This window comes from Juglans regia, chromosome 16 (genome assembly GCF_001411555.2).
Source record: "Juglans regia cultivar Chandler chromosome 16, Walnut 2.0, whole genome shotgun sequence".
In the NCBI taxonomy this organism is placed as follows: domain Eukaryota; kingdom Viridiplantae; phylum Streptophyta; class Magnoliopsida; order Fagales; family Juglandaceae; genus Juglans; species Juglans regia.
Window position 1 is genome coordinate 16501251 of NC_049916.1, and position 72089 is coordinate 16573339.

At 36.2% G+C, this 72089-nt stretch overlaps 2 protein-coding genes across 4 annotated transcripts; one reads left to right on the forward strand and one right to left on the reverse strand.

Annotated features, from left to right (window-relative positions):
- Positions 1-12555: 12555 nt before the first annotated feature.
- Positions 12556-16379, forward strand: LOC108981536 (BTB/POZ domain-containing protein At1g67900-like). Of its 3 annotated transcripts, none has more exons than XM_018952750.2 (5): positions 12556-12614; positions 13218-13331; positions 13419-13488; positions 13628-14890; positions 15516-16379. In XM_018952750.2, exons 2-5 carry the CDS (start codon positions 13273-13275, stop codon positions 15990-15992), a joined length of 1869 nt encoding a protein of 622 aa, XP_018808295.1. In that variant the 5' UTR covers positions 12556-12614; positions 13218-13272; the 3' UTR covers positions 15993-16379. The 3 variants fall into 3 exon arrangements, with proteins under 3 accessions (XP_018808295.1, XP_018808294.1, XP_035542711.1); XM_018952749.2 differs by having other exon boundaries at positions 12594-12614; positions 13167-13331; positions 15516-16378; XM_035686818.1 differs by lacking the exon at positions 12556-12614 and adding an exon at positions 12691-12823.
- A 48288-nt stretch (positions 16380-64667) lies between these two features.
- Positions 64668-66107, reverse strand: LOC108981535 (ethylene-responsive transcription factor ESR2-like). Its single transcript, XM_018952747.2, has one exon. The coding sequence runs from the start codon at positions 66039-66041 to the stop codon at positions 64803-64805; it is 1239 nt and encodes a 412-aa protein (XP_018808292.1). The 5' UTR covers positions 66042-66107; the 3' UTR covers positions 64668-64802.
- Between the last annotated feature and the right edge of the window lie 5982 nt (positions 66108-72089).

A 72089-nucleotide genomic window follows, 5' to 3' on the forward strand; every position in this document is an offset into this window, starting at 1 on the left:
TTGGGTTATACTTACCTGCGGTACCATTTTGTGGTAACGCAGATTTTGATGTAGATGAAGATGAGGGTGAGCCTGAGGAGTCGGCTCCGCCCGATGAGTGATTTGAGATCACTCATTTGTATTTTGGGACATGTGTTAAATTTTATTTTGGGATGACTGTATAACTTTTTAAACCCTTTTACTGATGTTTACTTGTATTTAAATTCTGGTACTTAGTTGACTTATCCGCTGCGTTGTTTTTATTGTACACTGTCGCATGTACACACACTTGCCACTTTCATTGGGATGTGTGACCGTGTTGTCATCATCCTGGCGTCTCGATTCCTGTGCTTCCTTACATAGGGGTCGGGGGCGCCACAGAAGGTACATCTAAAGAGTAGAGAAGAGGAAAGGGTCAAATTTGAAGAAAAGAGCCTCAGTTAAGCAGAAATTGGAAACAAGATAAAAGTCATTCAGGGAACAAGAGGAGAACTTAAATAGGAGGAAGGCCACGGTTAAGAAGATTTAACTGGAAGTTGACAGGATGTGTAGACGTGACCGTTGGGCTCATTCCCAAGATGTGGGAATATGTAGCGACACATTGAATTTAAGGAAGGGAAGTTGAAACGTGTTGAGGGATAAAATTCCCGCGACACCCATATGGTAGAAATTTGCAGGATAATTGGAAGGGAGTTTTTGTAACTAGTTGAACCAGGCTCAGCCCACTTCGCCGAAATGTGAGGCCCGTGACTTGGAGGGTCAGGAAATGAAAGGGAGGCAACCCAAGTAGGCCTAAGAAGGGAGAAGCATGCAACATACTCTTAAACATGCCGCATTAATGAAAAAAAGGCCAGTTGGGATCCTATCCCTGACAAGATCAACTGCATTTAATGCGACACCGAGTGGCCAACACCAGAGGTTGAGTTTTTGTTGTTGACAGGAACGACCACATTAAATACAACACGATACTGTCCAAAATAGGAGGTAATCATTATAGTGACAGAGAAGCTAGAGATCTCTCAAGGGACGAGAGTACAAATAGAGAGCAAGCAAAGGAGACATTATAATCACTCTGAACAAATTCTTAGCTCTCTCTTTTTTCTTTGATGAAAATATATTTTGACTTTGGCATCAAATGAGACCCCATCCTTTTCTTTTACAGGCACCTCGATGCAGTTTGGAGCTAGTGGTTACAAAATACAGCTTGACAACATGGCTACTATTTGCCAAGAGAATTAGTCACTAGCCCCAAATAACTCGGTTACAATAGATCATCATATTTCTCTTAGCAAGAATAATGGAACTCATTTTCCAACGTGGGGTTTTCAACGTGCACACCGCAATAATCCTATTTCACAGGGCATGCATTGGGCAATTTCATTTTTTTTTTCTTATAAATGAATGGATTTAGTAGCAGGTTCATTTCATCTGCTACTCCTTTTGATGTCACATAATATTTTAAAGCTAGCAGTCCCCATCACGTTAAAAAAATGCTGCAAAATTAGAACTCCCAAGGACAAGCCCATAATTAATGATGATCAGTACCAGATTACTTACACAAAAAAGGCTAACCTTAAACCTAAGGGAAAGAAGTTAGAACGGTTGCAATTTTTTTTTTAAATAAAGTAAAGGGGAGTAAAGAGAACAAACCCTTCCACCAAAGGAAGAATTGAAGAGAGATACACTCACAATTACAGTCCCATCAGTTCTTTCTTTCCTCCCCCACTACGTTAAAATTGACCGACACTTAAAAGGGTCACTAACAGGGTTTGGAGGCCCAATGATTACTCCTTTTTTTTTTTTTTTCTTTTATTTACTTAGTTATTTATTTCTTTGCAATGTTGATATATGTTTGGGCCTGTTATGATAGCAATTCTAACCCGGTAATGCAGTTAGAACTTGAAATTTCCGTTTGTACGTTGTTGGGTAGAAAGCTGAAGAATTGGAACAAATCGGGTCAGGGCCAGCGAAATTTGGGTTTGATTGGAAAGTATTTTACGTAGAATAATCCTATATATAGTAATAGAATGCGTAAATTCCGGGTATGATCATATAACTACAAATATCATTTATGTTTTAGTATCCCTAATCCACTAAGTATTCAGACAGGATGTTCGTCTTTTGAAACACAAGAAGGGATTGGGACAGTGAAAGTAGTAGAGAGTAGGGTGAATTAGGGTTAGGTGGATTATTGATAAGTAGGGATTAGGTTCAAATTTCATGCTTCTAACTTTAGTTGATATAAAAGATGACCTCTTTATCGGGATTATGAACCATATTTGAATAAGAATCATGTAATGATGAAAACATGGAGTCAGAAAAGCTTAGGGGCCGGCAGCCGGGAGAGTTGAACGACACATATGCTTCATCTCATCATCATCGCCAAGTTCAAGTTTATCTAATTAATTAACCCACCACAGAATAGTGAAAAGAAATTGCTTTTTAGTACATATTATTATCATCTCTCCTGCCTTTAATAAAGCTAATATGACTTGAATCCGTGAATAAAAAGAATCATACATAGGTCAAGATCATCTTGGTACGTACCTGCAAGATGATCTTGACCTATATAGATAGATGATCTTGACCTATATATATATATATTTGCAAATATATATAGGTCAAGATGATCTATATGTATAGGGTTTGGAAACAGGGGTACTCATGTTCCCAAACCCTCTAAAATAAGAATAAATATATTTGCAAATCTTCCTATAATTGATACCCCTAATTATATATTGTTGATATGGAAATTTGCCACGTCAACTTGCATAGAAAATATTGATATTTTGTCGACTTCTAAACTTCTAAATAACATAATTGATAAACAAATACTATCATATATATATATATATATATATATATATATATATATATATATATATTTTCTTTCTAGTCATTATTCTCTCCACCGGTCAACCAATAAAAATGCCATTTTATTCTGTTGAAGTTGGGCCAAGAAATTTAAAATCATTCTTCGAGATGCATGTGCAATATATAATTGTTTGTACCAATATACATATAAATGGATTTGAATTATATTCTAAAATTTCTTTCGAACCATAAAGTTATGTGTAGAAAAATACACACATTAAGTGTGTATTGTCTACATGAACTTCTCGTACATATATATATATACATGTATATATACATATATATATATATACACACACACTACATATATGTTCAAGAGGTTGACTTTGGTCTGAGGAGAGTGGCAATTTTACCGCGTGAAATGGGAGAGAATCCTATTCCCACCAAGTTTTCATCCAAATGCATTCTCAGTTTTTACACCCCGTGTATATTTGGACCTTTTACGGCAACTTGTTTTTGTGGAAAAAAGACACTTATTACAATGAATTAGCGTGGGCCATAGTGATGTCGATGCAAAGAGCAGTTTAGCATGCCATGGATTGACCGTGTGTCATCAATCAAGTATTTCCCATGACCATGGTTAACCTTGGAAAAAAAAGTTAAGTGGAAAAATGCATATTATGTTGTAGTGACCGCTAGTATATAAAATGATGATATTTATAATTATAATGGTACGTACGTTGATATTTATTTAGGCATGCAATTACCATCGTTATGCTCTCTCATTTTCAATTGAAAGTGGAAGATGAAGGACAGTTAGTCAAAATGAAGAGATAGAAAGCTTGAAAATTACAGTAGTTTTTGTACGTTTAGCATGGGTAAATATTGATCATGAATTTAATCTTTGATAGATATCTATGACTTTTTCTATGTTGGTCAGACGAAACTCCCAAAATTACCCAACATTGTTACTTTTATTTTGTCAAAGATTCGCGTGCAATATTGCATGGATGGACACCATGAATGAATGTGACGCGACAAAATGGGAATTCAGCTTTAGCTTGTTATTGCCTGTGTGAAAAAAAAAAAAAAAAGGATGGGCACGATTGAGATATATATACTTATTTGAATGATTAATATTAATTCCAATCATAGTGTACCCCAATATCTTTTCGTAAGTGTTACTTACTTTCACATGAAAACTACACATCATGCATGCTTTTAATTTATTATTTGGCGGAGCGAAATTCATGTTTTTTCATTGCTACCATCCTAGCTCTCAGCATTCCATGATGTAGTATCAAATAACTGACCTACAAGTTAGATATAAAAAATAATCTTCAATCATTTAATACTACTTAATGACCAGATAGTGGAAGATGGTGATAAAAGGCCGATTGGTGGATATATAGCATTACTCTCTATAAATGCATCGATCTCAAAAATAAATTTACTATTAATGTAATTGGTTGTGATACATCAAAAGTAAAACTTATTTTCTTTTATATAAAATAAATTTGATACATCATATTTAACCACATTAATTTCTAAACTTTAGTTATCATTCATCTTATATTAAGAATGGCAATAATTTTGATACATAAGTGGAAGGTGGGGATGGTTTTATCTCCCTAGTTTATCTGTGTGTGTATGTATATATATATATATATATATATATATACATATGATGTTGGAAGCAAATATTTATGTGCACATGACGTCATTTCAAGATGTCTTAGGTAACTCTTAGGCTTTGTTTGGTTACACATATGAGATGAGATGAGAAATTTGTAAATAATAGTGAAATAATTTGTAAATAATTGTGAAATAGTTTGAGTTAAAGATTTTTATGTGATTTTAGAAAATGAGAGAGAAAAATTCAAATAAAAAATTATAAAATTAAAAGATGGTTAAAATATAATTTTTTAATATAATTTTTATTTTGAGATTTGAAAAAAGTTGAATTTTTTTTTTTTGCGTTTTGCTTAAAAATTTGAAAAATTTATAATGATTAGATGAAAAGATTGAAAATTTGAAAATTTAAAATTAAAAAATGTTTATATTTAAATAGTGTTTGAATGTTGAGATGAGATAAGATGAAATGAGATAGTTTCAAATGTTTGTGAAACCAAGTCAGGACATACGAGACGTCTTGATTCTGTCATGCTTTTAAGGGAAAGCCGTGGAGAACTTGAAAACCAGGAAGTAATTAATTAGCAACTTTTTTTTATAATGGGCGGCCAAAACCCATCAACCTGAAAGAGTTTAAAGAATGTGTTTTGGTCAAGTTACCAAAACAAATATATTTATTGTAAATATATATAAAGTTACAAGTAACAACCAACACGTAAGGTTGCTATAGATAAGTACAAACTTTAAATAATAAGAGATAAATACAAGTGATAACTAACTAGAGGGAAGGCTTATTAGATAGGATAAGTTTCAATAAATATTACTTTATTTGTGATCAAGTAGTTGCCTTGCTTTAGGAACATTAGATAACATATGTGTATCCAGTTGGTTATCTTTGATATTATCTCTAACAGCCCCTTGTAAGCTCATGGGGGAGGAACACACATGAAGCTTGGATTTCAAAATAGAGAATTAAGTGGAAGTCAATCCCTTGGTGAAGATGTCTGCTATTTGATCTTTAGTGGAAATGAATTTGAGATGTACATCACCATTTATTACTTTTTCCCGAATAAAGTGATAGTCTACTTCAATATGCTTTGTCCGAGCATGAAAGATAGGGTTAGAGGCCAATGCTAGAGCACTAACATTATTACACCATATTAAGGGTGCACGAGTAAGTGGAATACAGAGGTCTTGAAATAACATCCTTAGCTAATAAAGTTATGCAGTAGGAATTGCTAAAGATCTCTATTCAACCTCTGTACTTGATTTAGACACCACTGGTTGCTTCTTTGCACTCCATGATATAAGATAGTTCCCAAGAAATATGCCAAAACCAGAGGTAGATCTTCGATCATGTGGGTTGCCTACCCAATCTTAGTCACAATAGGCCGTAAGTTGCAGATTTCCCTTAGAATAGAATAGGCCATGATCAATGGTGTTTTTCAGATACCTTAGGAGTCTTTTTGCTGCAATCTAATGAGAAGAAGTTGGAGCATGCATATATTGACAAAGCTGGTTCACAGAGAAAGAGATATCTGGTATGGTTAATGTGCAGTACTGAAGAGCTCCAACAACATGGCGATATTCAGTAGGGTCAAGTAGTGATTCTCCCTCAAATTGTGACAATTTGCTACCAGAAGAAACTGGCGTTTTGGAGGGTTTAGCACCTAGCATGTGAGCTCGATCTAGCAGGTCATAAATGTATTTTGCTTGAGTAAGGTGTAGACCATTTGAGTTACGGGTAGCTTGAATTTCCAAGAAGAAACTCAAAGGTCCAAGATCCTTGAGTGGAAAGGTCTGCTATAGTTTAGTTATGACATTGAGCAAAGCTTGAGGATAGTACCTATGAGAATAATATCATCAATATAGAGCAGTAGAAATATATGTATATTGCCATGATGATATACAAAGAGGGAGCTGTCAGCTAGAGATGCTGTGAAGCCAATTTCAAGTAGGGTAGTAGACAGGCAAGTCAACCAGGCTCTTGGAGCTTGTTTAAGACTATAGATGGTCTTGTTTAATTTACAAACATAATCTGGATGCTCTTGACTTCGAAACCCTTGAGGTTGCTCCATATAAACATCCTCCAATAATGTTCCATGAAGGAAGGCATTGGAGACATCCAACTGCCTTATATCCCAATCAAATTGTACTGCTAAGGCCAATAGAATTCGAAGAGTTGGTGGTTTGATCACAGGATTGAAAGTTTCTGTGAAGTCAACCCCATATTGTTGCTCAAATCTCTTAGCAACTAGTTTAGCCTTAAAACTGTCAACACTACCATAAGATTTTTGTTTGATGCGATACACCCATTTGTTATGAATGACATTATGATGTTTGGGTCGAGGACACAGAGTCCAGGTTCCAGTGGTCATCAAAGCTTCAAATTCTTGTTCCATTGTAGCCTTCCATCGTAAATCAGTTGCCGCTTTGGTATAACAGGTGGGAGTAATCTCAGTAAGAGTGGTGTGAAAGGCTATAGGGTACTTGGTTGAATAATATAAATGGTAATCAGGGTAGTCTTTTGGTTTGAGGGAGTTGGTCTTGGCTCGGGTTATCATGGGATGAGTGGGGATTGTAGTGGTTGTTGGATCAGATTGTATGCTACCAAAATTGTCTGAATGGTTGGTACTAATTGGAACTAATTCTTGTAAAAAGTGATCAGAATGACAGGTTGAATGTTCAAGAGGTAAACTTGAGATGGGGATAGCTAATACCTGGGAGGATTCTTGAGATGTTGGAGTAGCAGGGTCTGATTGTTGTTGCTGTTGAGATGTTGAAGGTATAATCAAAGGAGAATTGGGGGTAGTATGTTCAAGAGGTAAACTTGAGATGGGGGTAGTCAATACCTGGGAGGATTCTTGAGATGTTGGAGTAGCAGGGTCTGAATGTTGTTGCTGTTGACATGTTGAAGGTATAATCAAAGGAGAATTAGCTGTTGCATTCAACCTGGAGGTATGATTAGAATGAGCCAAATCCAGTGCAGGAAATGAATTCTCATAAAAAACAACATGCCTAGAGAGATAGATCTTGTCAGTGACCAGATCAAAACACCTGTATCCAGCATGACTATAACCTAAGAAATGACAAGCCTTAGAGAGATACTGAAATTTGTGACTATTGAAGGGTCTCAACAATGGATAGCATCTACAACCAAAGGTGCGAAGTATAGTGTAATCAAGGAGTTTTTTTAAGGCTGTGTGAAGTGTGGGGATTGATATTTTAAGACTGGATTGGTCAAGTTACCAAAACAAGTATATTTACTGTAAATATATATAGAGTTACAAGTAATAGACAACACGTAAGGTTGCTGTAGATAAGTACAAACTTCAAATAATAAGAGATAAATACAAGTGATAACTAACTAGAGGAAAGGTTTATCAAATAGGATAAGTCTTAGTAAATATTACTTTATTTGTGATCAAGTAGTTGCCTTGCTTTAGGAACATTAGATAACAAATGTGTATCCAATTGGTTATCTTTGATATTATCTCTAACACAACCAATGAGTTGTTGAGTTCTAAAAGAAAGAGTTATCCTATTTTTAGTGTGTGAAAACATTAAATTATTGGGAAAATTATTAATAATTATAAAAAATAGTTAAAATAATAATATTTCTTTATAGTAATTAGTCTCACAAAACTCTAAACGTGGTCAACATGATGTATATATTCAGTGTGTCAATAAATAAACTTGTAAATATATATTTTTTAAATTAAAAAAAATAAAATAAAATGAAAAACCATATAACATATATATATTTATTAACGCATGCCTTTTGATTTTCTACTTAACTCGTATCTTTTTTATAGTTCTGTAGTGAATGCAGGATAATGGAAACGTTTATATATACGTATAATGAAAGGGACGTATAATTCATGCGATTCATCGACCGCCACAGCATTGTGGGAATTAATGTCAGTAGTACTGTAAATGTGAATGGCACAATTCAGGGATCTCGAACACTACAACAAGATACCCGGACAGCGATTACTCTCTCTCTCTCTCTCTCTCTCTCTCTCTCTCTCTCTCTCTCTCTCTCTATATATATATATATATATATGACATTTCATACCTCTTGCTCCACATACTAATTAAGACAGTACTACTACATGCAAATACAGTATCATGTATTTCTTGATCATGCAGAGATTTCATCAGACTTGTGTTGCAACTACTAGCTAGAATAGACATATTACTTAATTAATGAGACTTAGCTCACTGCTAATATACAAATAGATTACATAAAAGTAAACCTACAAACTAACGTGCTTTTACATAATCCGTTAAATAAAGCTACTTTACAATAAAAATAATTTTAAAATATGACGTATCACATCAAGTTACGTCAGTTTATTCATTTATTTTTGTGTAATCTGATCGTTGTGACTAAAGTATTTTTGAGAATATTATAGAGTCAATTTCGTGTGTCTATTTATTGATATCATATAATTTAATGCTATATAATAAACTGATCAGGCAAGAACTTGATGAGGGATCATTTTGCATTAATGTAACCATGCATGATTGGCCATTAATATAATTTTTAATATATATTAAAAATATATATAGAGCTAGCCTAGCTACCATTCAAATTAGTATTTTAATATTTTTTCCATGGGAGCTGTTTTCAACTTTTCACATGCAGGCCGGATATTTGATTAGCGCAATAATCGTAATTCTAAGAAATTGCGTGCTTCTTTTTATGTATGACTTTTACTTTTAAAGCTCTGGATATATATGCAGGTATAAATGATCAACAATGAACAGCCAAAGTAGATTACTGTATCATTCGGCCCGATCTATCTATCTTTATTGTTTTTATATGGTTGAAACCTTTATGAAAATCGGTCCCGGATTCGATCTCATCACTTTTTTTCTGCCCTATCTGATGATCAATTGTGGTCACCATATATGACCTAAAACCTTGCCATGCCAAAAGGAGTTACATTCCAAATTGAACAGTTAACGCCTTTGAAAGAGATATATCCCACAAGTTGCCATGCAGCTGGCTGCCATGCACCATGCACCAATCACCAATTATATAATTCTTATTAGATCCTTGAGATGTCTTTTTCAGACAAAATTTGGAAGAGATGAAGTACTTTCATAGACCAGTTTTACAGCTGGTGAGAGATCATCGAGAACCATGTTATATATATATATATATCATCACGTATAGTACTACTGTAACTTTATCTCATTTGATCAATTACAATTTTCTTATATTCTCGAAAGAGGTGAGCTAAATCCTTTTTAGACTTTGTGCGAGATTCCGCTACAATGTGCAAACTGTAAATTAAGGTACAAGTCTATATATATATATATATATATACAAGGAGGGACCCAACTCCCATGTTGTCGGTTGGCCACCCAGTTGGGTGGCACACAACATAACCATTATGGCAAATGTGTCTCACCCTTTCTCTTCCTTATTGTGGACATTGATGTACATGTCCTTAGGCTTCGAAACCTGTATCCAACACTATCCATTTTGCAGTTTACCCTGATATTTCTGGAAATATATGGATCAGAATTCCCAACTTCCTAGATTTGGGTTTAGAACTGGTCGAGCCAAGATAGGGTTAGGTCTTGGTATCTGGTGGACATTGGTCGAGCCAACACACAAGTAATTGGGTCTCACTCTCCCCAAGATTTTCCTTAATTTGGTGCAACATTATTTAGGTCAACAGCCCTTGGATAGAAGTAATTTGAGTTGTCACAGGTGCATGTTTACATGCCGTACTGGGGATTGCAATCAAATTCCCAAGAAAGCATGCAAATTAATTAATCCAAAAGGTTAAAATTTCTCCTTAATTTGAAAAATCATATCGAAAACAAACCCACAAGAGCAAACATTTTCTAATGCAATAGTACGGGAAACCCTAGAGCTTTTTTTTTTTTTTAGCAGCTCATCCACTCACATGATCATATCGCGAGAATGACCAGCTTGGACCAGCTTAGATATCTTCAAATTCTCGCAACTAAACATTGCATCGATTAAATATATCCATACAACCAAATTATAGTACTCACAGAAAGACTTCAAGATCCCAGCAGGTCAATCCATTGACTTAGTCATGTTGTTTGCTATATATCTTAATTAGCTCTAGATATAACCTTTCACAGGAACTATATATATTGCTAATTAAAACGAAGCCCTTGCCCTAATTAATTCTATTCAAACCGTCTCCCTTAAACGTCGAGACAGATTTGGAACAAATTAATATCAGAAAGCTGATCTCCGGCCACACACAGATCATTTCATGATCAATTATGATCGATGTGGGCATACAAAAGTAGTTGCGAATCAATATGTGGACCATCTGGACAGGCATTTTGCGAAGGGACGTAATAATTATAATTGCTATAAATTGACTAAAGATTTTGCTTCTAGTTCTTACAGCTTTTTTACTTATAATATACGTAAAATCAGTGAGTAAAAATGATTCTTTGAATATTTATAAGCTGGAATGCATAGAAACCTGGCCTCTCTGGCATGTTTCTTTCTTGATTAGCGTATCTCTTATCAAATCTTCATCTTATAATCCCTGCATTGTACGTAAGAACATAGAGAACCATTAAATTTCCTTTCACTGTTTACTTCCATGCTACAAAAGGCGTGTAAGCCTGCCATGCAACAGCCGCATGACAAAACCCTATGTAAAATCACTCCTTTTATGACTGTGTTTTTTTTATCAACCAGAAGTAGTACCACTTGAGCTGGACAATTTGATTTTTCTCTCAAATCAAGCAGAAGTTGAGCTGGAAATTTTGATTTTGCTCTCAAATCATGTAGGGTTACGTAGTACCATAGCTAGCTAGCCAGCTAGCTTGGTTAAGAACTAATCACATAATTAGAGTCTGCCCCCACTTTCAATGACATAAACTACATTATTTCTGATATTTATATAAACAACACCAAAACTATTAATTGATAATTGGTATGAATGCAATTCTCTTTCTGGGACCGATCGATTGATTATGTATATAAGCATCATAGGCTCATAACTTGAAAGTTTGTTTTTCCACCAACTGGGGCCCCTTTCCAGTCAATCTCATTTCGCATGTCTGTATTCATCAAAGTCTCTCTCAAAAGAAAAAAAAAAAAAAGCATTAATGAATTGGGAAAAAGAAAAACAAGAACAAAATAATATCACAACCTAGCTATATATATATATATATATATATATATATAAATCCGATGCAAACAAGTTGAACATCACGAGTACCCTTTCTAGCTCTGAGAAGTTGATCGAGGATGACCCTCAACTACTAGATTAATGAGACTTCAGGACCTCAAAAGATAGTAACACACTAACCGTTACCTCATCCAAACATCATGTTACATGCACCAGTAATATACAACGGTTTCATGGTCATGGACCATATGCCATAAATGCCAAAAACAGATAATTAGAAGATATTTTATTTCTATTAGTTTAGTCAAACACAAAGGTAATTAATGATCTTGGTAATTTCAATATATATGACGCCTATAAATATAAATATATTTCTAATATTTTTTATTATTCTGTGAATTAAGGCTGTAACTAGCGGCGTTGTTATAAATATAGCCTAAGGCTGTGACTTGGTTGACATAATTTTTAGTTTTTAAAATAAAGGTCTGGAGTTCGAAACCCTCCTAAAAAAAAAAAAAAACTAGCTTGACGTTGTTAAAAGTTATATATCCTATGGGCGCTCTGATCTTTTAGCATTGTTTTGCTTTTTTGTAATCTTTGTTTTTTTTTTTTCTTTTCTTTCATCTATAATGCGAATAAGATTTACGTTAAATTCTTTAACTACTTTTGTTCTAATTTTGAACTGATATTTATTCCGTTTTCGAAATTAATAACGAAATGGAGAGGTGTACGTACGATGTTGCGTATAAAATTGTGTATGACTAAAGTAATCCCAGGGATGTACAGTGAAAAAAAAAAGCTGTGGCAATGATGAGAGGGAGGGGCAAAGTGGGCGCAGGATAAGCATGTGGGCATTGCCTTTAGAATGCACGCTGGCTTGGCCATCCTAAAGTGCCTTAAACCATATTCTTCTTAAAGTTGCAAAAAATAAAAAATCTTACATATATGGTTAGTCACATTTTACAGATAGAATTTACAGTGAATGAATATCACTTTCTTTTTTCTTTTGTTGATCTGGAGAATATCAAAAGCCACAAACCTGAGGTTGTAGTTATGGTCATTCTTTTATATATTCACTCTTCCTAGTTTGACTGATGTTTGTGTCATATTATTTAAGATGTATATATATCGATCATGGAGCTACCTTTTTCGGAGCTTTTGTTTGGTTGACTCAGGGGAGTGTGCATGGTTTATGTGGATTTGATGGGATTACAGTGTCTTGATTTTTTGTTTGTATGTCCAAATCACATCGGGTATGAAATTTGACTGAAAGGCAGACTTTGAACGACTGTCGACCTTCTGAGTTTCTGTTACTTTAAGATTATATATGTAAAACTCGGGTAGCTTCCACCCACAGCAAAAGCTCTTGGTTTTCTTGCATTCTTGAATATCCTCTCCCCCATGTTAATTTTTTTTTTTTATCTGCTTTCTTCTTTACTTGTCTATGTATGTTTATGAGTTAGTTTGTGAGGTTGAGACTGGCTGGGTAGATGATCTATAGCTGGGGATACTAAGTTGGGAAAATTTAATATAGGAAATAGGTTGTCTTGATTGTGTTCTTGCCTGACAACTTTTGCCTGCTGTTGGATGAGGAAGGTCTTATAATCTAGGCGCACTCTCAAAGAATCTCTTTTTTCTTTCAAGAAGGTGTATGTTAAGGAGCATCTGATGAACACATAGAGCCAAATAAAAAGGATTAGTCATGAAGTTTATGAAACTCGGATCTCGGCCAGATACTTTCTATACTACTGAGGCTGTAAGGTAAGAGTACTCTTCTCCACTTGAACAAGTGGTTACATTTTAACTCAAGGAATAAACTATATATGAGTTTGTTTTTTCTTAATTCAGGTCAGTCAACTCTGAAGTCTCTAGTGATCTTATAATTCAGGTGAATGGAAGCAAATACTTGCTTCACAAGGTAAATTTAGAAACCTTTCATGAGAAGTTTTGATCTTTGTGTTTAGTTTAGGATAATTTAGTTTGATAAATGATGCTATTCGGTTAAAAAATGATCTCTGTGTTCTCTTAAAAGTGACTCATATGTGTTCATGGCACAGTTTCCTGTTTTGTCCAAGTGCTTGCGCCTGCAGAGGCTATGCTCTGAATCTCCTGAATCCTCACAAAATCAAATATTCCAACTTCCCGATTTCCCTGGTGGCATTGAAGCATTTGAACTATGTGCAAAGTTTTGCTATGGTATTACAATCACACTCAGTTCCTACAACATTGTATCTGCTCGGTGTGCTGCTGAGTATCTGCAGATGACAGAGGATGTTGAGAAGGGGAACCTAATATACAAGCTGGAAGTTTTCTTCAATTCCTGCATTCTTCACGGGTGGAAGGATTCCATTGTGACCTTACAAAGCGCCAAAGCCTTTTATTTGTGGTCAGAAGACCTTGCAATAACAAGCAGATGCATTGAAGCAATTGCTTCTAAAGTCTTAAGTCACCCCTCAAAGGTTAGTTTGTCGCATAGCTATTCCCGGCGGGGGAGGGACGATATATCATGCAACGGTGCAGAGAGTCAGAGATATAAACCAGAAACCATGGGTTGGTGGGCAGAAGATATAGCAGAATTGGGCATAGACCTTTATTGGAGAACCATGATAGCAATTAAATCTTGTGGAAAGGTACCGTCTAATCTTCTGGGAGATGCATTGAGAATCTATGCCTCCAAATGGCTGCCCAATATATCAAGGGATGGATTTGTGAATAAGGAAACAGCATCAGACTCTGATTCAGACTCAATTGTTGGGGTAACATCAAAGCATAAGCTGATCTTGGAATCAATAGTAAGCTTACTCCCAGCAGAAAAGGGTGCTGCTTCTTCTGGTTTTCTACTTAAACTCTTGAAGGCAGCCAACATCCTAAATGCTTCTTCTTCTTTAAAGATGGAATTGGCCAGAAGAGTGGGTCTTCAGTTAGATGAAGCAAGAGTCAGTGATCTGTTAATACCCTCTCTATCATATTCGAACGATACACTATATGATGTAGACATAGTCATGACCATATTGGAGCAGTTCAAGTTACAAGGACAGAGCCCCCCAACTAGTCCTCCAAGATCAAAGCTGAAAATTGAAAGGAGAAGGTCTCGGTCTGCAGAAAATATTGAATTTGAGTTCCAGGAGAGTAGGAGGTCCTCTTCAGCTTCTCATAGCTCAAAACTGAAGGTGGCAAAGCTGGTTGATGGGTATCTTCAAGAGATTGCTCGGGATGTGAGTTTGCCTTTGTCAAAGTTTATTGCAATATCTGAAGCCATTCCCCACTTTGCAAGGCTGGACCATGATGATCTCTACAGAGCAATTGACATTTATCTCAAGGTAAATTAACATGATGGCCATTTGATTTCTCATATTGTCCATAATTCACACTAATAGATCAAAATTTTTCAGGACACATATCACTGTCACATAGTGGAATGTGGATCACTATTTCCAGTAGATAACCAACTCTTGTGACCTTCAAGTCTTAGGCTGACCGAGCCATATTTTGGCATATGTGGAATTTTGTTTTGGATGGTAGTACCAGAATTTCTGTAACTAAGGGTCTGTGGTTGATGTGATTAAGATGTCATTTGCTGACCTATAGAGATTTACCAAAAACATGCCTAGATAATAAATAGGGTTTATAATTGCACATCTTCTACTATTTCCTAGGTAGGTGAAAAAGTTGAAAAATCGTGTCTGTAATCTTATTTGGCTTACTGTCAATTTTCTTCGATTTAGACTTCTACTTTGTAGGAACAATTTGTGCATAATATAATCTTACGTTTACATAGTTAACCTATGCAGAAAATCAGCAGGGTTTGACTGGTGTGTCTTCCTTATTTTTCTTTGAATTAAAGAAATGGAAAACAAATAAACTATATGTGTATATATATGTGTGTGTGTGTGTGTGTGTGTATGAATTTCAGATCACTGTTTTTCTTATCCCTGAAAAATCCAGGCTCATCCAGATCTCAACAAGTGCGACAGGAAGAGGTTGTGTCGAATCCTAGACTGCAAAAAGCTATCAATGGAGGCGTGCATCCACGCTGCACAAAATGAGCTACTCCCCTTGAGAGTGATAGTGCAAGTTCTTTTCTTTGAGCAAGCTCGGGCAGCCATGGCTGGTGGTAAAGTGACTGAGCTGCCTAGCAATATTAAGGCACTCTTGGCCACACAAGGAATTGATCCATCAAGGCCTCCAGCACCATTAAGTACCACTACTACCATCCCAGCTGAGGACCAGTGGAGCGTCTCTGGCCTTAAATCACCAAAGTCAAGCATGTCAACTTTAAGGATGAAGCTGGCCGAGGATGATGACTTGGATGAAATTAGCAGAAATGCTAGGCTTAAGACTCCCTCTGCTCTTCCTAACAGACCCAAAAGGATGTTGAGTAAGTTGTGGTCCATCAACAAAAGTGCCAGTGAAAAGAACTGAGTGATTTTTGTTTATTTTGCGCTTGGAGATGGTTAATTTAAGGAGGTAAAATATACTCTAGTTCTTCTTTTGTTCTGCACAATGCCTTGTAATTTTGAGGGAAAACCACTTGAGATTCTTAATGGGCATTGCAATCTATTGGAATAAGAAACAATATTATCAAGATGTGAGAGAGATCACTTGATGGCTGCAACTATTCTATGCTAGCACATTCCAAATTCACCAAACTCAATCAATGGGATGTGCCTAGAGCTTCTTAGTCAATAGAATATGATCTGGGTCTTCTTTTTATCCAACCACTCAATATGTTTGTTAGTGATATTTACTCAATATGTTTATTAGGACTTGGGAAGTACTCAAATCTACATATGCAATCCGCAGCCACATGCATATTCAATGTATTCAGTTTTCCCTAACCAAACTTACAGCTTGGACAATAAAGAATGAAGTACAAATATAAACATTAGGTACTAGATGGTTGTTGCCATATAATTTCCAGTCATATTATCTTTAAAGCATGTGCCCTTTCAATCAAAAAAATGGAACAAACAGTGTCCAAATACAGTATCCAATAAAGGGAAAAGTGCATGCGCCTTGAGGGATATGATGAGGTACCATATATTATGGTTTGACCTGGATGGTAGCTCAGATAGATATCTTCACGCTAAAGTTCGATGGTTACTAAAATTGTTGCAGATTAGGAATCAACCCTCCATTAGATACCACTAAATTCTAATCGATGGGAGGGGATTCAGAACTTTGCCCATCGGATCTTAATTCTCTGCATGCACCAAAGACTGCTCTACCAACGTTTCTTATTACATTCCAGACCAGAGAAGCAAAAACACTGCTTTTCAGACTAGAGAACACAGTACAGTACAGCCATGGCTGAGACATTCATTCAAAATTACTAGAGGCATAAAACAAGAAGATAATGGATAGCACAAAATGTACAAGCAATAATGAACTTAATTAGCTATGAGAATCACTAATTCTCTACTGTGTTCTCTTTGCTAGCAGCATCAGCAGTAGTGGTAGTACAAGCCTTGGAGGTTGAATCCCGAAGGGATGTAGAGTCCATGCTTCTGGTTCGCTGGAGGCTCGGAGAGCGGTGAAGCCTGCACCGGAAGGAACCCGCATGGGTGGTTGGAGAGCACAGACAATTGCTCTTGGTAGAACTTGGCTGTCTTGTAAGCCCAGTCAGGCCTGACATAAGTTCATGATTGTCTGATGGAATCTCTACCTTCATCTCCTTGTTGGCCATATTTTCACCCTCAATTGTGTTGGTTTCCTTATTTCTTCTGGATTTTCTCAATGCTTCACAAATACCAAATATGAGATGAACTTTTGGTAGTCATATAAAACTTCAGTGACAGAAAAACTGATTTACTAGTGAGAGGAAAATGGGAAAGGACTCATTTCTAGTAACTTTGGAAAGCTCTTGAATGGCCTGAATCTCACAAAGAACTTGCCTGCACATTATCTACATGGTTTTAAATTTGGATGAGACAAAGAAACAGATGGACTTGGCTATGGCTAAAGATAGAAACGTGACTGGCGTGAACTTTACTTAGCTCTGGAAGATGTAACTATCTTTATGTCCTCTTTTCACGGGTGTCATAATCGACTCCATTAAAATCCACCTACATTTGTCACTTTTGCTAATGCTTCAACCACTCATCCAAAAATCCACCATCGATGATACAACACCTTCCAGCCCCACCCAGAAAAAGAAAAGGCTTTCATAATATCAATCTCTCCTTTGTGCAATGTGTATTGAATTACCTAAAAATCTTTAGGAGGAGGTCCCACAATGGCAGACATTCTCATGCTTGCCAATTAGTACATAACATTACATGTGGGGTCACTTATATCCCTTAATCTTAAGATGTGATCCCCATTTGAATCTTATATTGATCAATTGCTATGATGCGGAAGATATCTCTTGTATACCTGGTTGGCTTTGCCTTTCGGGGATCTGTTTGGCTGCATTTTTGGCATAGGGAAGAAAGTGTTTGGTGTCTAGGATGTTAAGTTTACCATACAACGAACGCATCAGAAAATACAGGACACAAATCAAAGCTACTGCACACATCTTGGCAAGTAAGACAATCAGATCACTAGTTTCTGATATCAAGCAATTGCCCAGCTCACCTCAGCTTCATCCATAGGCAGATTATCTCAAAATCAAAAGATAAAAGTTGATGAAGCCCATATATAGAAGATACAATATAGTACCATAAATGCAATAGTACTCTGCTAGCTACTTCGGTATAGAGTACTTTCATTGTACATATGTTGGGCATATGACAATATTTTTCCACTGGAATTCTTAGTTCATTCATGTTACCAGAGCCTCGAGGTTCACATCTTATGAAACAATCCCAAATGGCTGAATCTTTCCTCCTTTGCAAACACTACCTGTAACGTCCCGATCCCGGAAGTTCGGAGAGTTAGCTTTTGTAACATAAATCCAACTTTTATAACATATTTAAATACTCCAATATTTCCAAAAAGTACAAATCCATTTATTCAAAATCCGAAAATCATAAACCTAGTAAAAAGACTCTCCAATAAACTTGTACCCTCGAAAATCATCGCACCTTGCTAAAACTTCCTACTCTTGTTCACCAGCTGAATCGTCAAAATTATCTTAAAAATATTTGGAAATAAAGGGTAAGTTATCAACAACTCAGTAAGCAGAGAATATATATTAGTATGTAAATATAAACATTTTCAAAATTCAGAATACAAAATACAAAACAAAATGTTTACATTCAGAATGCAGAAATAGAAACATTTACTTTCAGAATGCAAATATCAAAACATGTTACAAAAATGTCAGAGCGAAATTTTTAGAAAAACATTCTTATTCAAAAATCCTTTGGCATATCAAAATCTGAGACCTCATATTCATCAATCAGAGCATCACATCAGGACAGAGACCATGTTTAACCTCACTATTATAACCCGTGGAAGGGCCATATCCACTATTATAACTCGTGGTTGGGCCGTATACCATGTTTAACCCCCCGTGGTAGGGTTATAAACCACCATTATAACCATTGGAAGGGTCGTATCCACTATTATCACCCGTGGTTGGGCCTTATACCACTATTATTACCCGTGGCTGGGCCGTATCCACTATTATTACCCGTGGCTGGGCCGTATCCACTATTATCATCCATGGTTGCGCCTTATTAGAATATAATAGAACCATCAAAATCAGACTTTAATCAGAATACAAAATCAGAATCCCATGTCAAGGTTTTCAGATGCCACGTCATATCAAAAACCAAATACTGAACAGCTTCAGATAATTTCAAAGGTTCGAAATAAACAGAATCAAAACATCTTCATTTATTCATAACAAAAACTTTTAGATCTCAGGCATCAGAACATCTTTATTTCATCAAAACTTTCAGAAAAAAAAAAACTCATATTCGCTCTTTCTAAATCAGAAACAGAATGCACAAAATTAGCTCACGTCTACATCAGTCATGACAGAAAATACTTTCTCTTATACAGCTTTCATGCATATGCAGAACACATATATGAGGTTGTTTTCTAATTTCTTTTCAAAACAAACATGCATGTTTTCAAAAGCATCCTCGTTTCATTTTATTTTATACAAAATCTAGCATAGGAGCCTCGCTTACCTGAACTTCTTACCATTTCAGAATTTTCCTCAAAATGCCAAATCAATTAAAAGTCGTCACCTATAAAATAATCACATAATTTTCGTAAATTTCCAATCAACCTTGTATTTCGATATTTAAACCTAAAATGCTAAAAAAACCTATTTTAAATCCTCAAAACCTAAAATTCTCATAATTCCTAAAATATCATAATTTTCTAAAACCATCAAGATCCACTTAATATTCACTTAACCTAATTCCCACTTATTCACAAGTTTATTTAACAAAAATCAAAACCCAACCTATTTAAAAAATAAAAGGAGCTAAAATAAAAGATATTACCCGACTCAAAATTTAGAACCCGAACTCAAAAATAATTTAAAAACCAAGCCCGACCCAAAACATTTAACTTCTAAATAACTTAACAAAACACACTAAAAAACAAAAATAACACCGGTAGAAAACAAGACCAAGTGGCCCAAAGGGAAAAGTTATAGTTTAGCAAAACTAAGCCTCTCCACCTCATACGTAAAAGGGCTTACGTGAAAATACAAAAACCAAGGCTTGTTGCAGGGAGATACTCGCTAGACCCAGGGTAGTTGTGCGATGACGACTCACCTGAGAGCAGTTGCGATGGAGTTGGGTGGCTCGAGGTAGCGTGAGGTGGCTGGTTGGTGGCTCATGGTGGGTGAGACTACTTCCTCTGTTTCGGTGCAGTAAAACAGAGTGTTTTGTGGGTGGTTTCTATTTTTTTTCCAACGGCTGGGCGACAGTGGTGTAGGGCGGTGTTTTGGAGGCTTTTTACCTTGCACGGTGACTAAGAAAGAGGAGACTATGACGTGGTGGTGGTGGTTATGCTATGATATAGTCTGAGTATAGGCTGGGCGGTTTCCGTTCAGGGCTAGTGTCTTCAGTTGTGCAAAGGCCAATCACGTGGGTTGCGGCATGGAAGAGCTTGGCAGTGGGACTACCCTTCGGTGGTGGTTGTGCGGTTTTTCATGGGGCTCGGACAGTGGCTATCACATGATGGTACGCATGGCTGGATTGGTGAATGCGCATGAAGGGCGGTGCATGGCAGCATGCTTGAAACAACCAATATGCTGCTGGTTGCTGGCGTTCTTGGACAGGGAGGCGTGGAGATGCTAGTTGCAGCAGTGGTTGTTTTAAAGGGAGGGATCACTAGCGGCAGTGTGAAGCCGAGAGAAGCTTAGGCAGCATAGAGATTCGACGACAACGGGGAGAGCTAGACAGGGGTTTTATGATGGTCGCTGGCCAGTGGGGGAAAGGTCCGAGAAGCTTAAACTGGTGGTACGACGAAACTCTAGTCTAGGTTAAAGATCATTTACGTCTTCCACGTACGAGTTCTATATATATAGGGACAGTTGCCGTGAAAATAGAATGGATCAGACGTGCGTACGTGAACTGTGAAGTTAACATGTGAATATATAGGTGTTTGAAAGACCAAACAAAAAAACCCTAGAGATGAGAGAAGTGGCGTGCATGCATAGGCATAAAATGGATGTGAAATCGTGAAGAGCGTGGAGTCTGAAGTAAGGTAAATACGAGCTTGGGCTTTTTCAGTGAATTAAAGACCTAGACTCAATCTCTAAAAATAATACAATTTGTCTTAGAAAGATATCTCGACCCTTAAAAAGTTTTTTTTTTTACCTAAATATCAAACCCACAAAAAATCATAATACACCAAAACAGAGATTTTAGGCCCGTAGTCTATTTAAAAAAAAAAAACTATTTGAAGACTCAAATGGGCTTTTCGCACATAAAAATTCAAATTTTTTGAAAACAACTTGGCACTGGACCCGGGTGTTACACTACCACTAATATATATTGTCCTTTCTAATATCTCTCATCTTATATTTGTTAAACTTGATTAGACAAGTTACCTCATGTGCGTTTCTCAATTCCTATATATTGATGCTTTGTAGCTATGATCGATCTACTTGGAACTGTGAACGTATGGCTCAGATACCCACATTTGTACCAAAAGTGAAGGGAAAAACTACTTTTCACTATATTTTTTTTACAATATTCATAAGATAAAGTCCAAACTGTAATTCTAACAGGTGTGATCACCAAACGGTGTACCCATTAAAATGGCACTCTCTCCATGGTGATGGTTCCCATGGGGGTGATGGTTAAGGCAGTGTCTAGAGACACAACCTTGTGTTACTTGATAATGGTTGTGCCATTTACCAACTAGGAAAACCTGGAGATCAACCCATCTATTTTTAGAAGAAAACCATCCCTCCAATAGAAACCCATCATGTAAGCATTTTATCACCATTATCATGCATTTGCCTACACCCGAACAGCAACCCGTGTCTCACTTTCTTCCTATTCGAACCAAAAACCCATCCTCACCACACTCCATCCCAACCCAAACTCAACGGCAACCCACTCATCCCCGACGATAGAGAACACAACAACTACCTCTCAAAAGAGCTCCATCTCACAAACCCACCCTCCCAGAGCCTCATCGACGAACACACTACAATCCTACCAACCAAGAACACACTCTTCCGATCGACGTGGTGGCCTCCCCTTTTCGCTTAATCTTGGGATTACTTTTGCGTTCCCAATTTGAAGTTGTTTGAGTAGATAAGATAGCATCTCTCCACTTTCAGTTCAATCTACCTGCTTTTAGTGAAATTGAAGGCGATTGAGTTTCATTCTCCATTTCTTCTCCTCCATCAGCTTCTTCCAAGTAAATTTTTTTCTTTTTGATTTTTTTAACTAGAAAACTTCTGTGGATTTGATATTGGGTCTCTCTCTCTCTGTGGAAGTATCAAGAAGTCAAACTCACTTCGTATTTTTATTGTTTCTTGTTAATTTGTGTTGGTTACTGATGTTGATGAGTTTTCTTCACGTAGTTGGGTTTGGTCTAGAGGTGGGGCATTTGCTTCTGATGCTATGTTGCTGGATTGTGTCTAGATTGTTTCACAGGAGAGGGCTCTTTAGTTGCAGGGGTAGAAGGGGCTTATTCATAGGGAAGAAGGCTTTTGTTTAGATGGATTTTAATCAAGTGTAAAATGAAAAGATGATGAGTTTTTGTTATTTCCTCAAATTTCTTACGTGTCTTTACTTAAGTGGAGGGCTTTTTTCTCACATCTTCAGATGGGCTGGTCTGAAGCGTTTCTCCATTGTATTACCAATGGTTGTGCCTCTTGCCAACCAGTGTCTCATGGCATATAAATAGGGATCATTTGTGCACATTGAAGGTACTCAATTCCCTTTGTCCATCACTAACTTGTGGAACAAGTACCCTCACGGGGTGTCACCATATTGTAGAAGTTTCATTCGATTTTCATCCATTTTTTGTTCTTCATTTTTCTACAGTGGTATCAAGAGCCTGGTCATGACAGGAAATTTTTTCGCACATTGAGAAGACGATCAATAGACAAGTGCTCGGTTTGGCGACCACACTTGCATATTATAATCATTTTCGGAGGCTTTCAAATGCTAGAGAAAAACTCTTCCAAATTATATTGGGAGGCCTAGAGTATCCTGGGAATCTGAAAAATTTTGTAAGTTTTTATTATTTTGAAGTGAATTATTGGCATATTTTTGCACAAAGAAATAGTGCACTGTGCAATTTTTCTACACCCACTGTTATTGTTCCGGAGGGTCACCGGAGTTTCTCACCGTTGCCAGAGTTCAAGGACATCGGGAGCACATTGAATTCCTCAATGCCGGTCACCATCTCGTCGGACGGAAGTGAAGATAGAAGATTCACAGAGTCAGAAAATACCCGTTGCGAGGAAGAAGATGAACCTGGACGAAACAGTTTCGTCCAATGGTCAAAAGATTTCAAATATACAATGGCTAAACAACATAGTCTTTATGCCAAAAGAAGTTCCAAACGACAGTGTCATTTTGACTAATGCTGTGAAACAAAATTCTCCTTCAAATGACGTCATTCCATCCCCTTCAAGTCGAGCCACAAGCCGATCTCTGAGCCGAGCTACTAATCACGCTGTAGAGCGCTGCTGACCACTAGTTTTCTTCTCCTGGACCCAATTTAAACCCGTTGACTCGGTTTTTTGAATCAGTTCTGGCCAGATTTGGTATTTTGAGTCATTTGGGATCATTTCAAGCCCGATTTGGTCCATTCAAAAGTCGTTGTGCTCCAAATTTCGTGCCTAATCAATACAGAGCACCTGTTGGTCAAGATTCCCGCCAAAATTTTTTTGAAAAGGGAGAAACTATCAAGGAAAGTTCGTAGGAATTTTCGAACGGGGAGTCACTTTCATTATTCTCTTTATTTAAAATATAATAGGAGAATTTAAAAGCTGCCACCTTGGATTAAATCCAACGATTATTATTACATTTGAATTTGTAATAAATTTAATTTTTCATAGTTGAACTATTGTATTTAATTTATTTACAATAGAACACATTTATTATTTCTACATTCGTTTTGTTAATTTTTAAGGTTTATTATTTATGGCGTCGAAGAAAAGTATTGATCTCTCGGGGATAGAAAAACTTGATGGAAGGAATTTTTGAGCTTGTAAAAGGCATAAGTTTCTAACTCATGAAAAGACCTTATACACATTAACAACACCAAAGCCATCGGAAAGTGTAGAAAATGGGCTGAATGGAAGTTGGAGCAGCGAACCAAGTGAAGATAAATGGGAAGAACACAATGCATGGGCAAAAACATTAATTTTGCATTGTATGAATGATCATATCATTCCTCTCTTTGAAGACTATGTGTAACACCTCGTATTTTAGTGTATTTTTAATGAGAGATTATTTTTAATTATTCAGAAATTTATTCTCTTATTTTAAAATTATTGGATTTTTAGTTGGGTTATTTTTATGATTTTTAGTTTACGAAAATTATTTTTGAAGTGCTTTTTCTAAATTAATTATTGTTATGCGTTTAAATTTCTTCTCGAATTAAATTAACTTATTGTTGGGTTTAATTATTTATTTTCATTTTAATCATTACGTTTGAATTATTTTATTTCACTTGCTATTTTAAAATCGTTTCCATTGGATCATTTTTGTGACCCAAGATGTGAGGATTGGACCTCATTTCTTTTCCTATATTTTCTCTTTCCTCTTTTCTTTTTCTTTCTTTCTTCTTTTCTTCCATAGCTTCTCCCGCACGCAACCCCTCTCCTTTCTCTACCGTGCGTCGATCTCTTCTACCCCGGCCCGGCCTCCTCGCGCCGCCGTGCACGACACCGCCCACCCCTTCAGCTTCCCCACCTGCCGGCGACACTCCCCCTCCATTTCCAGCTCCTCCATCGCCACTGATAGCCCCCACGACACTCCTTGTGCCGCTGCGCCGCCGTCATGCAACCATCAGCCACCATTTCTTCACCACTTCATCCTCCACCTCCTAGCAACCCAATGGACCCAACCCCAGCTCCGATCCGTCACCGGTGAAGCACAACCAACCCCATTTCCGTTTTGGATATTTTTGCACTTCAACCATCCTTTTCTCCACCACCACTAGCTTCACCGACATGCCTAGGCCCTACCCTATCAATCTCGGGTCTTCGTTTGCACCCGTTCAAAAGTGGGTCTTTGAGACCCACGGCCACAGTGCATTTGGCACTGTTTTGCTGCTGCATTGTCGCTTCTTGCAGCTCCGTGATCTTTCAAAAATTATATTATGGCATTGTAAGTATTGTTTTCAAAGAACTTTTGAGATTTAAATGTATTTCACGCTAACTCATATTTACTGTGAATTGGTTGGTTGTGCCGGACTGAGTCCGAGGAGTATTTGTGTGATTGGTTTATGCTAACTCATAATTACAAATTGGTTGGTTGGTTGGTTGGATTGGATGATAGAGTTATTTGTGTGATTGGTTTATGCTACAAGATTTGTTGGCTGTTTCGGATTTAAATATTGGTGTTTTGTGTTTGACGTAGATTATAATGGATATTGGTGATTTTAGGAAGTGATAATATATTTTAGGATTATGAAGGTTTTAAGTTTTTAAGAATTAAAATAGGTTATTTAAGAAGTTTAGGCTTAAATATCGAAATCCGTGATTGATTGAAGACTTACGGAAATTACGTGATTATTTTTATAGGTGGCGATTTATAGTCGACTCGATTGGTTTGAGGAAAATTCTGAAAAGCTAAGAAGTCCAGGTAAGCGGGTTCCTATGCTAGATTTGCATAAAAATAAAATGGACTGAGGTTGATTTTTGAAAATAAACATGTTTTGTTATGAAAATATACTTGAACTAGCTCAGTTATTTGTTCTGCATTTCTCATGAGATTCTGTTTAAGAATAAAATATTTTCTGGCATGACTGGTGTAGATATGAACTATTTTGCATTTTGCTTCTAAACTGTGAAAAAGAGAGTGAATATGAAAGTGTGTGCATAAAATTATGTTTTGTGATTTCTGAAAATTCTGTTATGTTCTGAAGATGTTCTTTGCTCTGATATGATGTGATTTCTGAAAACTCTGTTCTGTTCTGAAGATGTTCTGTACTCTGATATGATATGATTTCTGAAAACTCTGTTATGTTCTGAAGGTGTTCCGTATTTTGATATAATGTGAGATCTGAAAACTTTTGGCATGATATTCTGAATCGGGATGTGATTTGTGGATGGTGACCTATTTGACCTACCATAGGTGCTAATAGTGGCTTCTGTTTGAGTTGGTACCAACTGTTCTGTTTCTGATGCACCCACTTTGGAAAAAAAGTGATTTTCTGGTAATCTTTTCTGTGTGCACACTCAGGGCTCCGAGAATAAATAAGGGGAAGATTCACATTCTGTTTCTACTTGATTAGCTACCAGGGTTTGCACAACCCTACCACGGGGGTTAAACATGGTCTCTAATGTGATATGATGCTCTGGTACGAGGGTGGTCAGTTATGCTATGCCAAAAGAATTTGAATAAGAATATTTTTGAACTTTCGCTCTGATATTTTTGATAACATGTTCTAACTCTTCATTCTGAAAATAAAGTGTTTTGTTCTGCATTCTGGAATCTGTAAATGCTCATGTTTGCATACTAGTATATGTTCTCTGCTTACTGAGTTGTTGATAACTCACCCCCTCTTATCTCCAATATTTTCAAATGATTTTTGGATATTTCAGCTGAGGATCAAGACTATGAAGAATTGGGTGAGATGACTTAAGAATAGTGGATTAAGAATAGAAAGTTTTCGATGAGGATTGGTGATTTTTGATAATTATATTATTGAAATGTGAGTTTAAGTGACATATAGAGAAGTTGGTAATTTTTGGAGTTACTATAATATTGAGGATTTTATATACGAGTATGTGTGGTTAATTAAATTTAAAGTGTTTACATTTGATTTGAAGATTTTGGAAGAGTATTAGCAATGTTGGAGTTGATTATCAGGTATTATGAGTTAACTTTCCAGACCCTCGGGGACGGGGCGTTACACTATGAAACTGCTAAATAAATTATGGATACAGTTGAGGCTATGAATGGTTTATGGTTGGATACTTATATGCAATTATTATTGGATGAGTATAACCGAACTTGTATAAAAGATTGACGATCATGTATTTTAAATGGAGTTGATTGCAAAAAATTTATATGATGCTGGTTATCCTCCCACTGATAAAATAGAAGTTACAACTATACTAAATAGCCTTCCTTCATCCTAGGATCATATTGTTACTTCTTCAACATATAGTGAAAATGAAATAACAATGACATCGCTTCCAGTACTTTTAGTACTTGAAGGAGAAATGATGAAAAAGAGGAATAGAGATAGTGAATCATCCAATTTATTGATGGCTTAGGACAAGCGTTTTACACGGAACAAGATGAAGCCAAAAAAGTTTAAGAAAAAAAAACAAAGTAAACCATTTACTAGAAACTAATTTAAGTGTCGGAAGAAGATGCATTACAAATCACAATGTCCTAATAAGGGAAAAGTACAAGAAAGCAAGGAAATTGTAACGACAGTCTCAAAAGTAATGCTAGTGGAACCAGCATCAGATTAATGGTAGGTTGATTTTGCAACAACAAGACATATATACAGGAACAAATATATGTTTGTCAAACTTGAAGATATGCGATGTCTTGGGGCAAGGTTCATGTAAATTTAAAGTGAATGATTTTGTTATTTTACTTAGTGATGTATTATATGTACCTAGTATTCGTAGGAATTTAGTATCAGTGCTTGTACTAGATCAAAAAGGCTACACAATTGAGTTTAAATCTATAACCATTATAATAAGTAAGGGTAATGTATCAGTGAAAGGTGTAAAAGATCACGATATATATGTATTGAATGTTGATATTAATAAAATATATATTTCTGATTATTTGAATGTGTCTACTGATTGTGCATATTTATGACATTTAAGATTAGGCTATATAAATAAAAATAAGATAATCAAAATGTGTAAAAGTGGATTAATACTACAAATAAAGTCAGATAATTTTGATATATGTAAACCATGTATCAAAGAAAAATGAGTAGTAAATCTTTTTCAAAAATTTGAAAATGCACAAATTTACTTGAAATTATACATTCTGATATTTGTGGACCTTTTAGAACTAAAATCCAAAGAGGAATGAAGTACTTTATTACTTTCACCGATTATTATTCAATATATGGACATATCTATTTACTCATATATAAATATGAGGCAATTGAAAAATTTAAAGAATATAAAGTAGAAGTAGAAACCCAGTTGGGTAGGCCCATTAAAGGTTTGAATAGTGATAGAGGAGATGAATTTAAAACTTTGAATGATTTCTGCAAATTGAATGGTATAAGACACATTCATAGTATGCCATATAAACCTCAACAAAATGGCATTGTAGAAAAAAGAAATAAAACTCTATTGGATATGACGAGATCAATGATAGCATATGCTGATCTACCAACACATTTTTTGGGTGAAGCATTATCGACTACAGCATATATATTAAACAGAGTAAAAACCAAAGTAAAACCTCTTACACTTTATGAGATATGGATGTAACATAAACCAGACTTAACTAAACTCAAAGTGTGGGGTTGTAAGGTACAAGTGCTTATCTCAAGGCCACTAAGAGAAAAATTCAAAAGTAAAACATGAGAATGCAGGTTTATTGGATATGTAGAAAATGAAAGTGGTTACAGATTTTATTATTCTGAAATAGGATTGATAGAAAGTAGAGATGTCATTTTCTTGGAAAATACGAACCTTATTACTCCAGCTGATCAAATAGATTTACTAAATGATTTAGAAAATCATCAACAGATCTCCACAAAGTCTTACAATGAAAATTCTGAAATTATTCATATACAGAATAATAAAAACAAAAGAAAGTCAGATGAAAATCAATCTTTAGGTATTGAAGTTGGAGATAGTGGGAGTAAAAGAACCAGACGACCATCGATATTATTTCAAGATCATTATGCACTAAATACTAGTTTGAAAAATTTAGAAAATGATCCTCAAAATTTTTCGGTGGCAATTAATAATATTGATTCAAATAAATGGCTTGAAGCCATGATAGATGAAATATAATCGATAAACAAAAATAATGTTTGGGAGTTAACAGATATTCCGAAAGATAGAAAAGCTCTTGATTGTAAATAGGTTCTCAGAAGAAGATTTTAAGTTGATGGTAGTTTGGAAAAGTATAAAACAAGATTAGTGGCCAAGGGATATACTCAACAACCAGTGTGGACTTTGTAGACACATATTCGCCTTTGGCGAAGTTCACATCCATAAGGATTATCATGTCTATTGTTGACAGTATGAGTTTGAAATTACATCAGTTAGATGTAAAGATAAATTTTCTTAATGATGAATTAAAGGAGGATATCTTTATGATTCAACCAGATGAATTCCAAATTATAGGACATGAAGAAAAAGTCTACAAGTTGAAGAAGTCACTGTATGGACTAAAGCAATCTTCAAGGCAGTGGTACTTGAAGTTTCACCAAGCCATTTTGGAAATGAGATATGAAATGAGTCGACTAGATCATTGTGTATACCTATGAAAAAATGATAATAAATTAACATTATTATCAGTATATGTTTATGATATATTGCTGGCAGGTAATTGTCTAGATATTATGAATGAAACAAAAGAATTCTTGAAATCAAAATTTGAAATGAAAGACATGGGTGAAGCAGCCTATGTTCTTGGTATAAGAATTTCTAGAGATAAAAATTCAAAGATGTTGTATTTAAATCAAGAAAAATATATAGAAAAAGTATTTAAAATATTTGGTATGAAAAATTGTAAATCCTTAAGTACACATGTTTGTAAAAGTCATACTTTAAATAAAAGTATATGCCCAAAAGATAGGGAGGAAATAAGTGAAATGCTTAAAGTTCCCTATGCTCAAGCTATGGAAAGTCTCAAGTAGGCAATAACAAGTAAAAGAACAGATATTTGTCATGCAATAGGATTGGTAAGCAGATATAAATCAAATCTAGGTAAGGAACATTGGCAAGCAGTGAAGCGTATATTAAGGTTTTTACAAGGTACCAAAAATTTAAAATTGTGCTTTGGAATCAATTGTAACACCCGTCCTTGTGGTGAGACTTTTCCAAAATATTTTTATAAAAGGACGACGAGAATTACCGTCCTATTTAAAACTTTTCACTTGCATACCCAGGGTGCGAGACTCCACGTTTATAAATTAAAATGTGCTTTGACAATAAAAGAGGTTTACAGCGGGAAACATAAATCTTATAATAAAAGGCCTCCTGTATGTTTAAAACTCATGCCCAGACTTCCGTGCTTTTCCCCATGGGCCGTGTCCGTCCTGATCATGCAGTTCTTGTGGGGGGAGGGACATGCATAAAAGCTAAAATGAGTCGAAGACTCGTAAGCATTACTTCATACGGTTAAAATATAACAATATAGGTTTTCATTCATGCATTCATCACTCATACATACTATTACGTGCATATATACGTGTCATATGTGCGTTCGTTTGAAAACTTCACTGGAAGGGGTTTTTCTCTTTTAAACACGAGCATCCTTTTCGTAAAATGTTTCTCCCGTCAGTGCCTTCATTTCTTTAAGAGTTCGTGCATGTTTACGTGCATACGTGCGTTCTTTTGAAAACGTCACTGGACGGGGTTTTTCTTTTCAAAAGACTTTCATTTCTTTAAAATGTGTCCCCCGTTAGTGCCTTCATTTCTTAAAGGTTCGTGCGTTCGTCCGTTCATACATACATGCATACATCCATTCATTCTTATCACTTTCATAGGCCAGTACACACTGTTACGCCCCGTGTGTTTGGGGTTAGCGGTCTTCCTTTGGACCCGGATTCTGCCCGTGGCCATGGGTTGGGAATCCCTTTCATAGGAGGCAGCACTGGGTGCACTTCCAGTACTACTTACCCGGCATTGCAATCTGCCCATTCATTGGTACCCTTTCATTCATTCATATGGCTATTACGTATCTTCATACATTCATGCTTTCATTTCTTTCTTTCTTGCTTTTCATTCATTCGTTCATTCGTTCATGTCAGCTCGAAAGAGCTGGAGTTTTCATTCATTTCTTTCTTTCATTTAACAGTCATTTCTTTTCATGAGAAAACATTTCTTTTCGTGAGAAAATATCGTTTGGGGCGTAAGTCCGAAAATGATCTTTTCGAATTTCAGTTTATTTCAGTTCTATCTTTTCTTTAACAGTTCGTTTGTGGAAAACTTCATTGAAGAACATACATGGGCTTAAACGTCAGCTTTCGTGGCATCCATAAGCGTCACCTTGAACGTCGTCAATCATGGCATTCACGAGTGTCACCTCGTGGCACACATGAGAGCGTCGGTTCGTAGGATCCACAAAAACATCCGTTGTCATGCCTTTCATGCATTTTCATCAGTTTATGGATTTTCTCAGAAAATACATACAATAGATACAACGTATAATCATCCATTCACATGCGTACAATTAATACTTTGGTTGCGTAAACAGGGGCTGCCAAGGAGGGGCCGTACATACTATACCTTTGAACACTTAGCATTTTCTTTCTTAAAACGTCTTTAGTCTTTTCTTAAAGCGTCATAAAGGAAAAGCTTTCGTTTTCATTTTCTTTTATCTTATAAAGACTCTAGAAGAGTATGAACGTAATACTTACCTGGATTCCATGCTACTTGCATGTCATTCAGTCCATTCATGTGCTTGTCAAATGGTGTGATATCCCATATGATATGGATAAGGGTAGGTGGTGTATCCTACATTGCTTGGGAAGGAGAAGTTCTTGCTCTTTATAAGGTTCCAATGGGGCTCTAATTGTATCATTGACTAGTCTTTTTGGAGTATAGGCCATGTGGTTTGGGTCTTCCATTGGAGTGTATTAAATGGTATCAGAGCCTATCCCAACCAGAAATGTGGGACTTGAGCTGTGCCACCTACAATGGACAGGCCCGACGAGGACGTCGGGAATTTAAGGAGGGTAGATTGTGATACCCCATATGATATGGATAAGGGTAGGTGGTGTATGGGATCCTACATTGCTTGGGAATGAGAAGTTCTTGCTCTTTATAAGGTTCCAATGGGGCTCTAATTGTATCATTGACTAGTCCTTTTGGAGTATAGGCCATGTGGTTTGGGTCTTCCATTGGGGCGTTACAGATGGCAACCTACGTGCATACACATACCTTAGCGTCATTCTCTATCTAATGCATAAGCAACTTGAACTATAAATAGAACTACGATATACTTGGAACACTCTCCTTCTATCCCATGCACTTACGTGCCTTTCACTATGTTAAACCCTTCGGGGACCACTTGCGGTCACCACATCTTCCAACTCAAGGTCTTGTCTCGAGTGCTCATCCACTAAAGTGAACCCATTATTCACCTTAGGATTAAGATACTAAGACATTCGTCTTACTCTTCTTACAACCACATTCCGACCATGATTCCGACCGATGGAATCAAGCATCCCAATCCTAGATAATATGCCCGTCACTACCTTCATGCACCTTAGCCCATACTAAATCCCCATTCCCATCCATACAAGCCACACGACTCTAAGCCAACTCTGAGGTTCAAGCACCGTGTAACTGTACTTAGGACAGATTACCCATTACATATAGTGAATCCGTCCGACACATGTGTCTCACCATGTTACACATGTGCCTTACCCCTTTATCACCTAAGATCAACATATAACATGTTGATCATCTGCTCGTAGGGACAAGAGTCATACTCCGATACCAATCTTCTTTTAACCCAGCTAGCATGACTCTTCATGCTACCCGTCCTTTTTGACAGTTTATCCCAACACCTAACATGACAAGACTCCATTCACAACTACGCCTTATGTCACGTCACATAGCCCGAGATTGCTCCAGAGCTACACTGTGACCTTGTCGCGTTACCCAACATTCTGCTACGTCAACTCCTGACTCATCATGAGTACGATTCCTCACGTACTCCCGACACATCGTGGCATCTCATCACATTCCCTTTACGCCATTCCTACACTTTAACACTTCACCCATCATAAGCATGACTTCCAATAACCACGTCACTTCGTGACGTTGACCAGTCATGCTTCCGCTGTGTACTCTTATACTTGTTCTACCACTTCACGTATACTCCTAGCCATAAGTCCATCATAGTGACACCCGTCACCTTAGACTACAGGCTTCGCCATAACTTCTTCGGGACACTATTCCACAATTCCCGACATTACCCATCACGTTCCACGCCCATCAATCACATAACCATCCTTATCTCTACGGCACGCCACACGGAGTGTCACTACCACATGGAGTAAACTCCTCGTATACTCCCTTCATACACACTACGACATATCACCATTATGGCATCCCTGCCATATGGTGCATCACTCCACCACAAAGAGTACATTCCACATGTACTCCCCACATATACAACACGCCACATTACCATTATGGCATATCCGCCACATGTTGCATTACCTCTCCATACGGAGTACACTCATCGTGTACTCTCTTCATACGCACTATGCCACATTACCATTATGGCATACCCGCCATATGATGCGTCACTCCACTACATGGAATACACTCTGCATATACTCCATGCACGTTACACCACATCACCACTATGGCATACATGCCATATGGTGCATCGTCCACCACATAGAGTAGAGTACATTCCACATGTACTCCCCACATATACCATACCCTACACAGAGTATACTCATCGTGTACTCCCTTCATACACACTACGACACATCACCATTATGGCATATCCGCCATATGGTGCATCACTCCATCAAATGGAGTACATTCCACATGTACTTCATTCATACATCTCACGCTACATCACCATTATGGCGTACCCGCCATATGGTGCATCGTCTACCACATAGAGTACATTCCACATGTACTCCCCACATATACCATACCCCACACAGAGTACACTCATCGTGTACTCCCTTCATACACACTACGGCACATCACCATTATGGCATATCCGCCATATGGTGCATCACTCCATCAAATTGAGTACATTCCACATGTACTCCATTCATACACCTCACGCTACATCACCATTATGGCGTACCCGCCATATGGTGCATTGTCCACCACATAAAGTACATTCCACATGTACTCCCCACATATACCATACTCCACATAGAGTACACTCATCGTGTACTCCATTCATACACACTACGGCACATCACCATTATGCATATCCGCCATATGGTGCATCACTCCACCACATGGAGTACACTCCACGTGTACTCCTTTTACACGCACTGCACCACTGAGTATACTCCAGTCGTACTCTTCCCAATCCACAATACGCCAGGAGGGTATATTTTGCATATACTCTCCTTGTCTCTCATTACGCCACACACAAAGTACACCCAGCGTGTACTATTCCCATTCCACATACGCCACGCCACCATTACAACACATACTCCACAACCACATTACACGGCACATTCCACAACACTACACAGTGTACTTTCTAATTACACCCAACACTTCACAGCACACAGCACAGCACAATACACCTCCATACAACACAAACAAGCCCAACACTTCATTACACAGAGTGCCCAACACTTCATCACACAACACCACATCACAATACCACAACTCCACAAATACCAACAGCAAAGTCCACAACCTAGTCAACTAATCAATATCCAACATAATTACGAGGGATAGAGGGTTATACCAACGACGGAGTAACCCGTGCGTTGCTAGTTGACCGTCATAGCCAATGATGTCGAAAGAGTCGTACGTGGCAGCTAACTCACGTACGGTGACTGTTTAGGCGTTTGGATAGCTAGGTGTGGTCTTGGAAGGGCTCATGGTGGCCTTGTGATGATGGCAAAGAGCATAACACGGCGGATCTAGTATTGTACAGTGGCGGTCAATCACACGTAGTGACTGTCCATCATGTGCAGTGGTTACCCACCACATAAAGTGGTGATTTGGACCTAGGGCTCGGCTAAGGGAGGTGTGGTGGATCTCGTGGTGGCGTCGAGGTGGAACCACGGTTGCTCACGGTGGCGGATCTGGCCATACAGTGGAGGAGAAGCCATGGGAGAGTGAGAGAGAGTGTGCTTTCGTGGATGGCAGATCGGGGCTATAGGTGGTTAGGTTAGCTTGGTGGCGGCCTGAGGAGGCTGATGACGGTGGTTACCCACCATAAGTGGCGGTGCACGATGGTGCAAGTGCATGCAATCCGTGCGTGCGTGAGGGGGAAACCCGTGTGGTGGAGAGAGGCTATGGGCCTCGGGTCACGTGGGGGAGGAAGAGGGAGGTCCATGGTGGTGTGGGTGGCCGTGGGTGGCCGTGTACGGTGGCACACGGTGAGGAAATGGGTTAGAGACCCATTTCGGGTACTTGCCTTGGAAAGAGAGGGAGGGCTGCGTAACAGGGGCTGGCTTCGGTGGAGGATGATGGCCGGTGGGAGGGGAGGTCGCCGTGGGAGTGGTGGAGCCATTGGGCGGTGCACGGCGGCGCAGTGGCCTTGAGGCCCGTTCAGGCTTTGCACTTCCAAGGGAAAGGAAGAGAGAGTGTGGGAGAGAGGGGCTGGGCTAGGGAGGCTCGTCGGCGTGAGGTGGAGCTAGTGGTGCTGGCGGTGAGGGCTGGCGACGCACGACAGTGCCGGGCTGTGCGTTGGAAGCTTCGGCGTGGGAGACGCACGCTGCGTACCACATACGCCGAAGGAGAGAGGGAGGAGAGAGAGAGGGGGTTGCGGAAATGAGGGAGAAAGAGAGGGGGTCTGGGTATTTAACCCAGTCCCTTCGTCTGGGGATTCAGGTAATGATCTAACGATGAGGGATCAAAACACTGATTCAAAATGCATTAACTATTAACTTAATTAAAAACGCTTAGAGGAATTTAGGTAGAATATTATTTTAAACTAACTTTAGTTTATAAAATAATATTCTTCATCATTAATAAAATGATGAAGTCTCACTTAATATATTAAAGAGAATAAAATCATTTAATTAATAAAAACTTTCATCATAATTTAAATCTCATAATATCTTAAATAATTGAAATCATTTTAATAATAACATTAAAATGATTTCCGACCATTATAATATTTTTGGAGCTCTTCAAGAATATTATGATTGTCATATTTAAGATCAAATCTTAATTCAATAACACTGAAAATACTCCTTATAAATATTTCCAGCATATTTAAAACACTGGGCGTGCCCTAGAAGTCACACGATATCTTTCGAAACACGCCATCATGGTTCGACACGCATGACGAGTCTCGTAGTCGCTAGATAGAAGGGCAGATGATCACAAAATCTCTACCCTCGGGATTTGCTTACATCATAAAGATGAAACATACGTCAGAAAGAAGAAGCGTACGTAAGAAGGAAGCAGCAGGGTATTACATCAATGATCTAGAATTAGTTGGTTATAGTGATGCTAATTTTGGAAGTGATGTAGATGATAGAAAATCTACATTTGGATATATATTTCTATTTGGTGGAACAACAGTTTCTTGGTTGAGTAAGAAACAAGATTGTGTTGCTAAGTCTACTATGGATGTAGAATATATTGCTTGTAGTATTGTGAGTAATGCAGTGTGGATGAAATATTTTATTGAAAGCTTAAATTTGGGTACATCCACAGAACCAATCAATGTGTTTTATGATAATTAGTCTGTCATCTCACTGATAAAAAGTGGAACAGAAAGTTTCAAGAGAAAACACATTGATGTGCACACTATATTTTAGATATAGTGAAAAAATGTGAGGTCAAGGTTAATTTTATTTCCTCGACCGAGATAATAGCAAATTCGATGTCCAAAAGATTATCTCTGGAGAAATTTAGAGAACATGTGACTAGAATGGGATTGTGAGAAATCTAGGTGCAACAACCTCATGGTCGACATGCATAACTCAGGAAATTCTGAGGCACCTAAAAAATTGGAGTTATGGTGATACCCAAATGAAATTTTTAAATCATTTGTAAAGTCAATGATAAGGTAATTAAAGAAAACCTCAGGAATTACCTTAGGATAAGTACTTCATAAAATTTCAGTGCATGTTGATTAACCAAATAATTGGTCAATCATTTGCAAGCTGATAAGGTGATTAGGGAAAGCCTCAGGAATAGCCTCTAGAGGAAGTACTTAATGAAAATTTAATGCAGGTCGATACATGTGTTATGTATTTGGCTGAAGTCGTCAATTGTGACAGGGATATCTATTATTGATGTCGTTTATTAAAATTTTTAGTGAAATGATGTCAACCTTTATATGTGGTTAGTGGGAGCACATATGGTAGAGGGTGCGGTTAGATATGGTAAGGACAAAAGTATGCGCATGTAGAGGCTTGTCATGCTCTGATGCCAATCTGCAAAAGTATGTAGATGAGAGTTGAGTAGTGAAAAGCTTATATTGGTACCAAGGTAAAATACTCAATTGGATCATTACTGTTTTATGTGATCAAATGATAGATATAATTCTAAGGGTGTGATCACTAAACGATGTACTCCTTGGAATGACACCCTCTTCATGGTAATGGTTTCAATGGGAAGTGATGGTTGAGGAAGTGTCAGAGAGACACAACCTTTTGACCAACCATTGTATTATCAATGGTTGTGTCTCTTGCCAACCAGTGTCTCATGGCCTATAAATAGGGGCCACTGAAGGCACTCAATTTCCTTTGTCCATGATCAACTTGTGGGACAAATACCCTCACGGGAGTGTCGTCCATTTTTTATTCTTCTTTTTTCTACAAAAATATGATCATCACAAAAAGACTAGTCTGATATCACTTAAAACTTTTTATTCTAGTGACTCTCAGCAGGCATTTACGTATGTAAACACTCTCTCAGCTATCCCATTCACAAGCCAGCTAGTTTTGCCCCTTATCATTCTTCTGAGTTTCATTTGAAAATAGAAAATAATCTGAGGAGTTCAACTACTCCGTAAGAAGGAAATTATACTAGTGTGCAATACAAGAGCTAGTGATATAACTAAGCATTTATTTTTGCAGTAAGATGACAATTTTTTTAAGTCTTCATTAATATATAATTTATATTCATCATAAAAGTTTCCCTTCAGCAAGAACCGAAAGCCACGTTTACCGACCATGGCAAGGTGTTGCCACAAGCTAGAGGCCAACCGAATGTAAGTCAATAGAAAGTGAAGTTTTTTCCGATCATAACTTGGTTGGCACGCAGGGGCCAGGGCCAAGTGTGTACTCAAGAAAAATCCATAGATTAATACCCTGTTGCGAGAATTAGGCCAGCACCAAGCCCAAGCCAAGCACAAATTCTATAATTTTTTTTATGTTAACATGTATGGAAAGTTCACTTGAGATTTAATAAATAATTCTGGAATGGGCTATGGGCAAAAATTTTATTTTGCTAGAATATGGATTTTTATTGGACTTCTTAATTAGATTAAAACCATTTAATATTTTATGAACCAAGTGGAATCTGTTTATTTGATAATTGGCCTGAAAAATATTATGGGACGAGTTGGGTAATTTTAAAAATTGAATCAAGGCCCATTAGTATTTATTATAATACTTGACCCATGAAAATACGGGCAAGCCAAAGAAATCTTTGGACTGCTTTAACCGGCCCAAACTAGTTTGCTCAAAGCCACGAGACCCAAACTCCAGTTTATTTATAAACCCCACACCATGCACGTCTCCATTCCACTAGGGTTCAAGGCAACACTATATATATACACATTCACGCACAGGCGCTATGCACCTTCACCTTCTTCCTCTAGAGCCTAGGGTTGCCACCACACACACTTTCTCCACTCAAGATTTCTTTCCCGAGCCACTCAGCCTTCACGATTTCGTTCCTCTAGGCCACGACTAAAACACTGGTAGCAAACAAGACACTTCCCAGCGCCACGCATTCCGTCAACCCACACACCAACACTGCTGCCCAAAGCCACCTTCAGCCCTTGTTCTCACTCTCACTCAAAATAGAGTAGCTTAACCGTGTTTTGTTTCTTTCCAACGTTGAAGCCTCGTTTCACGTCAATCGCTACAGCCTTGCTTCATGTCGTGCACCTCCCAATGGAGAAACATTGTGAAGACCAAGACTCAAGCCACACAGACCAGGCCAATATCCATTGTTTTCCTTAACAAAAATAGAGTAGTCTCAAGACTAGCTCCCTCCTTGTCTCAGCTGAGAGCCACCATGTAAGGTCAGTCTGCAAGTGCACCGGACGCCACCCTCGTGAGAGACAAAACCAGGCAACCACTTAAGTGTGATTTTTATGTAATTTTTATTATTCTTTTATTTATGAAAAGTGTTAATTTTCTTTCAATACTATTGATTTTATTTTATTTTATTTCTACATATTTTTCTTTATTTTCTTGGATTTGAAGGAATGAGAAGATTTAGTGCGAAATGAGGGCATTTTGGTAAAAAAGAAGAGACTACGGTTCCAGACCGACGAGAGGCAATGAGATCTAAAGAGAGTTGAGGAAATTTAGGTGAGGAGACTTAATGGCGAACAAAATTGGCGACAAGAGTTAGGCAAGGAGCAAAATATTTTACCTCCAGGGCGAGAAGACTTGACGACAAGGCTCTGGGCGGTTAGATTGGGCAACTAGTCTAACTGACCAACTTAAAAGACCAACCTAAATGACATAAAGGAAAACAACTAGCAAAGGGTTTGAAAGTAATTTTGATCAAGAAAAAGAGAGAAATCACAGAAGGAATCCACAAGCAGTCAAAGTTCAGAATACACTAGAAGACAACCTAGACATACTTGAGTGTTTTGATAATAACTTTCTACTCACATGTATGATGGATGCGATTCTAGATGGGTTCGAAAGCTGACTTAATGGGCTACAACTTTATTTCTAATAAGGGTTTGTAAATTCTGACTCCTGGAGCATATACGAGGCTGTCTAATTTAGTCATAAAAGTTAGGCGAATTTTTAGGCAGAAATCATGAAAACATTAGGGTTTCTTTTATACCCTATATAAGCATATCATTAGTACAAAATTGGGGAGGAGAGTCTGAGTTTTAGAGTAAAATATTCCAAAATTTATTCTTTAAGTTTCTTTCAAGGAGGCGGATCTAGGGAGAAGAGGCAAGAGCCTCATGCTTCATCCACCAACTCCAACAAAGAACACTGGTTTTATTCTTTTTCTTTTTCAATTTCATTATGAGCTAATTTTATTTTCTAGAACTTTGATATAGTCTAGCATTGAACACACAATTTATATTCTAAGTTATTTTATGTTCAATATTTTCATGATTGAATGTTAATTCCTTATTCTTAATGCTTGCAATTTTTTAGCTAATTATTCTTCGATCTATTGAATTGCACTGAGACTGAGAGGTGATTTGTGATCAGAGCTCTAGGATTAAGCACCATTAGTTTAGCAAAAGTAGAGATACTTTACCACGATTAGTGTGATTTTCAAGAAAAATCTAAAAAATTTAATGAGTCTCCAATTAGTTAAATTCACATAGATATATGGAGTTATTAGTTGGAGATATTTTTGGTATTATTCGAGAGAAAATATTGAATAGATAAGGGATTTTTATCATCAACTTGGGATAATTAGAATTCTATAACAAGAAAGAAAAAATTGTGTGGGATTTGTTAAGTGAAATCAAACGATCTAGCTGTCCATGTATATATGAGGCTTTCTTAAGTTTCTACTTCTCTTGTACTAGTTAATTGGATGGTTGAGATTTGATCAAGTGAGGGATGTTTAAGACCATGAAAACATTGAGAATTGTTAGCTGTCCATGTATTACAGAAACTTGAAAATAGGTTCTGTTTTGGAAGCCTAAACCAGTCACTATACCTTTGCTTAACTTCACCCTTTTGCTTAACCAAATATCAACTTTAGTATGAAAAATTCTTGATGAATAAGTGACAAAAACCAACCCTCTTATGATCATTGCCTCTTGTTAGAATTACCTTCCACATCATGATATAAAACTGTCAAAATGCCATTCTTTATGAAAATTCTAGATTATAACACCTCTTTGTTCCCTACATTTTTCTTAAATAAATCCCCACCATCCTATGCATTTTAACTTATGATTTCTATATATTCCTAGTACAAAAAATAATAGCCTTTAAAAAGGGACAGCAAGCATGCCTCATTCTTTCATGGGTTCCTTAAATATTGTAATGAAGATACTAAGAGTTGACTTAGTGCCATGTATGTAGCTAAATGGGTTAAGGAAGACGCCTTAATTCCACTTAGAATTTAAGTAAGCACGTATGGGTATTGGATAGTAAAGTCTTAAGTGAAATGAATATTAATATGTTTATTTCATTTCATTGAATAGGAGTTTATTTTCAAGATTCAAGGAACTTACTTGTAAAGCCACGAGGTAAGTAGCTATAACCATGCTCCTTACACACAAAGCTCTCTTATGAAAAAAGTCCCTCTCTCTCCTTCCAAATGTTTCTCTTATAAAAGAATAGATGCATGTATAGTATGTATAAGCCTTTCTTGGTAACCCCTGTTAAGTACCTTATTAATTACCATTGTGTGTATGTAAGGTAATACATCATGAGATTTTATGCATGCTCTCTCTCAAATAATTATGCCTTACCTATATGTAGCATGACATGAAACATTCATTTCAAAGAAACGCATACGCATTGGCACTAAATGAAGATAATGAAAATGTTATTTTTCTAAAGAAAGGAAAGGAAAAGGAATGAAAGCATGAATGTATGAAGGTACGTAATGGCCACATGTATGAAAAGGGTACCAAAGGAATGGGCAGATTGCAATGCCGGGTAAGTAGTATTGGAAGTGCACCCAGTGCTACCCCCCATGAAAGGGGTTCCCAACCTGCGACCGCAGGTGGAACCCAGGTTCAAAAGACCGCTAACCCCAACACACGGGGCGTAATAGCGTGTACTGGCCTAATAAAGTGAAACTTAAAACAAAGTCATTTCTAAGTAATGTTATGCATGAAAGCAAATAATGTTTATGCATGAAAAGTATAGTTAAGCATGAAAGTACAATTATGCATGAAAAGTACAGTTATGCATGAAAAGTATAGTTATTCTTAAATTGTTACGCATGGAAGCATTGTCAAGAATTAGCAAATGTTTATGTATGCATGTTTTCAAAGGAAAAGATTATGTGATTAATAAGTTAACGACATGGTATACTGCTTACTGAGTATTAGACTCACTTTGTGTTTATGTTTTAAACGTGCAGGTATGAATGATGAGGCAGTGGAGCTAGGCACTGCTGAGGAGGGAAGGGCTGATGCTTAGAATTCCCTGTCAGTTCGGTTTAATGATAATGGTTATGTTTTATGTTTTATGATGGGTCTCATATTGGGACGTTTTGTTGGTTTGACTTTAAAACAATATGTCCTTGGGCATGATGTAGGTATTGTGGTGGGATGATGGTAATAGTGTAACTTCTATAGTGGGGTGATGGTAACCCCACATAAGAAGGTTAAATGTCTTTTGGGTGTGTTGTAGGGACGGAGTTCCCTTTTATTGGAACTAGCGATGTTTTAAATGAATGTATGGTGGACTCTGAGAGTCCTTTGAGTCATATGTTGAACAAATTGTCTATCAGGTGCTTACTCTTAAACTAGAAACGTAGTATACATGCATGACAGGTTCATGCCTATCCCTTTTACCCTCGTAGAAAAAACAAATGCATACTAATATTAATAAGGAAAGTACAGGTCACGCGTTGCGATCCTGTCCTAGAATTGGGACGGGGTTGTGACACACGTACATCATACTTTGTCAACTGCCCAAGCCCCCCTCCACGTACAATATATTTGTTCAACTTCCCATCACCCCACAACCACTGGATGGTTGCTCCTCCCCATCACTTTCTCTCCCACATTTTATTTTTGTTCTCACCTAAGGGAGGTGTCTTTCTCTCTATTTTTCTGTGAGCTTTGCTGCCCAAGCCCTACCCCAGCCCAACGCCTTTCTCCTCCACCTCTGCCTCCCACCTATGTCATGTGCCTCCATCTAGCAAGTCACCGTCCAGCCTTTCATGTTGCGAACTAGAAGTCCAACTGAGGCGGTGCAGCATCACTTTTTGCATGGCCAAGCTAGGAATAACCACCACAGGAAACCCCATTGTGTGTCACTGTGAGAAATGGAGACCAAGCAACACCTTCCATGCCAGAGTCACCTAAAAGACACCTCTGTTTTTCTACTACAAAGTAGACCCTCCTACCAACCCACAAATGAGTAAGCCACCCTTAGTCCCTCACGGCAAAACCACAAGCCTGCTCCATCCTCTATAAATCAAACCAAACCACTTTGTTTTTAATACTCAGAACAGAGCACATACCCCACACTTAACCGTTTCATACCGCACAACGCTGCTAGCCACCGAGTGCATCGAACTCCACCCACAGAGACACAAAACCAAACAACTACCTAGAAGGCCACCCAATGTACACCACCGATTACCACCATGCAATTACACTGAGTACAACCATGAAGCCATAAACAAATAGAGACCACCGTTGGCCTCCCTCCCATCCTCAGACTATTCAAACCGCGCCTAACCCCTCCACGTCGTCTCCACCTGCACAGGCGTGCCTCCAAGCAACTACGCCACCTCAAGCCACCGCTCTCTCTCTCGATAACATCTCTCTCCCTCACCCAGTGATTCTCTCACTCTCTGTTCTCTCTCTCTCATCACCCTCTCTCTCGCCCTCTCTCAGAGCTCACCACCTTCCTCCTCTGCGTAATTCCTTGCTCCGTTGCACGCCTCCTTCTGTCTCGATATGTCTCAGTCGTATCACCTTTGCATGTTTTCATAGTTTTCAAACAGAAACAATTATGTTGCCTTTCCATAATGCTTATCTTGAAGTAGGAGGTTTTCATGAAATTACAATTTTGCCCTCTTAGTTGTAAAACAGGGTTTTAAAAGTGGGTTGTCTTTACTTTGGGCCACATGGGCTTGTTTTCTACTGGGCCCCCTTTTTATTTTTGAGTGTGTTAGGTTATGTTATTTTGAAGTTAAATGTTTTTGGGTTGGGCTTGGGTTCTAAACGATTTTTGGCCAGGTAATATTTTATTATAGTGACTTTTCATTATTTTATGTGTTAGGTTCGATTTCTTAAATGGACTAGGGTTTGCGTTGAAATTAGATTAAGTATATTAAGTGGATATTGATGGATTTGGAAAATGATGGCATTTTAGGGTTATGAGAATTTTAAGTTTTGAAGAATTAAAATAGGATGATTTTTAGCATTTCAGGTTTAAATATCGAGATACGTGTTCGATTGAGAATTTATGAAAATTTGTGATTATTTCATAGATGACGACTTATATTTGTCCAGCATTGTTGAGGAAAATTTCTGAAAAGTTAATAAATCCATATAAGCGGGATTCCTACACTAGACTTTGCATAAAAGAAAATCAAACGGGATTGATTTTTAAAATATGCATGTTTGTTTTGAAAAGAAATGTGAAATAACCTCCGTTATTTGTTTTACATTTACTCATAAAATATGTATAAGAATGAAGTACTTTTTTCATGCTGGTGTCGACATGAGATGATTTTAGTATTCTACTTCTAAACTGTGAAAAAGAGCAAATATGAGATTCAAAAAGTTTTGCTTTGGTTAAATGAAGTTTTATTTATGTTATTCTTGAATATGTGAAATGATCTAAAACTATTCAGTATTATTTTTTGATATGATATGTCATCTGAAAACCTTAGTTTGAATTTATGATTCTGTATTTGAATATGATCTGGTTTCGATGATGTTCTGTTCTGTTTCTGTTAAGGCCCTGTCACAGGTATAATTAGGCCTGTGCAAAAAAACCGCATATCTGGTCCGTCCGAATGACCCGATCCGACCCGATTGCTAAATACAGTTTAAACTGATCATCGGGTCGAACCCGTGAAATGCCAGTTTCAACCCGAGCAACCCGCGTAAAGTCATGTTTTAAGCATAAAATCCAAATCAAACCCTAGATGTTGAAAGCTTGACACCATTCTCTTCCTCATTATTCCTTCATTCGTTTGCCACCATTTAATTCCTTTATAGAGAGCCAGAGAAGACTGATGATGAGGATGATAAGGAAGACGTACTGACACTGAGCTCATCTTCTCATTTCTGCAAGGAAGGGATAAAAAATGAAGAGTTAGGAATCTCCCTGCCTGCATAAATCTCTTCTGTGTCAGCACCAAGGAAGAATCAGTCAGATTCTAAGCTTCGATCTCAAGCACCCGAGTGATAGGTACCATTTTTGAGTATCACAGAGGGTATGCCCATATTTCATTTCAAGAGTATCAGAGGATGCCCATATTTTTTATTGAACTCGCAACCCCAACAAGCGATTTGGTCTGAGAAATGGCATCAAGGTTGCCCTCTTAAAGGTACTGATACTTTCCCCTATTTTTCCCAAAGATCTTGAAAACCCTCCTCAATCTCCCAAAATTTGAGATGATCTTCGTGGCCCACAAAAATAAATTATAGCCATATTTAACAAAACCATTTTTCTTTATGTAAAAAGAATAAAAAGCTTTTAATAGAACTAATCTTCCTATGTTTGTTGTTTGACAGATAATTCATGGTTAGTGAGTGAGAAATTTTTTATTTTTGATTTGTTAAGTTCCAGGATGAAATTGTTTTGAACCAGAATTAATATATTTTGTTTTATTTGTTAAAATGAAAGGTCTGGATAGAAGAATGTAATTTTATTTGACTTTCTTGCATTTCTCAACAACGAAAGTCTGGATAGAAGTGAGGTCATGACTCATGGGATGAGAAAGAGAGCTCAAGATGCAAAGAGGTCATGAAGAGCTTGGCAAAAAAGCAAACCCACTTTCAAGATCCTTATTTTTTTTTTCCCTTTGTTTCCTTTCCTTCTTCCCAAACATATCACAGAGATAGAATTTCCTGCAGAGGCAATTTAACCCAGCTGAAAAAGAGAGCTCAAGATGCAGAGAGGTCAGTGAGGAGGGATGATGTAGAGAGCTCAAGATGCAAAGAGATGAGCTAGGCGCAAAAGCAAACCCACTTTCAAGATCTAGTTTTTTTTTTTTTTTTTTCCCTTTGTTTCCTTTCCTTCTTTGCAAACATATCACAGATATAATTTTCTTGTAGAAGCAATTTGACTCAGCTGTTAAAAAAAAAACAAAAACAAAAACAAACTGGTTGACCCGACTAAAGTCGGGTCGGATCTTTTCTATCACCTTAACCATCGGGTCGTGTCGGGTCGGGCCCAAATCTAGTGCGGATTGGTCGGGTTGCAGGCCTAGGTATAATTGTGGTATACGGCCCAGCCACGGGTATAATGGTGGTATATAACCCTACCACGAGGGTTAAACATGGCATACGGCCCAACCACGGGTATTGTAAAATTTGTAAATCAGAAACAGAGTAGAGAACTAAAGCCTTGAGAGAAAATTCCTTGAGAGGAAATCAATGTGATTTCTCATTAATACTAAATTGAATTGCTTGAATTAAAATGCTATACATCACTACTATTTATATACACGAATAGGCAATGTAAGCCATCTGACTTGATTACACAGATACTAACTTATCTCATCAACTTCTTCAACTAACTAAACTATCATATAACAACTTCCTCATCTTTTGAGTTCAGCTTCACGTGACTTTAACTCTAATGCTTCAATTTGCTCTTGTATATTCCCTCTCAAGAGATGGGAATGGATATTGATCATTCCCATCTTGTAGATTAAATGATGAAAATTAAGAGAGCCAAGTGGTTTAGTCAGTATGTCTGCCAATTGATGTTTAGAAGGGATATGAATCATCTTGGTCAGTCCTTCTTGCAATTTTTCTCTAACTAGATGGAAATCTGGCTGGATGTGTTTTGTGCTTTCATGTTGAACAGGATTTGATGCAATTTTTCAAAAGCTGGTTTGCTGTTAGTATAAAGCAAAACTGCTTGTGGATGGGGAATATGCAAGTTAGCTAGTAGATAGATTAACCATTGAAGTTCACATGTGGTAGAGGCTAGAGCTCTATATTCAGACTTAGCTTAGGATCAACTAACAGTTGGTTATTTATTTGACTTCCATGAGATGAGAGAGTTTCCAATAAACACTGTGAAGCCAGTGACACTTCTTATGGTGTCAATACATCCACCCCAGTCACTTTCTGAATAGGCTTTTAAGTGAAGAGGAGAGAATCCGCTGACAAAAAAATGCCCTGACCTAGTGTTACTTTGATGTACCTGAGAACCCTCTCAGAAGCTTGAAGGTGCTTGGTACTAGGATTAGCCATGACTTGACTTAATGCTTGTACAAAGTAAGATAGGTCAGGTCTGGTTATAGTAAGGTATAATAGACGACCAACAAGTCTTCTATATAGTGCAGGATCTGATAGAGGAGGAGATGAGTCATTAGAACTAATAATCTTTAGGGTAGATTCCATAGGAAAGGCTACAAGTTTGCATCCTGAAAATCCACTGTCTTGCAAGATGTCTAAAACACACTTGCGTTGGCACAAAGAGATGCCTTTAGCTGATCTAGCCACTTCAATCCCCAAAAAATACTTCAGTTCTCCCAAATCTTTTATTGTAGAACAGTCATGTAAAAACTGATTAACAGTATCTATTTCATCAAGATTATTAGAGGCAATGATGACATCATCAACATAGATCAAGAGTGCCACAAAACTGGTTGAATTGTGTCCGATGAACAAAGAAGAATTAGACTTTGCTTGTGTGAAACCAAACTGAAGCAAGGAGGATGACAACTTAGAAAACGATTGTCTTGAGGCCCGTTTGAGACCATATAGACTCTTTCTGAGTTTGCAAACTTCAGGATCAGTTGGTGAGGAGTATCATGGTGGCAGCTGCAACTATACCTCTTCACTCAAGTCTACATGGAAGAAAGCATTGTTCACATCAAGTTGACGTAAATGCTAATGCTTAATTGCAGCAATTGATAATAAAGTGCTTACTGTTGTCATTTTAGCCACAAGGGAGAATGTATCAAAACAATCAAGGCCTTCTTATTGAGTGTATCCCTTTGCCACTAATCTAGCCTTGTATCTTTCAATTGTGCCATCAGCTTTGTATTTAACATGATAAACCCACTTACATCCTATTGCATTCTTATTTGGTGGTAGAATTGCAAGTTCCCAAGTTTTATTTAACTCAAGAGCTTTAATCTCATCTTAGATGGCAGTTTGCCATTGAGGATGTGAGCTAGCTTGTTTGAAAGTCTTAGGTTCAAAAGTAGAAGATAAAGCAAAAGTAAAGGCCCTATGTTTAGGAGACAATTTGGTAGTGGAAAGGAAATGTGCAATAGAATATGGCTTACCAGGAGAAGGAAGACAACAATTGAAAGATTCCTGAGATGTTGAAGCAAGCTTAACCATATTACCACAATAAAAATTCTGCAAATATGGGGGACGATTCCTTACTCTCTCAGATCTTCTTGTATTTATAGGTTCATGGTTAATTTTGGAAATGAGAGGTGCTGTAATTTCAGGAGATGAATTGGAAGGTATTGTAATCTGAGAAGGTATGTAATCTAATTCATGAATGTCAGGAGGTGCTGTAATCTGAGAGGGTGAGACAAGAGGTACTGTAATTTCAAAAGATAAAGTAGGAGGTACTGCAGTGTCAGAAGATGAAATGGGAGGTATTGTGAAATCATATAGTGAAGGGAAATCAGGAAATACAAAAGGTGTGTCATTGGTGTTTGGTATGGAAGGGAAGACAGATTCATGAAATGTAACATTTCTAGAAACAAAAATTTTAAGAGTAAGAAGGTCAAGCACTTTATATCCTTTGATATTAAGTGGATAACCAAGGAACAAACATTTTGAGGCTCTAGGTTCAAATTTTCCTCGACTGTTTTGGATAGTGCTAGCAAAACACAAGCAACCAAAAACTATGAGATAGTTGTATGCTAGTGGATTTTGAAAAAGAAGGGCATAGGGTGCATTATTTTCTAGCACAGATGAGGGAGTTCGATTAATGAGATGTGTGGCAGTTAACACACACTCACTCCAATATGGTAAAGGTAATTTGGATTGAAAAGGGAGCGCTCTAGCTACATTTAACAAATGCTGGTGTTTTCTTTCAGCTCTACCATTTTGCTCAGGAGTTTCTACACGTGATAGATGATGAATCATGCCTTATTTTTTATAGAGAGTAGGCATGTTGAATTCTTGGCCATTATCTATTCTAAGTGTTTGGATTTGGGTATTAAATTGAGTTTGAACATAAGCAATGAAGTTGATAAGTAAGGATCTAGTTTCTAATTTTGTTTTCATAAGATAAAACCAAGTGAAATGTGTATGATCATCTACAATATTAAGAAAAATTTGTAACCAAAATGAGAGATAGTTGAGAATGGACCCCAAATGTCACAATGCACTAATTGAAAGGCTTTATTTGCATTGTTTTGTGATACATGAAATGATTGTTTCTTTTGTCAAGCTAGAGGACAAATCTCACAAACATAATTGTGAGATGATTTTACAGAAAGATCAATAGAACTAATGATTTTCAATTTGGCAGGAGAAAGATGTCCAAACCGAGAATGTCATATGTCAAGATAGATGGTAGATGTGTTGGCCAAAAAATAATTGTTTGGGTCGGGTAATGCCATTTGTGTGTTAGCAGGAGAATTAATGAGGTGGTATAGACCAGCTCTAACTTCAACAAACCCAATCATCTTCCATTTGTTGAGGTCCTACAAGACACATTTAGATTGAAAAAGAAACAAGGCAATAGAGTTTTCTTTAGTCAATTTTGAAGCAGAGATGAGATTGATCTGAAAAGAAGGGATGTGGAGATCATTATGTAGCACTAAATCATAAGAGAGTTTGACAATCCCTGTAAAACTAATAGGAACAGATTGACCATTTGGTAAATGGACTGAAGAGGGTTTGGTGGGTATTTTTATTGAAGTGCAAAAATGGGAAGAACAGATCATATGATCTATTGCTCTAGTATCAAGTATCCAAGGAGAATTGTTGTTTAAAGAGTTAGCAGCCAAACAAGAGGTGAAGTGATTACCTTATGTGGAGGCAGTATTGACTGCAGTTGACTTTGAATGGCTGAATAAGAGTCATGTAAACCAACCAAGAATTTCATCACATAGTCTGCTTGTTGGCGATCAGCAAGATTCTTTAAGATGGCACAAGTACAAGTGTTCATGATTCCACAAGTACATTTAGGAAGAGGACGATAGCTAATGTATTCATCCCATAAAGTTTTGAAATCACTAAAATATCCAATGATTTAGTTTGAGCCTTGAGAAATAGAGCTTAAAGATTCTCTAATGTAAAAACTCATGGGCCATCACCTCGAAGGTATCTAACCTTTAGTTCATCCCAAATATCAAATGCAGTATTGAAATAGAGAAGACTTCCCCGAATCTCTTTTGCAATTGAATTCATCAACCAAGACAAAACAAGGTTGTTTGCTCGCAGCCAAGCAACTTGAAGCTTAGTGTCGTCAGGACTGGGTTGAGGCAGACTTCCATGAATAAAAGCAAACTTGTTCTTTACAGTAAGAGCAATCGAGATTGATCTACTCCAAGCAACATAATTCGCACCATTGAAAATTTCAGAAACAAGAAGGGCTCCAGGGTTGTCACTAGGATGAAGATAGTAAGGGCTTGATGAATCATCAGATGGATTCATTGAAGATGAAGCAGAAGAGTTCGCCATATTAGCAGAAGATTCCATAGCAGCAAGAAAATAGCAAGAAGGGTAAAAGAATATCAAGAATTTAATCAAGAAAGCAGCGGAAATTTGATACTCGATGATACCATGTAAAATAAGTAAATTAGAAACAAAGTAGAGAACTAAAGCCTTGAGAGAAAATTCCTTGAGAGAAAATCAATGTGATTTCTCATTAATACTGAATTGAATTGCTTGAATAAAATGCTATACATCACTACTATTTATATACACGAATAGACAATGTAAGCCATCTGACTTGATTATATAGATACTAACTTATCTCATCAACTACTTCAACTAACTTAACTGTCATATAACAACTTCCTCATCTTTTGAGTTTAGCTTCACGTGACTTTAACTCTAATGCTTCAATTTGCTCTTGTATATTCCAACAGGTATAATAGTGGTTTATAACCATACCACGAGGGCTAAACATGGCATCCGGCTCAACCACGGGTATAATAGTGGTTTATAACCCTACCACGGGGGTTAAACATGGAATATAACCCAGCCACGGGTATAATAGTGGTTTATAACCCTACCACAGGGGTTAAACGTGGTATATGTCCCGATGTGATACTTTGATATGATATGAAGATGATGTTTCAGATTTTGATATGCCAAAGGATTTTTGAATAAGAAAGTTTTCTAAAAGTTTCGCTCTGATATTTTTTTACATGTTTTGATTCTACAAAAATGAAAGTAATTGTTTTGTTATGCATTCTGAGTTCTGTAATTGCTCATATTTACATGCTAATATATGTTCTCAACTTACTGAGTTGTTGATAACTCACCCCTTATCTCCATAATATTTTTCTGATATTTTGAGTATTTCAGCTAAGGATCAAGATTATGGAGTAAGGGTGAGATGATTTAATCATAGTAGAATAAGCAAAGAAGGTTTCTGAGTATTGGTGATTTTTGTTAAGAAATCTTGTCGTGTTCTAATGATTTGGTATTTTGGGAGGTTGATTATATTGAGGTAGTTGATCTAAAACAATAATTTTGATATGGCATTGAGAATTTGGAGTTTATATATGTTCTGTGATAAATGTTTTTATGTGAAAGGTAGTAACTCTCCGACCCCTCCGAAACTAGGGCATTACATTTAATCCTGATATCGAAAAATTGAAAACTACTTTGGTCTCAGGTGAACAGAAGCAAAAGAAAAATACACCAATTGTTGTGAAACTCATTACAATTACGATCACAACTCAACAAATCAACGAAAGATCAATCTAGAGATAGAGAGCACAAAAAGGAAGAATATTTTTCTTCAAAAATAGTTAGAAGCTTAAACTTTTGTTTTTTCAACCCCAATTAAAAAGACATACATAACAAGCCTTTATTTATGCAAAGTTTGGTGTGGTCTTCGATGAAACTGAAAATTACTATAGTACCCTTGAATTTGGGACAAAGCCAAATGCTAAAAGAAAATAATCAATAGAGAATATTATATCTACGCAATTTTTAGAAAATTAATTCTACAATGTGAAATGGCATGAATTTTTCAAATGACGACATAATACTAATAAATGTTGGTGCCATGTCAGTGTGCTAATAAAGGGTGCTGCTACGTACAATCCCATTCGGAGGACTCCTTTGCAAGCCTACCTCTGTGTGCACGTGTGTAGCATGTGAATGACTAAACTGCTCCTAGTTCATATTTCAGAAACAAAACAGCGAAAATTTCAAAGAATCGAAAGCCCTCTCGTCAATCTCTATCCGCTACCCATCGACAGAGTTGCATACTCCACTACCCATCGCCGGCCTTCTCCACCTTTGATAGAGTCGCAATGGTCTTGTCCTCCACTGCCATCGCCGGCCTTCTCCACCATCGACAGAGCACGTAAGGAATTTGCAAGCCCAACATCTTCGGCCTCCTCCACTGCCCATCGAGAGAGCACCTAAGTGGGTCTAAGTGGGTAATGGCGAGAATAAAGCAACTGCAATTCACATATTAGGAAATATGCAGTCTAATTGGGTAAGTTCTTCTATACTACCCATAATAAATGTAGCCAAGTCACCTTTTCAGATCATTTTGATCAACTTTGAAGCTTCAATGGAAGCAAGAATTTATTAATTCATAAGAAAGACAAGAACGTCGATTGAATAAAAAAGAGAGGGGATATCCACTAAGGCCATATATGTGGTGGTGAGCTTAGAAAGCTTAGAGAAGCCGAAGAAGTGCGAGCACAGACGTTGAGGCTCATTACGGCCATATCTACTACTTTTTTCCTACCTCGGCCTGCTCCTGCAATACTAGATAACAGAGAGAGAGTGTGAGTGATGGGCATCAAAATGGACCTAGTCTTAAAGATCATTTGCAAGTTTCAGATGGGCCAATTACAAGTCAAGAGCCAAGAAGATCAAGGAGTAAATGCAAGGATTTGTGCAATCTATTTGGGATGAAGCTAGTAAGACTCCAACACTCAAGATAGGCTTCAGAGAAGGAGATCCAGTTTTGATCCACTTGATACAAGCTATAGAAGACATGAGCTAGAGTTATTGTTTGGACTAGGACTGTTCATCCGGGCCGGGTTTTTTCCCGGCCCGGTCCGGAACCCGGAAAACCGGGTTCCGGTTCCGGGTTTCGGCCCGGATCAAACTCGGGCCGAAACCCGGGTTTGAAAACCCGGACCAACCCGGTCCGGATACGGGTTTGAAACCCGGGTACCGGGTTTTAACCCGGTACCCGGATCTTTATTTTTTTTTATAAAAACCGGTATCAAAACGACGCCGTTTTGATACCGGTTATATTCATCTTCTTCCCCCCCCCCCCTCCCGCGTCTCTCTCGCTCGCTCGCTCTCTCGTTACGCTGCGAAAACCCTAAGCCCCTTGAGCCCATGACCCCGTGAGCCGTGACCCCGTGACCGTCCGCCGCTCGTCCTCGCCGCATCTCGGTCGCTGCATCTCGGTCACTGTCGACCTTTCCCTCTCTCTCTCGGTCGCTGCATCTCGGTCCCGCTTGTTTGGGTACTCTCTCTCTCTCTCTCTCTCTCTCTCTCTGTAACTATGATTCTGTGCGTGAGGAATGGATGGGGTAATCACTTGGTTGAGTAGAGTACTGGGTTTGGTTTTAATTGTTAGGGGAATATCCAACTTGATTTTATTTGTTGGGTTTGGTTGTTCTAACTTGTGTAACTATGATTATGTTGCATTGTTTATATAGTTGTTAATAGCTTGTGAACAACCGAAGGTCCGAAGCTATATTTTTGGATGTGTATTTGGATGTAAGCAAATCTCCTATACCAAGTATAGGAACGTGGAGGTGCCCACAATGCGTGGGGTTGTTTTGGAGGGTTGAAGATAGAACAGATACTATAAATGTCCATTAATTTTCAATACATTGCAACTGAATCCTCTTTGGGTTTACATGTCTGCATTGCACATCAGTATTCAGTAGTGCAAAAAATGTACCTTCAATGCCAATAGGGCATAGCTGTGTGCTCAACACGACCATGGGCATCCATTGAATTTTACCCACTGTACTGGACACACATTCCTCCATATTATAAGCCTGTTCATCCGGGTTCCAACCCGGGAACCCGGGTATACCCGGCCCAAGCATCAAGCATGCGTTACTAATTATAAAGACTTCCCCCCAAATGGCACTAAGCCTATGACTTGGAAACACCACCTAAGTCTAGTATTATTTTTATCTTTCAATCATGCAAACATGTTGGAACTTTTTGTTTGCTGTTTTGTTTAAAATATGTATTTCCTGAAATAATAGGGGTACCCCAATAGGCAATAGCTCCATCATGTCTTATTATAGCTAAGCTCGTTTATCAAAATGGCTTTGGCTAAAAAGTAAGATCCGGTTCCGAGCATGTTGGCTTTGGCAACAAGAAAAATTTCCCCATTTTCAACTACATAGATATCAACTGTCATGCATGCTTTTGTTCATAATAGAGCTAAAGATAAGAAGGCAGCTGGCTACTTTATTTGATTTGTTAGAACAGATTCAAAGGCACATCTAAAAGCAGGCACAAAAAAAATAAAGATCCCTCACCACATATTCAACCATTAGCACAAAGAACTTCCCCAATCATAACGAAAAGCATCTCAAGGTTACTTCTTCAAAATAAAAGCTGGCTGCTCTTCTAAAAGCAGGCACAAAAAAAATAAAGATCCATCACCACATGTTTTCTAAAAGCTGGCTGCTCTTCTGCCTCCCATTGCATCATTCATCATAATCTTCAACTCCTCAACACCACAGCCATGGACAAGGCCAGTACTTTAATTGCTTAAATAACGAATAAATTCTGCAAATTGCTTAAATTGCTTTAATTGCTTTATGTTTCTTCAACCGAAATTGCTTAAATTCTGCAAATTGATTATTAGTGTTTGATTATTTATTATATTGTGTTTGGTGGTTTTTATTACTCAATAACAGATGGAAGAAGATTCTGTGAGTTGTAATGTCGGTACAACCCAAGGGGTTGGTGGTGACTCCTCGTCTATTCCAGTGGATGTAGAGGAGCATGGGAGTATTCCAACCCTTTCATCCACATATACACAACAACCTACCCATTCCATCCCACCTTTACCCAAGCAATCAAAAAAAACACCTAGTAACCAATCGGTGGTTTGGGAACACTTTACTAAAGTGCAACCTCTTGACCATAATAACCCAAAAGCTCAGTGTAATTATTGCACTAAGCTATACAGTTGCCACTACAAGAATGGCACTTCATCTATGTTACACCACCTCCAGAATGCATGTAAAACTTCCCCTCTTAGATTTAAAGGAGTTGGAAAAAGTCAGTCATCTGGTGTTAAGAGGGATGGAGAGGGAAGAGTGTGTAGCCCACAAAGTCTAGTGAAGTATGATGCAGAAAAACTTAGGATTTCAACTGCTAAGTTTTTTATTAGGTGTGAATTGCCTTTTAGGCTTGTGGAGAACGAAGGGTTTGTCGAGTATGTGGCTGATTTAGAGTCTCGATTTACTTTGCCATCCCGAATCACTTTAAAAAGGGATTGTATTAAGCTGTATAACGAAGAGAAGATACAGCTAAAAAAATTGTTGGATGGTCAAAGAATCTCTCTAACCACCGATACCTGGACATCGGTGCAAAATATGAACTACATGTGTATTACTGCACATTTTATTGATTGCAACTGGAAATTGCACAAAAAAATATTAAAGTTTTGTCAAATTCCCAACCATAGGGGCGAAACTATTGGGAGGATGTTAGACTTGGGGTTGCATGATTGGGAGATTAATAAGATCTTGACTATCACAGTTGATAACGCCTCTTCTAATGATGTTGCTGTTGATTATATGAGGAGGAGAATAAAGGATAGTGATTGTACCATATTGGGTGGTGAGTTTCTTCACATGCGGTGTGCTGCCCATATATTGAATTTGATTGTTATGGACGACTTGAGAGAAGTTTATGAGTTTGTAACAAGAATTAGAGATGCCGTTAGATATGTGAAGTCTTCACCGTCGAGGTTTGCCAAGTTCAAGGCTTGTGCGGTAAAGGAAAATATTAGTGGGAGGATGATTTGCTTGGATGTTCCTACTAGATGGAACTCCACATATTTGATGTTGAGTACCGCTGAAAAACACAAACAAGCCTTTGAACACTATTATATGTGTGTGGATAGTGAATTCGTGAACCCCACTGTTGATGATTGGAGAAAAGCACATATTTTTGTAGAGTTGCTGAAAGTATTTTATGATGTTACATTGAACATTTCTGGTTCTTTGTATGTGACGGCTAATGTATACTTCCAAGAACTCTGCACAATTGAAGATACATTAAATGATATGTGCAATAGTCATGATATTATCACTAGCACCATGGGCATAAATATGAAAAGTAAGTATGAAAAATATTGGGGTAGCACAGATAGATTCAACTTGATGATATATGTTGCTTTTGTGCTTGATCCACGATATAAAATGATAGCACTGAAGTTTTGGTTGAATCAGTGCAAAGGGGATGAGTTGGCGGATAGGATAGAGGCTAAGGTTAAACTCTTGTTAAGGCGCTTGATTGAGCAGTATAACAAATTTCGTGTGGATAGTGGGGGGAGTTCTAATGTGGTTCAAGGGAGGCCAAGCACTACTTCTACTTCTACTACTATGTCGACTAAATTTGATATCAGGTTAGAGAAATTTCTTTTGGAGCAAGGGTTTATGGAGTTTAGATCAGAACTAGATCGGTATTTGTCGGAGGGGTGTGCACAGAAATCACCCAGTTTTGATATTTTGGATTGGTGGAGAGTTAATGCCACCAATTATCCTGTCCTTGCTGAGGTAGCACGTGATGTGTTATCCACTCCCATTTCCACTGTTGCCTCGGAGTCCGCATTTAGTACTGGAGGACGCATCTTGGATCCTTTTAGGAGCTCATTGTCTCCAGAGACCGTCGAAGCCCTCATTTGCACTCAAAATTGGTTAAGGACCAAACCTGTCGACATCCAGGAGTTGGAAGAATACGTACAGTCGATGGATCTTGAAGGTAAGTTTGAAACTTGAAATATTTTTTTAATATCTATTTATCTCGATTTATTATCTATCTAACTCATTGTTAATATTTTTTTAGATGATTCTGTAGCTTCATTTTCAACAGAGGCTGCAGTGAGTCTCTCTTCTCATTCATGTTAAAAAAATTCAAGACTAAGTGTTTTCTTCTTGCATAATCTTACTTTCTTAAATGATTTAAGATGTATTTTGAAACCACTTCTTCTTGGGTGTTGTTGTGGGTTTGGGCATAATCTTGCATAATCTTACTTTTTTTTTTTTTTTCTATAAAGAAAAAATATACTTTCCTCATTTTTTCTCCTTTCTGAAAGCCGAATAGTAGGGACTATTAATGCTATTGTCTTCTTGTTGTTACTGCAAATATAGCAACAAAACTTTGAAATGCTTACAACAAATACAGTCCAGTAAAAGCAACTCCTTGTCCTCTCTCACCCAACATAAACTGCACCAACCGCTTTTCCATCTCTGGTAATAAAGAGGTCAAAATGATCAAGTGCCTGTTTAGTCATCTCATATTCTTCTGGATAAAATGAGTTACTTTATGTCTGCCTTTCTCATAATTTATTATTCTTGTTACTTAATTAAGGAGGCAGTAACTCCATAGCCAAAATCCCATACTGGATAGTGGATACTTACCAGGATTCAAAACTAAAGAAGAAAGCACATGGGTCATTTTATACGGATTCATGTTAATTTTATTTTAATTATTTCCTCCATATAATTTATAAATTTCTTGCAGGAAAAAGGTGGCAGCCTGTGTGAAGCATTTTGTGGGAGATGGTGGGACAACTAAGGGCATCAATGAGAACAATGCAGTGATTGACCGGCATGGGTTGCTCAGCATTCACATGCCTGCCTATTCTGATTCCATCATCAAAGGTGTATCTACAGTCATGGTTTCCTACTCAAGCTGGAACGGAGAAAAAATGCATGCAAACCGTGACCTAGTTACTGGCTTCCTGAAAGACACTCTTAGGTTTAAGGTTAATGTCCCTCTCTTATTTACATGCTTATTACTTTTTTCTCTGTTGTTAAACAATAATAACCAGATCAGATGGACACTGAAGAGCAGTAGCATGATGTTTGTACTCAAAGAATGGGCATAGACATAGGGGCGAAATACCTGGCTTTGGCTGCTTATATGTAAAAAAAAATGCTCTCTTTCATTAGATAAATCTTTCCTGTCTATTCTAAGTGATCCTTACCTAAATAGTTGAGTTAAGTGTAAGCCACCACCACGACTCCTCTTTCACAATAGTTGAGTTAAGTGTAAGTGATCCTTACCTAAATAGTTGAGTTAAGGGCCCCTAGCTATAGATTCATATCCTTTATCAGACAATTGGCAGTCGGTTCATCTTCAAAGAACCTATATCGATTTTCTTTCATGTATACTCTCTTGCCCTTTACAACACCTTTGATTTGTTGACTGTAAACAAGTCACTTACATGTTCATCTAGTCGTAGGTCTTGTGGTATAAGGAGCTTCTTCTCAAGGGCATCCGTTTCACTTTCTAGCTTTTATGATATTCCCCCTTATCCTTGTCAACATTTTCCTTTTGGCGACTTTCTTTTTTCTGAAAAGTTTTATTGACTGTGCAGCATGTAAATTGATAGGTAAATTTTGACCAATCAATAGTACTACACATGCAAGTCTTCTTCATTTATCTGTCAGTTCATGCTCAAGGTCTTCTGCAAAGTCCTTTATGAATGATTGATCACATTTTTAGAAACTTTCACTATATCATATGTTTTCAGTCATCAATCTTCATTGTAGTTTGTGTTCTATTTTTAGTAGATTGTTACAAAGAGACCCCTGGCTGAACCCCTACCCTTGCTCTGGGCACCTCCTGTAGGTTTTTATCATACCATTTAGGTACTTGCACGGAAAGCTCTCATTTTGGTTTGTATCTTTGCAGGAAATGGAGAAATAGATGCATGGGATGAAATCAGTCAGGCTTTAAATGCAAAGAAGGCTCAGCTCTCTCAGGAGGGTGGTTGGAGTAAGGAAGAGACTTCGGGCAAAATGGACAATGAGAAATGCTGCTGGCATTAGAACACACACATATGCTGTTTCCTGTCAATGAGATTCAGCAATTTTGGTAGAAAGTAAAAGAATATCGTGATTAGTTTTGTGTATTTATGGGCTATGGATGGCCAAGGGCTTTGATATGGACACACACATATGCTGTTTCTGATTTTTATGTATTAGAGTTTAATTAAAGTAATGTATGTGTTTTTATTTTACATGTATTTGTGAAAAAAAAAAAAAAATCCGGGTTCAACCCGGAATCCGGAATCCGGGTTTCGAAAAACCCGGATTTATCCGGGTTCCAGCCCGGGTCTAACCCGGATAAACCCGGTCCGGGTTCCGGCCCGGGTTTGAAACCCGGGTCCCGGGCCGGGTATACCCGGGTTCCCGGGTTGGAACCCGGATGAACAGGCTTAGTTTGGACCTTGTTTAATTTATTAAAAGAGCTTATTTTATTAGTTATAGGAATTAGTCTAGAATAATGGGGCTTGAGGATGTTTGGCCCACATATGTTTTATGTTTTATGAACTAAGGTTTCAAGAGAAGTTTTTAAAGATAGTTTAGGGATTGTTTTAATTTGCAGCTAGGATTTCTTTTGGGAATGCCTTGTATTTCGCCCAAGGGTATTTTGGGAAAAGATTTTATGTTAACCTAGGGTTTTTGGGAGATTGAGATATGTAAGTTACTGTAGCCGAGTACTGTAGCAGTGACACTATTCACTCAGGGGTATTTTTGGAAGATGAGAATTTATTTTGGCTAAGGTTTTAATTAGGTTTTGGTTTAAATACTCTTTGTAGTCTCATTTCACGAGTTTTTGAAATTTGATGAATTTATTCATTGTGAGTTGAGTTTTTCTCATCTTGTTCTTGAATAAACTTTTGAACTTATCAAAGGCAAATAACAACATTTGTGGCGTTCTTCCTTATAATTTAGGTTCTTGAGATAGGTTCTTCAATAGGTCTAGATTTTCATATAATATAGGTTTTTGAAACGAGTTCCTCAATGGGTCTAAATTTTCCATTAGCATGATTTTGACTTTCTTGGGTGAGTTTTCAAATTGATTGTGAGTTCAAGAGATTCTATTCCCACAAGTTCATATCTCAGAGAGAGAGAGAGAGAGTCCTCAGTATAGGGCTGAAGAAGGGGATGAGGCAGGCACTTTTCACTTAAATCAAACGATTCGTTTTGAAAACATATAGGGTGTGGGCACACAGTCCCCAAATGGAGACTGTAAATAGAATTTTCGGCTAATAAAACACACAAAGAAATTTGACACTTAGGGGAAAGGCCTGAATGCTATTAGCACTTCAAAGCCCAAGCCCAAGCGTTGCCTTCAAGGGATCTCATAAGTAAACTTTATGATAGCCCATGACTTGGTTCTTGTTTCAGAAGATGATCACCGGCCATTTTTATTTTTTATTTATTTTGAAAAAAAAAAAAAGAGCTATGTTTTAAGAGTTTAACTTTTAAATTGCATAACAAGTTTAATCTCACTTCCGAATTTTATTTATATTTTCAAAACCCCGATTTTTAAAACGAAAGAAAAAGAAGAAGATTGTCTTCCCCAGGTGGTTTTGAAATTACTTTCCAATGAGTAAAATATTTGGATCGATCATGGACAAAAATAGAGTAAGAAGATGCTTGGAGAATAAGATTATGAGATGATAAATCTGTGAATAGTAATTAAATGGATTGCAAATAGTAGTGAAAATGTTTGAGTTATGATATTTTATCGAATTTTAGAAAATAAGAAAAAATGTTGAATAAAAATATTATCAAGTTAAAAAATTATTACAATATAATTTTTGTTTTAGAATTTAAAAAACTTGAATTGTTATTTATGTTTTGTTTTAAAATTTAGAAAAGTTATAATGATTAGATAATAATTAATCAGATGAAAAAGTTAAAAATTTAAAATTAAAAAGTATTTGTATTTTGAATGATATTTAAGAAGAAATGAGATGAGATAATTTCGGGATGGGATAAAACCATGATCACATCTTCCAAACAAACAAGCCCTAAAATAATTGAAGATTACTAATGAGAAAAAATATATTTGCAACCGGCCTACTTAGTGACATGCACACTCATCAATACACTATTGATGTGGTAATCAACTTCCACATCATTTACCATTAAATGGCGATGGGTTTTCACAAGAAGTAGGGTACGTGTTTACACATCAACTGTATATAGAAAACTACATAATTAATGGGAGAACATATATAATCTAACGATATGATCGTTAAATATTCCTTTAATTTAGATATATATCATATCAACCTACTCTTCTAAATGCACATGTGTTATTTAATTATATTAATGTATCTATATTTTTTCTAAAATATGACTATTCAAATTAAAAGAGAGGATGTGATCAATATTCCCTCTTTAAATATTATAATCTGAACCCATTATACGTATCCCATATTGCTAGAGTGAATGGTCCTTAATAGATACGTACATGCAAAACCTCCCTCTCATTAAGGTGGTAATTATTATGAGCCTAAGAAAGGTTACATCGATTAAATGCTATAGTAACAATCGATCCCCACATCCAATTTATATCTTTCTTTCTTTTTTTTTTTGTTTGGCATGGGACGTTAGGCAACTTAATTCCCCTTCATGCACGTTGCCCACGCAAACGCTAGCTCTACTTCTAAAACATTAACTGGTCCAGGCCCCTTTTGATTTCTATCATTATCGTTTTCAAGTCATGTACTTTTAAAGGAAACTATTTTGCCAAGTATAAAAGAATTATATAAAAGTAAACTACAAATTGTCATGACTTGTTGTCATGATACATAAGGTTAAAATTACTTTTATTATAAAATAGATCTAATAAATCTTATGAATTCACGTCAATTTATAAATTTATCTTATAGGTTTATTATAAAGTAGTTCCTTAGATTTCTGCCTTAATTCTACAGTTAATTATTAAGATCAGCGCATATATATGCTCGAGATCTCTTCCTACCTAGCTACCGATTCATCCAGAACCAACGCAGCCAGAATTGGTTCGTGAGACCTTTAATTTATTAATTTTAAGTTTTGCATATACAAAAAATTCTAATAACTAAAAGTGAAAATATTTAAATATTAATGCTTCTAGCTAGGTAGTGACAAAATTTCTAGAGATAATGCAGATTTCGCCGCTATTTGGCCTACGAATTAAGTACATCTTTTTATTATATATTTATTATTTTTTAAAAAAACAAAATTAAAGATTTCACTAATTTTTTTTTTTTTTTTTTAGTGATAAAATATGCTGTCCCAGTATATTTTGTGGTAAAAACAAATTAGTGACAAAACGTTATTTTTCCCTATATATTATGACAACTAACAAGTTTGATATTGAAAAAATAATAATAATAATATTTAAATAGGGCCGCCGCTAGGCAGTAAATGCTTCTAAACTAGGAAAGAATATTATTTTTTATTTTTTTGAAATGAGGAAAGATTCAAACAACTTTGGCGACGATAATAGTACATAATTATTATCAGTTGGGACTAATATTTATCCTAGTATACAGTAGTCTCAATGGAATTAATGATTCGATCTGTGCATGTGCGGTTTGGAAGGAATATTAACAATAAACAAAACATAAGGTCTCGATTGTTTTGACAGATGAGATGAAATAAATTAAAATAAAAATTTAAAATAGAATAAAATATTATTAAAATATATTTTTTAATATTATTTTTATTTTAAAATTTAAAAAAGTTAAAATATTATTTATTTTATTTTGTGTGAAAATTTTAAAAAATTATAATGATCATTAGATGAGATGAAAAGTTTTGTGAAAGTAAACGAGGTAAGTGTTATGAATTGTGCGAGCGGCGCGTATTTTTAAAAGAAAAATAAGATTCAGTATTAAAAAATTATTTTTTTTTACGTGAATCTCATATTTACTCACTCAATTTAAAATGAATTTGCAATGCTTACAAAATCCATATCTGCACATATCATGCATTCTTGATCATCAGCCTATCAAATATAATATATGTGAACGCATCATGTGCATGCATGTAGCTTGAATTGGCCGGGGAATATATAATATGATGATCAATTACTAGATTAATTAACCGTTGTAAACAAGCAACGTGTTATGTACTTGCTCGTCAAAGATCAATTAGCGACTTAATTTAGCCTCATTTGTTTTTATAGATAAGAAGAATTGAAATGAGATGAGTTGAAATGAATAAAATATTATTAGGATATATTTTTTTAATATAATTTTTATTTTTAGATTTGAAAAAATTAAATTGTTTATTTTATTTTGTATAAGAATTTAAAAAAATTAAAATAATTAAATGAGATAAAATAAGAATTATTGTAAAAACAAACAGGTCATGGCACGATTAAGATCATCAGCATGCAGTACATATGTACGTACTCACAATGATTTATGCAAAAATTTCTAATAGCATGTCAAAATAAGGTCTCGTTGTATTATATTATATGTAAATAAAATAAATGCAAATAATTAAGGTATATAGCACTAATATTCATCAAGATCTTATCATGTACTTAATACTTTTTATTAGTTTTTTCTTTTTCCCTCTTTCTTTATTCATTTTTAAATCTTGACACAAGTTATAATATATGAAAATATTTATTTTAATAGAGCTTAAAAAGTCCTCATGATAAAATGTATAAACTTTATAAAACTTTTAAAAACGAGTAACTAAAATAAATGTATTAATTTCCAGCTTAGCTACATGATCATGTTAGCCCCTTAATTAATCCTATTTTTATTAATTAATTTTATTATCTTTCCTAATTATAAACTTTTTAAACCGATAAAAAAAATATATAAAGTCTTTTCACGATCTCATTCTAAATATTTCTTCTCATCACAAAGTACTCTTTTGTAATTTTTATTTTAATTTATTTTTTATTTATTCGTTAGATTTTTCTAAGCCTATATTGATGATCATGACATCTAATTAATTTTTAGGAATGGAGAGAATAAAGATCATAAAGTTGGAATAAATTTAATAAAAATAATAATAAAAAATGCTTTGAAAACTTGATGTGCTAGCTGTTGCATGAAATTAAGAAACAAAATATTAAATGGATCCGAATTAAAGTGAGACAAAGAAAACCTTTCGGCGAATGGCGAATACAAGGTCAACGTACGCAAAGCCAAATTAAGCTAGCTGGCTACCAAACAGTACTACTGGATCAGAATTTGTTCTTTCATCACGAAGTATTAATTTCCATGAAAGATGCAAACAAAAACCAAAATCCAAGAAACCATGAGCAGCTTTTAACCTAGATAGAGAAGAAAACCAGATCATGGAGAAAAGTCATTACAAAAAGAGACAAACATATAATATATATGGCGACGGAGATCGATCGATCGTTCATTATATTATTAAGAGATCGATCATAAACTTATAACAATATATAATATTATAAAATATGAATATAACATCTTCACCGAAGAAGTACATAAGTACCATATATAACATGATATCAGACATATATATCTTTCAAAAACACTAGGATCATGCAGCTTCGAGTTAGATTTCTTCAAAAGCTGGCCGTAAACTACTTGAACAGAGATAGTTTTCTCAAAAGCTCAAGCATTGTGCACCCTAGCTGCAAATGCACTCAACGGTTCCTGGTACTGGAAGAGGTCATCCATTAACATAGATTCCGGCCCCCCAACCTGGTGAAGATTCACCGCCGGTATCTCGTAACTGAAAGGCACCGCCGCCGCTTGAGTCATGCCAAAAAGATCCCTTCTGACCCCGCGTAGATTATCGAGCTGATGTGGAACTTCTTGGTAGTCAAAAGAGAAGCCAAGATGCTCATTCTTTTCCCCCCTCTTCATCTCATCCAATGATTGAGGAATAGACATGTCAGAAATCTGCGGCGGACCAGAATCAAAGGTGCAAGTCTGGGTTTTTGGAGACTCACACTTCTTGGTTGATGGTTTTGGGAAAAACCCATGAATAATCTCTTCCAATAGGCCTGAGTCTGACGACTCTTTGGGAATGAACTCAAAGTCATGAATTTGTTGAGCGGTTGTTCTATTGGAAACCCCAGTACTACAGTTATAACTGATCAGGTTGTTGTCAATGGGTGGAAGACTCATGGAAGAACTTACGAAAGTTTGAGAGATATTTAAATTACTAGACTGATTCAACAAAGAACAGTCGGAGAAGGCACTAGCAGAAGAAGAAGAGACATTGATGCACGGAAGCTGTTCATGATCAAGACCCTGAGGCTGAGTGGGTGAGACCAAGGATGGGTTCGAGGAAGAACTAAGCAAATCACGAAGGAGCAACATGTTCAGAGAGCTATTTTTCTGTGCTGCAGACCCAGGAAAGTGATCACCATCACGATGGTTAGAGAAAGCTGACCAACCTGAAGCGGCACCAAACTGATGACGGTTTGCTGGGATCTTAGCAGGCCGCCGAGATTGTCTGGGGAAGTTAAATGGAGGGAGGAACGTATCGGTTGCAGAGGGAGGCGGCGGAGCCGGGTAAACGAAGTTGGTCCTAGCCTTGAGTCCGCGCATGGCTCGAGCGGCGAGGTCGTAGGCGCAGGCGGCATCTTCAGCGGTGTCGAACGTACCGAGCCAGCGGCGCTCCTTGGACTGCGGGTCTCTGATCTCGGCTGCATAACGGCCCCATGGCCTCCGGCGAACTCCACGATATCTCATTGTGCCACCGGGTTGATCTCTCAAGGACCTCTTGTTGGTGGTGGTGGTGGTAGTTGCTGCGGTCGCCATGGCGGTGCACTTCTTATGGAGGTCGGAGATTGGCTCCAGCGAGTGGGTTAGCCGATTTAGCCGCCTGAAATCGTCTTCCATTTCTGTACGACTGTACGTTTGCAAAAAGATAATTGTTGCTGAAGGAGAATGGTCCGAACGAATGAACGATCCCAAAATATTGCCCAAGAGAACCGAGGCCTCTGCGGGCGTATTTATAGTTGCATTAAGAAATACAAAAAATCTATTCAACCTCCTACTATTCATACAACCTCCACACTCTACATTATTTTTAATTTTTATTATTTTTTTCTTTTATTAAATATTTATTATATAAATAATGAATAAAAAATTTAAAATAATTTAAAAAGAATAAACTCAAAAAAAAATTTAAAATAAAATATTAAAAATTTAAAAAATTTAAAAAAGTGTAGAGTGTGGAGTGTGGTGGAGGTTGTATAGCAAAGCTCTAAGAAATAAGAGTAATTATACGTACAGTCATAATTGTTTTTCTTAAAAAATAAAGATGCAACTAAATTAATCATAAGAGGGGCCACTACCAAACCAGAATATATGAAGAAATTAGGGGCCACTACCTAATTTTATACATATTGATTAAAAGATCGACTCATTTTTTTTTTCTTTTTTTTTGAGGTTTGAATTTCAGATTTAATATTTTTTAGCATTATATATATCAATAGCCAATAACGTCATGTTGTTACGTAAGTAAAACTTGTAAATATAAATAGTATTTTCCTTGTATTTATATATATATATATATTATCCAAACAGAAATTAACAATTAATTATACTGAAAACGATGTGTATAATTACTATGGCAAATATTGAACCCTACTAGTACAAATCATTGCACTGTTATAAAAGAGAAATTTAGTGGGCTATATATAATAATTTTCACTATCATTAATTTTTTTTTTTTTTTTCTCCCCCCCCGAAAGTCATGCATTTATATTTGATCATTTAGCTATATATAGATAAGGATCTACGATCTCCTCTTTCATAAAAACGACGATATATAGGAACCCTAGGCCTTTTGCATATTCAATGTGGGTTAATACTATTTAATTTACCAATGTATATTTTTTTATGAATCTTAATTAATACTCTCTTTCTTTACTATTTTTCCCTTTTCATCTATCTGTTTCTTTATTATTTACCTCTCTTCATTTTTTTTTTATCTCTCTTTGTGTTTAAGAAATTTAATTTGGATAAATTGTTGATTAATATATAGTATTCTTAAAAATATGGTTAGTCAAAACAGATAAAAAAAAAAGATATATCAATCAATTAATTATTTTAAATAGAGAATTACTACTTATCATCCAGATACCACTGTACACCAACATGTAATTTGTCATTTTTTTTCATTCTATTTAATTATGTATAATAGTAAGCAATATTAAAAGGTTTCAAGTAGCACATGAATTACATACTGTGTAGCTACCTATCCAGAAACACGTGTATTTTTTTCATTAAATATATTTCATTCAGATAATTATAAATTTTAAAAGAGAAATAATGAAATATAAAATTATGATTTTCTTCAAATTAAATACAATAGAAGAAAATTACTAGATACCAAAATTAAGCTAATTTAACGATGAAAAAAATGGCTCACTTAAAAAATAATGAACAATATACAATTTTGCTTGTATAAGTTCAGAATGTGATAACCAGTCTCTCATAAAAAATGAAGATTACAGAGCCCATGCACATTGATCTACTACTATTTAATTTTTAGAAATGATATACCCACAATCCTAGCTTTCTTAATTATACGAATATTTTAAAATGAGGACATTTTATGAAAATTAAGTAATGTTACTTTTATTAAGTTATTTTACAAAATGCCTCTCATATAAAACATAATTGTATAAAAGCGTACGCGCGCGTATTATTTTCCTATATTTTTTCCTCCATCTTTTAGAAACTCATGACATCTAATTATGTGAAGGTACATATTGTAAACCCTATTATATTCTAGCCTATATATCCAATTTCCTTGATAAAATGCTAGCTATATATTACTAATGTTAAAAGAATTCCTAGATGATACTGCTATTCATATCTGGAAAAAAAAAAAAAAAAGTTGAGAAGCCAAATATTTCACTATAAAAAAATTGCTTATTTGCAACCAATTCCAGTAAAATGATTATTTATAATTAAAATTTTTTATAAATAGTCTTTTAATTGTAATAAATTAATCACAAAAATTTATTTTTCTTATAATGATTTAAACAACTCAAAATAATTTGTACTACGTATAGTCATTTTTGTGTATTTTTCAAGTAGTTCAGTAAGATGATGAAACTCAATAAAATAAAATAAAACGATACAATCAATCACATTAATAAAATATATAAAAAAATATTTTTTTTGAAGAAGTGAAAGGGCTTTGCAGGTTCCAGCTAGCTAACTGTGGCAGCAGTACTGGACACTAGCTAGTAAATATATATATATATATGTATAACTGCCTTCAGCCCGTACGTATTTCCAAGAGGAACAAGGGAATTAAAAGCATGCTTGATAGATGCATTATGCATATATGGAAATAGCATTGCTATGACATCCCGAATAAACATTTTGAATAAACATTGAATAGGTTATTTTATTTATTTATTTTTTTTATATATTTTTTTAATCATCATAAATATTTTTTAAAAAAATAAAAAAATTAACAATATCATTAAAAAATAATTTCTTATTTACTAAATAAAAAAAAATCATTTGACATATAAATTCGAAACACATAATTTTCGAGACAAAAAGTATTTCTCATATGAAAATTGATCAAGAATTCAATAGAATCTGTGTAATAATAATAGGTTTTATTCCCCCCCAAGTACCGGGCCCCTCTATTTAATTACCTCGAGGTTAAATGGTAAGAAATTAATTGATTTCTGAATATGCATGGATGGGTCCGCATGAATTCATGATCTTCGTCTAACATGTCATAAAAGTTAAAACAGATCGATCCATTGGATTCTGGGCAAGAATATATAAGAGCTGCTTAAAATGTTTTCGAAATTTTTCTGCAGGGAAGTTGCAGATTCATGATCATCATGAACGAGTCCGAACTTTCTGGTAGTACTGATCCTTATGATTAACATTCTGAATGATTACGCTGGCCTAGTCCTGTGGCTCTCAGAACTTGTCCGATCCAGTACTCCCTTTTATTCTCGTGATCAAATCAATTATAGCATATAATGTGTGTGTAATTTGCATCTTTAATGCATGATTATTATTTAGGGTTACAGATGTTTAGGGTTTCGAAACAAAAGGGTTTATGAGTCACATGGAGTTGTCTATATGTTACAGGCGTTTAATTAGTAGGGCCTTTTAAAAGTTTTTTCTTTTTTTTTTTGAAAACAGGGCCTTTTAAAAGATGTCGACGTTAGTAATTATTGGGTTCTGTTGGTAGCTAGATGGAGACTAAAGTTGTTTGTATCCATCACTTTCTTAGCTCGTTTCCCAAACCAATTAGTTAATTTGGTTTACATCGATCATTTTACAACAATTAATTTTCAAACACAAGATAATATATATTTGTATCGAATTATTTATTACAAAAATGAATATTTGTAACGAAAATCAATTCATTTTAATAAAAAAAATATAATTTTCATATATAATAAATAACTTATCACCATGAATAAATATTTTCCGTATCATGTGATCGATATTTTTTTTTTATATTCAATCTTCAAATATATATATATATATATAATAAATAACAAAACTCCAATATTATATAATATCATTGTGTCTTTAATTCTTTTAATTAATTTAGCTCCTGATCATCTTCCTCCTAATTATCATATTATCAATATTACAATGGAGGTTTATTATTATTATTGGGCATCCCACATGACCCACTTCTTTTATACTTCTAATATAATTTCAATGCGCGCATTTTTTGACGTTTCAATTCTAAAGAAGCCCAAGATAAATAAATAAATAAAAAAGGTAATTAAAAAGAAATAAAGATCATGAATATCAGTTTCATTTCGATCATGTGCATGCAATATTGATCATGACTAATTTAATTCATTTAAAAGAAAAAGCAACGTAGAGCTCTCAATTATTGTATTTACTGATGAATTTTGCATTTTATTTCGTCATGCATGAAAGTTGAAGAAAACCTGATCATGGATATTGATGATGATCAGCATATAATATGCAGGCGGACTGCCGGTGCTGCATGCAGGAGGAGCTGGTAAACGCATTCGCCCGCAATGTTAATATAAGTTAGCGGAGATAAATCATAAATGGCCTTATAGTGAGCGCGTACGTACTATATATATATCTATGAGAACATTTGGCCTTTTATACGATTTTGACAGTACTAGTAGTACTCATGAATCAGGATGCTGCAAATATTTACTCCAAATTTACAATTAGTACTACTGCATGCATGCATGCATGTCTCAACAATATTAATGTACGTACGTAGCAAGTTCAAGACTCTCACCTATATATGATTTTAGTCTTTAATTTTTCCCATGTGCCAATTTAGTAATAATTAGTCGATCGCACGTTTATATATATCAAATTATAAATACTTTTAACTACCATGCAAATATCCAACTTGATCCTTTCTTCTGGAACACTTAGTAAATATGTTTTTTTTTTTTTTCAATTTGTAAAGGCTATAAATAGAGTTATTGTCAACAGAATATTGTTGTATATACATTTTAAACACTAGAAGAAAAACGGGTATTTGTGACATTTTATTGCTATGAAATGGACTATTTACGATAAAATAAAATTCATTTTAGCTGAAAATAGTCATTTCTCTAGAAATAATTGGTCGCAAATAAATAGTTTTATAATGAAAATATATGAAATATATATATGGTTTATTATTGCACTAACTAAAGAGTTCTAGATTTATATATATATATACATACAATCTTATAAAGATAAATTTGTAAATACTGTAGGACGTTCATGTGATATGTCAGATCTATTTCATATTAAAAGTCTTTTACAATATATAGTACTGCACTATATCAAGTCACAAAAGTTTATAATAAACTTCATTTTATAAAATTTCTTTATACACCAGATATTTCAACTGTAATTAGTTTAATTATAATAAAAAGCATAAAAAATTAACAATAGATTATTTTGACACGTCATTTGATGGAAGTAATTCGCTTTCACTGTCCCTAATTTTTATTGAAATACTAAAGAATATTAACAGAATAGTTAAGGTCCGATCTAGATGATTACACTTGCTTTCTCGAGAAAATTATAACGAGAGCAAAAAAACCGAATGGATATATAGTACGTACGTACCATATATATATAATATCCATAATTTAATATAATTTTGGACTATATATATGAATCTTGCATGCATCTTGATAAGTTTGTGAGTCAGAATTCTCTTGATCGAATGTAGTACGAAGTCCAATTATTACAGGATTATTGTTAAAAAAAAAAACATTAAAATATGACGTATTTAAAGTTATAATATAATTATTTATAAGATATACATGATCGATGAGATCATCCTATTATTTTAAAAGTTGTTTTGATATAAGATCAATTAATTTCTAAACGCTATAATAGAAATTAAATGATAGAAATAATTAAAAGTACTCTAGTTTTAGAATTTTGGAATAAATCTCAGGATTATTAGTTCATGATCGATCAACTTAAATTAACCGATGTAAAATGAAAGCTAGCTGCATGCATGTTATATGACGATGAAATCAATATGATCTATTACTATATATTTACATCTATAATATCATCATGTCCAATATATAATCAGGGGTACTGAACTCCAAAAAATCAAATTGAGGGGCAAAATTATGACAATGATCTTCTGGGGGGACAAAATTAACTTTTATAGATTTTATCTCGTATAAACATCACAAAAAAATGTTACTTTTTTTAAATATTGAAGGAAGGGGGAGGGGGGTTCCCGCCCCTGTCCATAGCTATGAACAATTAAAGCATGAAAGATCTCATAAGATCACATATATGTGTGTTGAATAAATCTAGCTACATACTTATCGTTTGGATAATGAGATGAGTTGAGATAGTTTGTGAATAATAATGAGATTATTAATTAAAATTAGATGAGATGAAGTGAGATGATTTCATCTCACCTCTGTA

What these genes read in the sequence shown, in the direction of transcription:
- LOC108981535 (XM_018952747.2), bottom strand. Translation starts at nt 66,041, where the DNA reads ATGGAAGACGATTTCAGGCGGCTAAATCGGCTAACCCACTCGCTGGAG.
- LOC108981536 (XM_018952750.2), top strand. Translation starts at nt 13,273, where the DNA reads ATGAAGTTTATGAAACTCGGATCTCGGCCAGATACTTTCTATACTACT. An exon ending in TATACTACTGAGGCTGTAAG is followed by an intron (nt 13,332 to 13,418) that starts GTAAGAGTACTC and finishes TTCTTAATTCAG; the next exon opens with GTCAGTCAACTCTGAAGTCT. An exon ending in CAATTGACATTTATCTCAAG is followed by an intron (nt 14,891 to 15,515) that starts GTAAATTAACAT and finishes TGAAAAATCCAG; the next exon opens with GCTCATCCAGATCTCAACAA.